General features: G+C 42.2%; 3 protein-coding genes across 5 annotated transcripts; all 3 read right to left on the minus strand.

Annotated features, from left to right (window-relative positions):
* Window positions 1–1,201: 1,201 nt before the first annotated feature.
* On the minus strand, window positions 1,202–23,987 carry LOC115139994 (dihydropyrimidinase-related protein 2-like). 2 transcript variants are annotated; one of them, XM_029677961.2, is made up of 14 exons: window positions 23,631–23,987; window positions 15,116–15,204; window positions 13,589–13,773; window positions 8,825–8,989; window positions 8,584–8,645; window positions 7,731–7,811; window positions 7,395–7,463; window positions 6,983–7,103; window positions 6,597–6,753; window positions 6,252–6,393; window positions 5,832–6,002; window positions 4,883–5,062; window positions 4,552–4,741; window positions 1,202–2,763 (listed from the first exon to the last, which is right to left on the minus strand). In XM_029677961.2, the coding sequence occupies exons 1-14, from the start codon at window positions 23,670–23,672 to the stop codon at window positions 2,672–2,674; spliced, it is 1,746 nt and encodes a 581-aa protein (XP_029533821.1). In that variant the 5' UTR covers window positions 23,673–23,987; the 3' UTR covers window positions 1,202–2,671. The 2 variants fall into 2 exon arrangements, with proteins under 2 accessions (XP_029533821.1, XP_064882698.1); XM_065026626.1 differs by lacking the exon at window positions 1,202–2,763 and adding an exon at window positions 2,776–3,300.
* A 2,204-nt stretch (window positions 23,988–26,191) lies between these two features.
* LOC115139996 (BCL2/adenovirus E1B 19 kDa protein-interacting protein 3-like) lies at window positions 26,192–40,002 on the minus strand. Its single transcript, XM_029677965.2, has 6 exons — window positions 39,895–40,002; window positions 33,755–34,010; window positions 33,563–33,644; window positions 33,325–33,431; window positions 30,269–30,418; window positions 26,192–28,384 (listed from the first exon to the last, which is right to left on the minus strand). The coding sequence occupies exons 1-6, from the start codon at window positions 39,950–39,952 to the stop codon at window positions 28,336–28,338; spliced, it is 702 nt and encodes a 233-aa protein (XP_029533825.1). The 5' UTR covers window positions 39,953–40,002; the 3' UTR covers window positions 26,192–28,335.
* Window positions 40,003–40,356: 354 nt separating this feature from the next.
* LOC115139995 (serine/threonine-protein phosphatase 2A 55 kDa regulatory subunit B alpha isoform-like) lies at window positions 40,357–60,222 on the minus strand. Of its 2 annotated transcripts, XM_029677963.2 has the most exons (10): window positions 59,912–60,222; window positions 59,336–59,413; window positions 48,574–48,671; window positions 48,292–48,457; window positions 47,124–47,236; window positions 46,816–46,993; window positions 46,377–46,541; window positions 45,977–46,146; window positions 45,596–45,687; window positions 40,357–43,409 (listed from the first exon to the last, which is right to left on the minus strand). In XM_029677963.2, exons 1-10 carry the CDS (start codon window positions 59,916–59,918, stop codon window positions 43,133–43,135), a joined length of 1,344 nt encoding a protein of 447 aa, XP_029533823.1. In that variant the 5' UTR covers window positions 59,919–60,222; the 3' UTR covers window positions 40,357–43,132. The 2 variants fall into 2 exon arrangements, with proteins under 2 accessions (XP_029533823.1, XP_029533822.1); XM_029677962.2 differs by lacking the exons at window positions 59,336–59,413; window positions 59,912–60,222 and having other exon boundaries at window positions 48,574–50,490.
* Window positions 60,223–72,089: the final 11,867 nt, after the last annotated feature.

Genomic DNA, 72,089 nt, shown 5'->3' on the forward strand with positions numbered 1-72,089 from the left:
GACCATGTTTTAAAGTAATGTTGGACTGTCGTTTCTCTTTACTTATTTAAGCTGTTCTTTCCACAATATGGACTTAGGGATATCTTCTGTATACCACCTTACCATGTCACAACACAACTGATTGGCTCAAACTCTCTAACAAGGCAAACCTGTTAATTGAAATTCATTCCAGGTGACTACCTCATGAAGCTGGTTGAGAGAATACCAAGTGTGCAAAGCTGTCATCAAGGCAAAGGGTGGCTACTTTGAAGAATCTAAAATATATCTTGATTTGTTTAACAGTTTTTTGGTAACTACATGACTCCATATGTGTTATTTCATAGTTTTGATGTCTTCACTATTATTCTACAATGTAGAAAATAGTCAAAATAATGAAAAAACTTGGAATGAGTAGGTGTCCAAACTTGACTATATGTGTATGTCCCCCCCCCCCCCCACTTCTAAAACCAAAGTTGCGCCTCTATTTTATGACCAAAACTAAACCAGTATCTGCTAGCACAATAACTGTTAGAGACAAAGAATTTTGTTGAATTTTTTAATGTTTAAAACCATTTACATCAACACCGATAGGATTCAATGCCGTCAGGAATAAGTACCCCAAAATCCCAGTAGCCTACAAAACATACATGGTCAACAGTTTATCACTAGATGGCAGGGCAGAGAGGGCAATGACAGTGCTAAACTTCAGAAATAAAAATAAACACTATAGGAAACCTCTCCATCTGCAATTCACTTACATCACATACAAGCTTGGCATGATGACCTGTACCTAAACAAGGCAAGGAGGAAATAATACAATGCTATACAGAAAACTGATCAGATGAATAAGGAGCCTACTGTAAAAGGTCCCTACTGTACCTTTCACACAGTGAGTGCTTAGTGAGTGGCTAACTAACATTGTCCATACCCTGATGAGTGGCACTAACAGTGGGGTCTAATGTGAATAGGTAAGAGGATAAAGAGAGTGATGATGGAGCACCTGTTAAAAGTGGCTCCCATCGTCAACACTCACAGAGCTACATGGAGATGCTATTTTAATGTCTCCAACAATAAGGACAGGAGTCAAACCACATAACCGGCACACTGTAAATAATGGATTTCATTATCATAGCTTTTTTTCACTGGATCTCAAAGCACCACTTGTACTAGCTTTGTCACTGACAGTGCTTAAGATATATTTTTCATAAATACATGGTTCATATAGTGTGCAATCAATCAATACTTTATAGAATAGGCAGGCAAGTGATATTGAACAAACATTCTGAAAAATAACAAACAAACATCTAATACAAATCAACATTTTCACAGATTCACCTTTTGCACTTTAGCAGATAGAAAATGAAGACCTGTGACGTATGAGACCATGATGGAGGAATGGTAAGAGCTAACCCCGCTTCCCCCGTAAAGTGGTTTTCACAAAGCTTGAATTTGTGTGGTTGAGTGGAAAAAGTAGGCACCACCATCTGCACATACACAGCATTGAACAAATAGCACCAGAGAGGTTGCTAGGGGCAACCTTCTATCCAGCATGGCTGTCAGTGTCATTAGAAATAAACAGCAGTGTGATTATAGGAAGCCTGGTGTCTTGGCGAGCTTTAACTTTGGAAAGCTAAAGAAAAATAAAGGATGAAATAAGAGGCAAAATGTCTCTCGTCTGTTTGTTTTTTTGCCGAAGGTTCTCCCTGCTGCCATGTATTGTGCATGCTTTGTGTCAAAGGTGTTCTGAGTGAGGAGATGAATGGTTTAACCCTACAATACTCTCACCTTTGACTTCTGTGCATTCCAACAGCAAACAAGCTAAGATCTAATAGTCAATATTTCAGAGATTACAGTAGTGTTTTAGCTCTAGACACGATTGAAAATGTAGAATATTAACAACAAAAATATTACAACAATACAAAAAGTGCAGTAATGAGAGAAAGGAAGATTAAAGTGAATTTGTTCAGCTGAAACTTCTGTGGTAATTCTGACCAGAAAGACTGGGAGGATAATACCAAGAACTCACAGCTGTTTAAAGTAATTCAAATACTGCAAACTGACAGAGCGGTTAAAAGGTCCTCTCAGTTACTTAAACGACACTACTCTAAAGCCTTAAAATTATGCCAAATGCAAGAAACCATTCCATTCACTTATAGGATAGAAGGAAAACAATAAGATGTATTTTAATAAAATATGCCACGTGTCTTTGACAATGATTCAATTCAGTGTCTCCGTAGTTCATAACGACATTTATCACTTCTTGGAAACAATGCGTGTCAAGGCCCATTAAATAGCAGATACATCAAATGTCACGACTGCAATCCACAGTTCCTCTTGTACAATTAAAAGCCAAAATGTAAACAAAGCCCAAACTTAAATGGGATATAAATATATTTGTCACAAAACTGTAAAACACCAAGCGGTCTAAATTCACTTGACTCTTCCTTTAAAAAAAAAAATGAAGGTGGCATATAGGTCATACAAAACAAAACATTAAGTGCTATCACTTTTTTTTCTTTGAATGAGGTGACAGAGCTGTTAAATATGGATGAAGGTGAAGTGTTTTTGACCAGGGTGCAGTTGAGTCAGGGAGAAGGATCACATTAGATGAAGCGTTGGTTGTGATGGTTTGTCTGGGAGTTGGGGTGGATTCTCCCGCTCATCTCCTCTCTGGCTCAGCTGACAGGAGAGCTTAACCCAGGCTGGTGATGTTCGACCTCCCACCAGGGGGCGCCGCGATGCGCTGGGTGTTGCGGCGAGGAATATTATCATCAACCTGTGCACCTGGGCATGAGAGATAGAGAGAAAAAAAGTCAAATCTTAAAGGGGATTTGAATGAGACATCGCTCTGATTTCCCTGACAAAAAAACAACACAAGAAGTTGTTTATTTGTAACAGATTAAATATATTGTAAAATTGCAGGCCAAAATGATAAAACTGGAGTGCCTACAGTCGTGGCCAAAAGTTTTGAGAATGACACAAATATTAATTTTCACAAAGTCTGCTGCCTCAGTTTGTATGATGGCAATTTGTATATACTCCAGAATGTTATGAAGAGTGATCAGATGAATTGCAAAGTCCCTCTTTGCCATGCAAATGAACTGAATCCCCCAAAAACATTTCAACTGCATTTCAGCCCTGCCACAAAAGGACCAGCTGACATCATGTCAGTGATTCTCTCGTTAACACAGGTGTGAGTGTTGACGAGGACAAGGCTGGAGATCACTCTGCCATGCTGATTGAGTTTGAATAACAGACTGGAAGCTTCAAAAGGAGGGTGGTGCCTGGAATCATTGTTCTTCCTCTGTCAACCATGGTTACCTGCAAGGAAACACGTGCCATCATCATTGTTTTGCACAAAAAGGGCTTCACAGGCAAGGATATTGCTGCCAGTAAGATTGCACCTAAATCAACCATTTATCAGATCATCAAGAACTTCAAGGAGGGCGGTTCAAATGTTGTGAAGAAGGCTTCAGGGCGCCCAAGAAAGTCCAGCAAGTGCCAGGACCGTCTCCTAAAGTTGATTCAGCTACGGGATCGGGGCACCACCAGTACAGAGCTTGCTCAGGAATGGCAGCAGGCAGGTGTGAGTGCATCTGCACGCACAGTGAGGCAAAGACTTTTGGAGGATGGCCTGGTGTCAAGAAAGGCAGCAAAGAAGCCACTTCTCTCCAGGAAAAACATCAGGGACAGACTGATATTCTGCAAAAGGTACAGGGATTGGACTGCTGAGGACTGGGGTGAAGTAATTTTCTCTGATGAATCCCCTATCCGATTGTTTGGGGCATCCGGAAAAAAGCTTGTCCGGAGAAAACAAGGTGAGCGCTACCATCAGTCCTGTGTCATGCCATCAGTAAAGCATACTGAGACCATTCACGTGGGGGGTTGCTTCTCAGCCAAGGGAGTGGGCTCACTCACAATTTTGCCTAAGAACACAGCCATGAATAAAGAATGGTACCAACACATCCTCCGAGAGCAACTTCTCCCAACCATCCAGGAACAGCTTGGTGACGAACAATGCCTTTTCCAGCATGATGGAGCACCTTGCCATAAGGCAAAAGTGATAACTAAGTGGCTCGGGGAACAAAACATCTTGGGTCCATATTTTGGGTCCATGGCCAGGAAACTCCCCAGACCTTAATCCCATTGAGAACTTGTGGTCAATCCTCAAGAGGCAGGTGGACAAACAAAAACCCACAAATTCTGACAAACTCCAAGCATGGATTATTCAAGAATGGGCTGCCATCAGTCAGGATGTGGCCCAGAAGTTAATTGACAGCATGCCAGGGCGGATTGAAGGGTCAACACTGCAAATATTCACTCTTTGCATCAACTTCATATAATTGTTAATAAAAGCCTTTGACACTTATGTAATGCTTGTAATTATACTTCAGTATCCCATAGTAACATCTGACAAAAATATCTAAAGACACTGAAGCAGCAAACTTTGTGAAAATTTATATTTGTTTCATTCTCAAAACTTTTGGCCACAACTGTACATGTCTTAGTATTATGCTATTCCTACTGATGTTCCATGTAAGAGCTGTGAGAGACATTTTGAGCTGTACTCACCAGACAGGCTGAAGCCAGACTGGTGCAGGTTGCGGACTGGCTGAGGACCCTGCTGATGCTGTTGCTGCTGCTGCTGCAGCTTGGCTGGAGAGGTCTTCACCGAGGTGACCGGAGTCATTACCTTAGGTGTCACATTCTCACACACTGGCCCGTCATAGAGACCCCTGGGGACCCCCCTCAGCTCCGTCAGCTTGGAGGAGACAAACAGAGACAGACAGACAGACAAGATGACAGCATCAGTTCGGCTGTTCGAGTTCTGCGATCATCACTGTCAGTGGGAATGGTCATAAACAATCTATTCTGTGCCAATTTCACAGCACTATAGACTCACCCTGCTGCGAGCCTTTATCCTCCTGTAGACATGGTCAGGGAAGGGCTTGCGGCTCACATAGCGCCCACATCCCTCAGTGGTATGGAGGTCGCCCTCTTCCAACACGATTTTGCCCTGGCTGATCACCACCAGGGGAGCTCCACGCACCTCAATGCCCTCAAAGATATTATAGTCCACCGCCTGCAGAAGAACAGCTCTGATGAGAACAGTGACAAATAGACTGACACAGTACAAGAGGGCAAATAACATAGAAAGAGAACACCAAGACTACACGATTATCACATGCACAAAACAACAAGTTGAGGCCTTTTTCAATATGAACTTCAGTCTGTGTCTTAGTCTTTCAATGACTTGTGCCAGCATGGTGATGGCCATCAATCACATCAACATAGATGCCCAGAGATAAAGACTGACTGTTACACTGTTACACAGTGAGTCACTGACATTCAGCTGACATCCTACTGGGAAACTAGTGCTAATATAGCCAGCTAGCTCCTCTAAATGATGAGTAGTGATGACTCAGTGAGCGATAAAAAAATAATAATACAAATCGTTTGTCACACCAGATAGATAGGTGCAGTGAAATATGACGTTTTACAGGGTCAGACATAGCAGTACAGCGCCCCGGACCAAATTATGATTAAGTGCATTGCTCAAGGGCACATCAACAGATTTTTCACCTTGCCGGCTTGGGTATTCAAACCCAAACCGACAAGTTACTGGCCGAACTCTCTAACCGCTAGGCTACCAAACAGTCTGCATTGAGGTGTTCTTTGAAAAATCATTTCGGGTGAGTAGATTTTTACTTGTTAGGTTGGATCAAAGCTTTGTTGGTAAAAGAGCTTCAATGTTTCATATGAAAATGAGTCCTACATACAGTAGGTGTGACTAAAACCATGTATAAATACCATGACATGGTCAATACAGTGTGGGTTGGCCAGGCTCTTACCACGTTGTGGCTCTTGGCAGAGATGACCTTGCTGACGTCTGGGTCCCAGAGGACCAGGTCGGCGTCAGAGCCCACAGCGATGCGGCCCTTACGGGGGTACAGGTTGAAGATCTTAGCTGCATTGGTGCTGGTCACAGCCACAAACTGGTTCTCATCCATTTTTCCAGTCACCTAAGGGAATCAGAAGACAAGGCGCTGTCACTTCCTTTCTAACAAAACAGCTGCAAACATTCACCACCAACTGAGACAACCGCTTGATGACATGAATAACTGTGGCACAAACAGGGAAAGTAGATTGATTGTTAATACCACAATATCTGTGTCTATTTACAATAACAGGATACATTTAAAAGAAGCATGTGTGATTGGGGTATGTTTGATGGTAGGAAACCCGGCAGAAAAGTCAGTAGTGTGCCTCACCACACACTTGTCCCAGATGAGGGAGAGTCTCTCCTCAGTGCCGTTGGTGCCCTCTGGGATGAGGGTGAAGTTGTCTTTACCCACGGCACGCTGGGAGGTGTGGAACGTGCAATGAGCACTACCAGTCACCTGCAGGTCACCACTGGAAAGGAACAAAGGATGGAGGGGAAGAGGGAGAGAGACTATTGACAGGTCTTATGTTTGATCTTTCTGTCTTGAGTGATACGACTTTCCAGGAGGCTAGGATGACATACCGCCCTCTGGTGGAAGATGTGTGTAAGTAACACATGATTACTGCATAGCTCTGTGTTGAATAAAGGTACATAGTGTAAATGGTGTACCTACCAGGAGAGCAGTGAGTTGAGATAGTCAGGGGTGGTGGGGTCGGGGCTGAGGGGTGGGGAGGTGATGAAGGCAGCTGCCTTGGCCCAGTTCTTACTCCAGTAGTGGGTGCCGTCCGTGCCCAGGCTGGCAGAGATGGGCTCTCCATACACCACAGCGCCTAGAGTACCACAGAAACACAGCAAAACACGAGGTCAGCATGGCAGGGAGAGTCAGTGTTCTATACACCTCAGAGTGCTCGTGCCGGTCTGCAAGCCAGGACTGATTTACAAGTGGAATCATTTATGTGGGATTTGACATTTAGTGTATCTATAACCACAGAGAACAATCAATACAAAAACATGTTGCAGTAGTCCATCACCACACTTCTTTCTCCTTTTTACTAGTACCCTTTTTCCTGGCCAGGGCGATGACGTCAGCAGCACTCTTGCTCATCACCTTGGTGATGTACAGGGGGCAGTTGGTCTGATTGGCCACAGTGACTGACCGGTTGACTGCCTCTGCCTCCACCTACACACCAGACAGACACAGAGAGAGGGATTTCAGTCCAAACAGACCAGACTCAGTGACCTTCATGTTGAGTTACAGACTAGCTTTAATGCTTCTAGGCATTCTGGAAGAAGAAAGCATAGGAAAGAACACTCAGACACTTGACTCACTCATTTACTTTACATCTGTATTGAATTCTGTTAATATCATACAGCCTCTTACCTAATGTTCATGTAAAGCAACCAAAGGCACACATCAAATACAAGCAGAAGGCTGATAGAAGCACAGGACCTGGCCAGAGGTCATACTTACCTCTTCTGGGCGGCTCAGTACATGACCCTCAGGGCCAGTGATGCCCAGCTCCAGGATCCTGCACTGCTCCTGCAAACACATCAGACAACAGCTTTTAAAAACATATATAATTTACTGCCACATACAATAAAACTGTGAAATGTGTTGTTTTACAGGGTCAGCCATAGTAGTACGGCACCCCTAGAACAACCTAGGGATAAGTGCTTCACCTCGGGTATTCGAACCAGCGACCTTTCAGTTACAGGTGCAACGCTCTAACCCTTAGGCTACCTGCGCTTGGCCAGCGGAGAAGGCAAGCTGGGACACGGTGATAGGGTTTATTAGAGGTTCTGTTACCTGGGCAATGATGTCCCCGTTCTCTGCGTGCACCTGAGCGATGGCACCCAGGTCTCTGATGACACCGAACACCTCGTACATCTACAGGAGGAAAGCAAACGGTCACACGCAGGGCAGGCTTTAGCAATGAGGACATTTACAAGATGACTGATCTCTTTATCAGAGCAACACGTGTTGGGATGAGAATCAGAATCAGAAGGAGAGCACTAAATGCACAGATTAGTTCATTTACTCCACTTCTCTCTTTAGCTTGGACCACTTTGTTCAACTCCGAATTCCCACGGCAATCAACTAGGTATTCACAGCTGCAATAGGCCACAGGAAACGGTCAGGCAATCTTTCAGCACGTGTTGCAAGAGTCATCCCCCGTGTCAGTCCTAAACACTAACCAGCCTGTGCTGAGTGGGGAAACTCAATATTGGCCCATACCAAAGCTCTCACAGAAAGACATGAGGCACATGGGAGTGATCATTCACCCCAGACAGACAATCCTTTACCTAGCATTCAGAAAGCAGTAGACTTTCCAGAAGAGGTGAAGAGGTCTACAATAATCTCTGAATGTTTGGAGCAGTGACGTACTGTAGCAAGCAAGATACGCAGGCGTAACGTGAACACTCGTGCAAATCCCTCATTTTACGTCAACAACTACTTTTTACGCCTGCTAATCTATAGTTAGGATTCAGCCTCCAAAGAGTTTATCAGAAATGTAATACAGAATATCATTCTGTCATGCAATTTAGCTACACAAAGTGCAATGCAATCATTACTTTAAAAAGGCACAAGCCTCCAGAAATGTTGACTCCTCCATCCGTCGCCAGTAAATCATACCAATCTGAAATGCTTCAAATCGTACCTGGGAGTCGGAAAGTTGGAAAACATCCTTATAAGCCAAATAGACCAGGAAAGAGTTGACACCTAAAGATAGAAAACTTATGAGCAATAGTAGCAATAAAATGATAGAAAAGGGAGAGGAAAGGACAGTCACAGGAAGGAAATAAACCAGAAAGAGTCTTAGTATAAGTAATAACTGCCCCAACCCCCTGACATGAGTGAATGTAGGGAGAATGGGTTGTGTAATTGTGTTAGCGGCGTACCATGGTCCTTCACCAGGCTCTCCATCTCCTCCTGCATGCCCTTGTGCCAGTTAGTGATGTCCACATGCAGAGAGTAGTCACAGCAGGACTTGCTGTCGGCCCATTCCCTCCACTGGTTGAACGCTGCCAGCAGGCTCACACCAGGTTCTGGAACCACATGATCAACTACACACACACACAAACACACACCATTGAAAACACACTAGCAGTAACATTATCACATTTTACAGAGGCCAGATATATTAAAAATCATGAGACAATGTGAACATCTGGTATTGGCTACTCCTCCTGGGGTCCAAACAGGAAACTAAACACAACAAATAAAATACATAACACAATTAAAAATACAGTACAAAATATTGTCCCTGTAAGGTGTTCTTTTATCTATTGTACTGTTAGCGGGGTGGCAGAGAGTTCCATGTAGTCATGACTATTTAAAACTGTGCGTTTCCCAGCCTCTGTTCTGGACCAGGGCACTGTGAAGAAACCTCTGCCTGCATGTCTTGTGTTGTACTGATGAGTGCCCGAAATGTGTGCAAACTGCTTGAACAGACAGTTCTGTACCTTTAACCCATCAACACCTCGCACAAAGACCAATAGTGATGCAGTCAATCTCTCCTCAAATCAACATGCGCGCAATGACGGACGGACACACGCAGGCCGTCTGGTCAGCATGTTAGAGGCTTCCATTAAAGAAAACCCTCTGTTCTATTAGATAGGTAACTCTCAATCCATGATAAGGCAGAGAATATAAATCCATAAAACCTACGTTTTGTCAGCAATAGGTTATGAGCAATGATATCAAAAGCTGCACTGAAATCTAAAAAAACAGCTCCCACAATCTTATTATTATCAATTTCTTTCGGCCAATCATTAGTCAATTATGTCAGTTTCGAGCATGTTGAGGGCCTTCCTTATAAGCATGCTGAAAGTCTGTTGTTTTCTGTAAAATAACATTGTATTTGGTCAAAAGTGATTTCCAAAAGTTTGCTAAACACTATTAACAGGCCGATTAATGGTTCAAACAGCTAACCAAAGGGTGATTTCAAATCAAACCAAATCAAATTTTATTTGTCACATACACATGGTTAGCAGATGTTAGTGCGAGTGTAGCGAAATGCTTGTGCTTCTAGTTCCGACAATGCAGTAATAAAGTAATCTAACTAACAATTCCAAAACTACTGTCTTATACACAGTGTAAGGGGATAAAGAATATGTACATAAGGATATATGAATGAGTGATGGTACAGGGCAGCATACAGTAGATGGTATCGAGTACAGTATATACATATGAGATGAGTATGTAGACAAAGTAAACAAAGTGGCATAGTTAAAGTGACTAGTGATACATGTATTACATAAGGATGCAGTCGATGATATAGAGTACAGTATATACGTATGCATATGAGATTAATAATGTAGGGTAAGTAACATTATATAAGGTAGCATTGTTTAAAGTGGCTAGTGATATATTTACATCATTTCCCATCAATTCCCATTATTAAAGTGGCTGGAGTTGGGTCAGCGTCAATGTCAGTGTGTTGGCAGCAGCCACTCAATGTTAGTGGTGGCTGTTTAACAGTCTGATGGCCTTGAGATAGAAGCCGTTTTTCAGTCTCTCGGTCCCAGCTTTGATGCACCTGTACTGACCTCGCCTTCTGGATGATAGCGGGGTGAACAGGCAGTGGCTCGGGTGGTTGATGTCCTTGATGATCTTTATGGCCTTCCTGTAACATCGGGTGGTGTAGGTGTCCTGGAGGGCAGGTAGTTTGCCCCCGGTGATGCGTTGTGCAGACCTCACTACCCTCTGGAGAGCCTTACGGTTGAGGGCGGAGCAGTTGCCGTACCTGGCGGTGATACAGCCCGCCAGGATGCTCTCGATTGTGCATCTGTAGAAGTTTGTGAGTGCTTTTGGTGACAAGCCAAATTTCTTCAGCCTCCTGAGGTTGAAGAGGCGCTGCTGCGCCTTCTTCACGACGCTGTCTGTGTGAGTGGACCAATTCAGTTTGTCTGTGATGTGTATGCCGAGGAACTTAAAACTTGCAACCCTCTCCACTACTGTTCCATCGATGTGGATAGGGGGGTGTTCCCTCTGCTGTTTCCTGAAGTCCACAATCATCTCCTTAGTTTTGTTGACGTTGAGTGTGAGGTTATTTTCCTGACACCACACTCCGAGGGCCCTCACCTCCTCCCTGTAGGCCGTCTCGTCGTTGTTGGTAATCAAGCCTACCACTGTTGTGTCGTCCGCAAACTTGATGATTGAGTTGGAGGCGTGCGTGGCCACGCAGTCGTGGGTGAACAGGGAGTACAGGAGAGGGCTCAGAACGCACCCTTGTGGGGCCCCCGTGTTGAGGATCAGCGGGGAGGAGATGTTGTTGCCTACCCTCACCACCTGGGGGCTGCCCGTCAGGAAGTCCAGTACCCAGTTGCACAGGGCGGGGTCGAGACCCAGGGTCTCGAGCTTGATGACGAGCTTGGAGGGTACTATGGTGTTGAATGCCGAGCTGTAGTCGATGAACAGCATTCTCACATAGGTATTCCTCTTGTCCAGATGGGTTAGGGCAGTGTGCAGTGTGGTTGAGATTGCATCGTCTGTGGACCTATTTGGGCGGTAAGCAAATTGGAGTGGGTCTAGGGTGTCAGGTAGGGTGGAGGTGATATGGTCCTTGACTAGTCTCTCAAAGCACTTCATGATGACGGAAGTGAGTGCTACGGGGCGGTATTCATTTAGCTCAGTTACCTTAGCTTTCTTGGGAACAGGAACAATGGTGGACCTCTTGAAGCATGTGGGAACAGCAGACTGGTATAGGGATTGATTGAATATGTCCGTAAACACACCGGCCAGCTGGTCTGCGCATGCTCTGAGGGCGCGGCTGGGGATGCCGTCTGGGCCTGCAGCCTTGCGAGGGTTAACACATTTAAATGTCTTACTCACCTCGGCTGCAGTGAAGGAGAGACCGCATGTTTTCGTTGCAGGCCGTGTCAGTGGCACTGTATTGTCCTCAAAGCGGGCAAAAAAGTTATTTAGTCTGCCTGGGAGCAAGACATCCTGGTCCGTGACTGGGCTGGGTTTCTTCTTGTAGTCCGTGATTGACTGTAGACCCTGCCACATGCCTCTTGTGTCTGAGCCGTTGAATTGAGATTCTACTTTGTCTCTGTACAGACGCTTAGCTTGTTTGATAGCCTTGCGGAGGGAATAGCTGCACTGTTTGTATTCGGTCATGTTACCAGACACCTTGCCCTGATTAAAAGCAGTGGTTCGCGCTTTCAGTTTCACGCGAATGCTGCCATCAATCCACGGTTTCTGGTTAGGGAATGTTTTTATCGTTGCTATGGGAACGACATCTTCAACGCACGTTCTAATGAACTCGCACACCGAATCAGCGTATTCGTCAATATTGTTATCTGACGCAATACGAAACATGTCCCAGTCCACGTGATGGAAGCAGTCTTGGAGTGTGGAGTCAGCTTGATCGGACCAGCGTTGGACAGACCTCAGCGTGGGAGCCTCTTGTTTAAGTTTCTGTCTGTAGGCAGGGATCAACAAAATGGAGTCGTGGTCAGCTATTTCCGAAAGGGCCTTATATAAGGCAGGGCCTTATATGCGTCGCGGAAGTTAGAGTAACAATGATCCAGGGTTTTACCACCCCTGGTTGCGCAATCGATATGCTGATAAAATTTAGGGAGTCTTGTTTTCAGATTAGCTTTGTTAAAATCCCCAGCTACAATGAATGCAGCCTCCGGATAAATGGTTTCCAGTTTGCAAAGAGTTAAATAAAGTTCGTTCAGAGCCATCGATGTGTCTGCTTGGGGGGGGGTATATACGGCTGTGATTATAATCGAAGAGAATTCTCTTGGTAGATAATGCGGTCTACATTTGATTGTGAGGAATTCTAAATCAGGTGAACAGAAGGATTTGAGTTCCTGTATGTTTCCTTCATCACACCATGTCTTGTTAGTCATGAGGCATACGCCCCCGCCGCTCTTCTTACCAGAAAGATGTTTGTTTCTGTCGGCGCGATGCGTGGAGAAACCCGTTGGCTGCACCGCCCCGGATAGCGTCTCTCCAGTGAGCCATGTTTCCGTGAAGCAGAGAACGTTACAGTCTCTGATGTCCCTCTGGAATGCTACCCTTGCTCGGATTTCATCAACCTTGTTGTCAAGAGACTGGACATTGGCAAGAAGAATGCTAGGGAGTGGTGCACGATGTGCCCGTGTCCGGAGTCTGACCAGAAGACCGCTACGTTTCCCTCTTTTACGAAGTCGTTTTTTGGGGTCGCTGCCTGGAATCAATTCCGTTGGCCTGTTTGTAAGGCAGAACACAGGATCCGCGTCGCGGAAAACATATTCTTGGTCGTACTGATGGTGAGTTGACGCTGATCTTATATTCAGTAGTTCTTCTCGACTGTATGTAATGAAACCTAAGATGACCTGGGGTACTAATGTAAGAAATAACACGTAAAAAAACAAAAAACTGCATAGTTTCCTAGGAACGCGAAGCGAGGCGGCCATCTCTGTCGGCGCCGGAAGTTTGCTATTCTTTGGCCGTGTAATGACCTTTTCCCTTCCTCCAGGCCTGAGGGCACACGCCCTCTTCTAAGCTTATATTGAAAATGCGGCAAACAGGGGAAAAAATTATTCCGTTACCAACTTCAGCAATTTACCATCTAGGATGTCAGTACCAAGTATCAGTAAGTCAGAATCTACCTAGACATCACATGTATTATGGGTTTCTGTCAAGTATGCCATTTCATTAGTACATACTGATCATGGTGGTTCCCCCAGCCAGAGCAGCTCGGGTGCCCTGGTAGAAGTCATCTGCTGACACCATGCCCCTGTCTGGCATCTGGAAGCGTGTGTGCACATCTATGCCCCCGGGAATCACCATGTGCCCATGGGCATCAATGATCTTCACCCCACCAGGAACAATCAGGTTCTCTCCAATTTGCCTGAGAGAAGAAGAAACGGATTGAGAGAAATTTTCAAAAGGTATTACAAAACAATATACAGATTTTCTTCATATAAACTCCGCAAATAAAGAAACGTCCTCTCACCGTCAACTGCGTTTATTTTCAGCAAACTTAACATGTGTAAATAATTGTATGAACATAACAAGATTCAACAACTGAGACATAAACTGAACAAGTTCCACAGACATGTGACTAACAGAAATGGAATAATGTGTCCCAGAACAAAGGGGGGGTCAAATGTAACAAGCAGTATCCAGTGTGGCCACCAGCTGCATTAAGTACTGCAGTGCATCTCCTCCTCATGGACTGTACCAGATTTGCCAGTTCTTGCTGTGAGATGTTACCCCACTCTTCCACCAAGGCACCTGCAAGTTCCTGGACATTTTTGGGGGAATGGCCCTAGCCCTCACACTCCGATCCAACAGGTCCCAAACGTGCTCAATGGGATTGAGATCCGGGTTCTTCACTGGCCATGGCAGAACACTGACATTGCTGTCTTGCAGGATATCACGCACAGAATGAGCAGTATGGCTGGTGGCATTGTCATGCTGGAGGGTCATGTCAGGATGAGCCTGCAGGAAGGGTACCACATGAGGGAGGTGGATGTCTTCCCTGTAACGCATAGTGTTGAGATTGCCTGCAAAAGAGTACAGGCGTCGGTGTGACGCTCATTTCTTCGACGATAAACGCAAAGCCGACCATCACCCCTGGTGAGACAAAACCGCGACTCGTCAGTGAAGAGCACTTTTTGCCAGTCCTGTCTGGTCCATCGACGGTGGGTTTGTGCTCATAGGCGACGTTGTTGCCAGTGATGTCTTGTGAGGACCTGCCTTACAACAGGCCTACAAGCCCTCAGTCCAGCCTCTCTCAGCCTATTGCGGACAGTCTGAGCACTGATGGAGGGATTGTGTGTTCCTGGTGTAACTCGTGCAGTTGTTGTTGCCATCCTGTACCTGTCCCGCAGGTGTGATGTTCGGATGTACCGATCCTGTGCAGGTGTTGTTACACGAGTCAGTAGAAAGACCTCTTTAGTGTCCTAAGTTTTCATAACTGTGACCTTAATTGCCTACTATCTGTAAGCTGTTAGTGTCTTAACAACTGTTCCACAGGTGCGTGTTCATTAATTGTTTATGGTTCATTGAACAAGCTAGGGAAACAGTGTTAAAACCCTTTACAATGACGATATGTGAAGCTATTTGGATTTCTACTAATTATCTTTGAAAGACAGGGTCCTGAAAAAGGAACGTTTCTTATTTTACTGAGTTTATATAACCAACAAAGGTGCAGGCAAGAAAATGGCACTCTAACTATTAGGACTTACTTGATGACGCCATCCTCCATATAGATGTCAGCAAGGAAAGACTGGTCATCATTCACAATCTTCCCACCTTTGATTAGGAGACGATCACTCTGTGGGAAGAGACAGAATTTAATTTATATTGGACTTGATTGTATTTATAGGGGAACGGCACCTCAGTACCTCCAGGCTCTGATCAGGCCCTACACCCAAACAAGGGCACTGCGTTCATCCACCTCTGGCCTGCTCGCCTCCCTACCACTGAGGAAGTACAGTTCCCGCTCAGCCCAGTCAAAACTGTTCGCTGCTCTGGCCCCCCAATGGTGGAACAAACTCCCTCACGACGCCAGGACAGCGGAGTCAATCACCACCTTCCGGAGACACCTGAAACCCCACCTCTTTAAGGAATACCTAGGATAGGATAAAGTAATCCCTCTCACCCCCCCCTCCCCCTGAAAAGATTTAGATGCACTACTGTTCCACTGGAGGTCATAAGGTGAATGCACCAATTTGTAAGTCGCTCTGGATAAGAGCGTCTGCTAAATGACTTAAATGTAAATGTAAATGTTATAGCAGTGAGTACCACAACCCATTGATTAAAAAGCATATTCCACATTGAACATATTTGCCATGAAAGGTAAGCTAGCCAATACTCAACCCCGCACATCCATCCGTCCAGGAGAACTTTAACAGAACCACACTGAATAGAAGCACAGAGGCGTTCCATGAGTAGCTAACGAACAAGCTGCACAAAAGGATAGAATCCTCGGCATGCATTCCTGTATAGAACAGCACTAGGGCTTTGCCAAGACATGGCCATTGTCTAGTCTGCCAAGAAACCCCAAACAACAACGCATAAGCAGAGCTAAGTAAAAAACAATGTAACACAACGGTATTCAAAAATTTAAGTTTGATTTGTTTACATGGAAAATTTCAAACAAAAGGACACAGGTTTATGGCCACATCTTTCTTTCTTTGTCTCTTTCTGCAAAGTTTTCATAACCAACTATTCCCAACCAGAGCTGTTTCTTTCTCTGTCAAACCAGTGATGCAGTTAACACATACTCATAACGCGTCTCCATATTATGTGAGTGCAAAGACTAGGCTAATGTCCAACAGAAAAGCCCTATTAAAGCAACCACATCCATAATCTACTCAGACAGCACTCGGATTGTACATTTTTACTAGCCTAGGCCATATCTTTCATATAGAATCAGGCTTTATACATTAAGTCATAAGAGATTCCACCCCGATCACAAACAGCTCAGATCATGGAGAATAGCTCAGATCAGAGGGGTAGCTTAGTTCAGTCTGAGATGCAGAGGAAAGTGCTGTGTAGACTAGGGCATGGGTTAATGGAAGACCAAGAGAATGCACTTAAGCTGCAATACGTAACATTTTGAGCAACCTGACCAAATGCATCTTTTACTTTTGGTTTTATACACCAGCTTCAAACTGAAAAAACAATATATGGTTATTGAAAATATATTTCACAGCAGTTTAGATGGTACAATGATTCTCTACATTAGGTGAACTACACTAAACAAAAATATAAACGAACATGCAACAATTTTACTGAGTTACAGTTCATACGTAAAATCAGTCAACTGACAAATGAATTTGGCTACAATCTATGGATTTCACATGACTGGGAATACAGATACGCATCTGTTGGTCAGATACTTTTTTTATTTTAAAAGGTAGGGGTGTGGATCAGAAAACCAGTCAGTATCTGGTGTGATCACCATTTGCCTCATGCAGCATCTCTTTTGCATAGAGTTGATGTGGCTGTTGATAGTGGCCTGTGGAATGTTGTCCCACTCTTCAATGGCTGTGCAAAGTTGCTGAATATTGGCGGGAACTGGAACACACTGTCATACATGTCAATCCAGAGCATCCCAAACATGCTCAATGGGTGACATGTTGGGTGAGTATGCAGGCCATGGAAGAACTGGGACATTTTCAGCTTACAGGAGTTGTGTACAGACATGGGGCCGTGCATTATCATGCTGAAACATGAAGTAATGGCGGCGGATGAATGGCATGACAATGGACCTCAGAATCTCGTCATGGTTTCTCTGTGCAATCAAATTGCAATAAATAAAATGCAATTGTGTTCATTGTCCGTAGCTTATGCCTGCCCATACCATAACCCCACCGCCACCATGGGCATTCTGATGTCAACGTCGTGAACAGCAAACCGCTCGCCAACACGACGCCATACACTGTTTGCCATCTGCCTGGTACAGTTGAAACCGGGGTTCATCCGTGAAGAGCACACTTCTCCAGAGTGCCAGTGAAGGTGAGCATTTGCCCACTGAAGTTGGTTACAACGCCGAACTGCAGTCAGGTCAAGACCCTGATGAGAATGATGAGCACGCAAATGAGCTTCCCTGGGACGGTTTCTGACAGTTTTTGCATAAATTCTTCGGTTGTGCAAACCCACAGTTTCATCAGCGGTCCGGGTTGCTTGTCTCAGACGATTTCGTGCAGGTGAAGAAGCCGGATGTTGAGGTCCTGGGCTGGCATGGTTTAAAAAAAATATATATTTTTTTACCTTTATTTAACTAGGCAAGTCAGTTAAGAACAAATTCTTATTTTCAATGACGGCCTAGGAACAGTGGGTTAACTGCCTGTTCAGGGGCAGAACGACATATTTGTACCTTGTCAACTCGGGGATTTGAACTTGCAACCTTCCGGTTACTAGTCCAACGCTCTAACCACTAGGCTACCCTGCCGCCCAGTTACACGTGTTTAGTGGTTGAGGCCGGATGGAAGTACAGACAAATTCTCTAAAATTATGTTGGAGGCGGCTTACCGTAGAGGAATTAAAATTAAATTCTCTGGCAACAGCTCTGGTGGACATTCCTGCAGTCAGCATGCCAATTGCGTGCTTCCTCAAAACTTGAGAACATTTGTGGCATTGTGTTGTGTGACAAAACTGAACATTTTAGAGTGGGCTTTTGTCCCCAGCACAAGGTGCACCTATGTAACGATCATGCTGTTTAATCAGCTTCTTGATATGCCACACATGTGTAACGTGGATGGATTACCTTGGCAAAGGTGAAATGCTCACTAACAGGGATGTAAACAAATGTGTGCATGGGACCAACACTTTACATGTTGCGTTTATATTTTTGTTCAGTATATTACAATTTTAGCAACAAGGAAATGGAGGAGTGAATTCTGCACAATGCACCTTTAAGAGTAGGACAAATAATCCCATTTCCATCTAAGGAGAGCATGTTAGTGTAGGCTCGGGCTGGCCTACTTCTCATCAGGCCTTCCTCGGTGAGTGTGGGCTGGGTAGCTTCTGTAATGAGGCTGACAGAGGCTCTCTCCAGACTGCACAGCAGCCCACAAGATGTAGGATGTTAGTATCCCCTAGCTAGCACCCTGACCTGACCACTTCCACCTTTAGACAGTGACCAATAGCCAACCACTAATGGCCGCAGAGAAGACTTTAGACAAACCTCAGAATCTTAAAGGCAATCCAAAAGGGCATTCTTCCATCATGATCTAACAGACTATTGTCAAGTGGGTCAGATTATGCTACATTTCTGGACTCAAACTGGAACATTTTTAATAACAGGCCTGAATGCAGAGAATAAAGCACACTGGTTCCAATATCCTCTTTTAGAACCATGAGTGATCTTGTCTTACTTATCTTCCTCTGTTCATCATCCATAGTAATACCTGTATCTTTAATAGTCTTAGGAGATCTAGGCAAAACACTGATGTATTGTGTTTTAATCTATGTCTTGCCACTGCAGAGGCAGGTGATAACTGAAGCATCTTTTAATAAACACCTCACAAACAGAATTGAATCTCTGTCACACCCAAATGCACCAGTGGAGGTAAACTATTTATTCAGAGAAATAAACATCCCTGAGATTGAGAGCCTCAAGGGCAAGCATATAATTGATTTATGTCATGGTAATGCTGTTAACAATTGGGCCCAGGGTATAATTGTGAAAAATCTGAGCAACTCCATGCTGTGCAAATTCTTGACACAGTGATTAAGTGAGAGCGAAATGAAATGCAACCACTCCACTGAATGGCATTTAGAACATGCATTATGACTAGTTAGGTAATGAAAATCCATATCCTCACATAAAAAGGCTTCCTCCTGCCTCATGTACAGTGAGCCCAGCCCAGTAAAATGCTGAGCTGGATGGGCTCTGTGGATGAATGGATGGGTAATCTTTGTGACACGGAAATTATTCTGTACCAAATACTCTCCTTGAATTATTTAGGCTACAGCCATAGACTTCGCATCATTGTATCTGTCCCATTATGGTGTCCGTGAGAGCATGGGCAGTGCCATTTGAAGTAGTCAATTTTCTTATTCTGCTACTTCTATGAGTTTTGGGACGGCAGGTAGCTTAGTGGTTAGAGCGTTGGGCCAGTAACAGAAAGGTTGCTAGATCGAATCCCTAAGCTGACAAGTTAAAAATCTGTCGTTCTGCCCCTGAACAAGGCAGTTAACCCACTGTACCTAGGCCGTCATTGTAAATAAGAATTAGTTCTTAACTGACTTGCCTAGTTAAAATGAATAAATAAATGAGTTGGCAAACAAACTGAAAGGGTGCACACTGCCACCTAGAGTTTGTTGTTTGAATAGGTATGAAGCCACGGTTGGCAATTTACTGCCCCCTGCAGTTATGGAATGTTTCCTTTACTAGTATAATTTATTGGCTGATCCCTTCTAGTGACTTGGATGGAATTATGTGATCCTTCCTTAAAGAGATTCTCTGGTACTTTTGTATACATTTTAGCAAGTAGTTCTGAAAGTAGCAACCACAAGCATAAAGTGGTCCCTGAAAATTGCATACTACGTCACATATGTGCAGATATGTGAACTATGTCACTGCAGTCTCTGCTGTGTGAATGATGTGCAGCTGGCTCAAATGGCAAGGGGCTGAAGCTCATTGGTTGAACTCAAATTGCTAGGGGCCGGCCCATGTGGGGGAAAATATAGGGCAAATGGCACCGCATAGCTTCCAGAAAAACAGTTGCTTTCAAACTAGGGATTTTGTGGCTAATTGAGGTAAAACACAGGGTTTCTATTAGCCGATAATAGCCGGCTTTTGGACGATAAAAAAAAGAGAAAAGTCTATAAAATTGGGGTCCGCCGATTGTCCGAGAAGGGAAAAAAACGTGTTTCGAAATAATGTTTTTTAACCTATTCATTGATGGAAATACCAGTCAATGTAAATACATTTGACTAGTCATGCTTATTGGTCTATAGGTTAATTTGCATAAGAAGAATTAAATTGGCACATGTATACTGTATATTAAGCATCTTATTTATCACACGTGTACAAAATGCAGATACAGAGCTGAAAATCTGTCCGACAGCGCGAGAGCTGCTGCTACAGCATCTCAAACAGCAACTGCACAGGCAACGGAAGGCAGGTTTCATCAGCGCATCACACACCACTTCGCATTGGGCTGGAGACAGTATGCACTTTAAAAACATACACTTAATTGTCTGAAACCTGAACGTTATACTACATATTATGAGGCATGTTTGGCCTTGCTTCAATGTAGCCCAGTCAAAATCAGACCATATCCGGAGGCAATTATTTTATGGTGCGGCTTTGACATCGGTGTTTTCCTGCTAACTGCATTATGGAACAAACATTCATCCATAGCCTACTGCCTTGTGCGTATTGCTACTCTTATAATGTGAGGAAATAATAGTTTATCAACATTTTAAACTAAACATTCTGATCTATATTCCCACAACTGTCCCAAAGTCTGTTTGGAATAGGCTATTTCCTTCTCGACAAGCTGACCAATACAATAGGTAAACTTTTCTACTATTGGGGATAGTAGATTGACATAGGCTAGTGATTTTGCTGTTCATTACTCGTGTTGTTGGCTGAGAAAAAGTAAATGTGGCCCGTTACTCTAGCATCTTCAATGTGCACATCAGAATTTGGTAAGAAGGACCGCACATCATTGCATCCTCGACTTGTATGTTCTGTTAATATGAATTATCGTAATCAAATGTGATTCTTTCATTCTGAGCTCTGTGGGAGGACTCCCTAATCAGGTTACGCACCCCATGCTAAAACTGGCTTTAGGGCACTACAGTCCTCCAACTATCTCTATGGCTACAGGTCAAATGTTCAGTAGGTCTAGCTAGGCTAGAGGTCGACCGATTATGATTTTTCAACGCCGATACCGATTATTGGAGAACCAAAAAAGCCGATACCGATTACATCGGCCAATTTAAAAATATATATATTTGTAATAATGACAATTACAACAATACTGAATGAACACTTATTTTAACTTAATATAATACATCAATAAAATCAATTTAGCCTCAAGTAAATAATGAAACATGTTCAATTTGGTTTAAATAATGCAAAAAACAAAGTGCCGGAGAAGAAAGTACAAGTGCAATATGTGCTATGTAAGAAAGCTAACGTTTCAGTTCCTTGCTCAGAACATGAGAACATATGAAAGCTGGTGGTTCCTTTTAACATGAGTCTTCAATATTCCCAGGTAAGAAGTTTTAGGTTGTAGTTATTATAGGAATTATAGGACTATTTCCCTCTATACCATTTGTATTTCATTAAAATTTGACTATTGGATGTTCTTATAGGCACTTCAGTATTGCCAGTGTAACAGTATAGCTTCCGTTACTCTCCTCGCTCCTCCCTGGGCTCGAACCAGCAACACAACGACAACAGCCACCATCGAAGCAGCTTTACCCATGCAGAGCAAGGGGAACAACTACTAGAAGGCTCAGAGCGAGTGACGTTTGAAACATTATTAGCGCACGCTAACTAGCTAGCCATTTAACTTCGGTTACACCAGCCTCATCTCGGGAGTTGATAGGTTTGAAGTCATAAACAGCGCAATGCTTGACGCACAACGAAGAGCTGCTGGCAAAATGCCCAAAAGTGCTGTTTGAATGAATGTTTACGTGCTTGCTTCTGCCTACCACCGCTCAGTCAGATACTTAGATACTTGTATGCTCAGTCAGATTATATGCAACGCAGGACACGCTAGATAATATCTAGTACTATCAACCATGTGTAGTTAACTAGTGATTATGATTGATTGTTTTTTAAAATATAAGTTTAATGCTAGCTAGCAACTTACCTTGGCTTACTGCATTCGCGTAACAGGCAGTCTCTTTTTTTTTATATAATAATAATTGGCGATCAAAAACACCGATTTCAGATTGTTATGAAAACATGAAATCGGCCATTCCGATTAATCGGTCGACCTCTAGTCTAGGCATAGCCATGGGAAGATTGGATGCTGAGGGTGCTGCAGCACCCCCCGATAAAAAAACATTAAAATAATAATTACTTTTCAGCAGAGCGGAGAAAACTACTCCTCAGCATACCTCCCCACAGCCAAATCCATGTACATTACCAGCATCCCATAACTTATCTCTTTGCTTAGGTGGGGTGAGAGAGTAGCCTAGTTCATGCAAATAACAGGGTCCCCTTTTAAAGCCACACCATGCTGTCATCTGAAGGCTGGGGGCTGCTGGAATTGAGTCGTTTGTATGCAATGCCTGAGATGTAAGGGGTTTAGATAGGCCTCCTCCAGTTGTGAAGGAGATCCGACAGCTGCCTGAAAATAACTGTTCCCCTCCATGCTGCCCTTGCAGAAACAAAAATGGACAGCTATCAAGAACCTTTTTATTTCAATAATTCATATATTTTAGAGAGGAACGCACAAAAATGTGTGGTTTGTTATTTGATTCAAGCCATTAAATACCTAAATGTCATTACTGTATCTACAGTATATTTCAGCATATAGTCAAAAGCCAGGCCTTCACGATCACAGCAAAAAGCAAGGATGGATTTCATCCAATGACCTACTTTATAGAAATGTTTTTTGCCCTTTCAATTACTGTCCCCATCCCCATATGTCATCATGGCAAATCAACCCAATGCTTTCTAGGGTTGATAGGACGAATTGTTGTGACAAATACATATTTATCCAATTAATATATTTCCAAACAATTTGGAAAATAATGAGGCCTAGCTAAAACAAATGCTATTGTTGCTGGGATTTTCCTCACATTTGATTTTATATGATGGTATTCCCAAGGTCTATAACTACAGTATTACAAATACTGCATTAAAAGTATAATATAATCAATCTGAATATAAGGAGGAAGAAGTACATAATGTCCCAATCATCTATTATTTTTCCCTAAACCTGCCGCTAGGCTAAATCGTCTAACATGGTAGGATATGGAATGGCTGCAAAATAGGATGCACAGAATAAAATGCGCGTCTCAATGAGTATTCCAATGACAAGCGCGAGCTACAATGCGTTCAATTTCTTATGACCAATTACCGTGTCTTTGTTTATTATAGCAGTGCAAGTGGTGACATTGCATTTGTACAAATGGATCCAGTCCTCCTCAGACTATGCTGGCTGTAGCTAGCAAGCTAACTGTGTAATCCCCACTGCTAGCTTGTTCAGCCATGCATCGCCGGTCTAGATTTTACATACCATTTTGTAAAACTATAAGCATTTAAAACACAATACTCACTGTAATGCGTGGGATATTTTTCTTTCCCTGGTACCCGGACATTTTAGCGGCGCGTTGTCAGCCTCCTCGATTATGGTAGTCACCACACTTATGTAAACTAGACCACTAGCAATGAAAGGAATGGATGCTCAGATGGGTTGAGACCAGTCCACGCCCAGACAAAATTGTGTCTGCAGCTATCGCCTGCAACAGAACCAATAACTAAATTCGTGAAATAACTCTATCCGTTCCAACGTCCAAAGAGGTTTGCTGAATGAACCTGAACGGTCTGACAGTCTTTCCTCACGTTCCAATGCTGAGCCAAGCCTGTCCAGACAGTCAGTCACCAACAGGGAGCGAGAATATAACCGGTGATGAGGGCCGTGGCCACCGTGCATGCGCAACGCCCCACCCTGCTCCCATCTTCGCTCTCCAGCTCACCTGCTACCAGCAAGTCTGGAGCATGAAGAAGTAGCACTGATGCTAATTTGACTTGTCTGAAACAATGCAACTTCCTTTATTCAGAAAGGACAAACAAAGGCAAAAAGGCTGTGTGTTACGAATAACCCTAACCTGTATAATCAAGTTGTGCATGGTCAACATGAATGTTACTACGTTACTAATGTAGTGGGGAAAAGGCCCACACACTGATGTTCCTATACCAACTCTATTGTGACAAGGTACTGTCAGGTTTAAAGTTAACCACCACCTTTGATCGAAACCAATATTGTGCTTATTTAGTAAGACATATTGTGTGTGGAAGCCGTATGGATTAAATGCTGTTATTTTTCACTAAACAATATGAAAGTGAAGTGCATGTTGATTTAATTAATTCCTTAATTTAAAAATGAAACAAGGTCATTCACTTGTATAGGCCCAGTTAGTCTGCCAAACACCTAACTCGAAGTCCTCCTGACTTCAGTCTGGAAAGGCTATTTTGATGTTCTCGGCACAATGCATCGATAATGAAGAGGATGTGATGTTTTTACTGATTGGTTTTCTGTGTCTTTCTCACTCGAACACCAACATGGACAAGCACAAACAGCCCCGAGCCCCCCTTCCAATACCACAGTTGGATTTTCAAATCTAAACAATTTAGTCTCAAACGCCAGGAAAGACACCCGATTAGACTAATTAGCCCATTAAACGGTAGAAATCATCATAACAATCACACAATTGTAGTCTAACCGGGTGGGGAAAAAAATAATCACAACACATAACACCTACTTCATCCTCAGAACTCCTACGGTTAGCCAATCAAAATGTCTGAAATCCCCAAACCCCTCCTCTATTGCCATGGATTTACGATGAGATAGTTTTTGTCAGAGTTTACTTTTAGTAGCAGGTTAGAATTTACGCAGCAGGTTAGGATAATGCATGTAGCAGGTTAGGATACTTAGGTTATGGTTAGGAAAAGGTTAGGGTTAGCTAAAATGCAAACAAATCTACTTTTGACTTCAATTTGACATAAACTGTATCCCAGCTAGCCATGACCGGTATTTGTCCGTTTATAGAGTATACAATAATCAATGGAAACATGGGATGAACCAAGAGGGATCTCTTTCCTACAAAACATTGTTCCGGCATACACATAGACTTTTTTTTAAATCACAAAGAAATTTAAACATTAATTTGGTCACATTTCATGATGAAGCTTAGAGGACAGACATCCAAATCCAGTACTTTTCTATTTACATAATTCCTCTAATCCTCAACTGCTCCGTAACGTGGTAAAAGGGGTAAATTGACATTGTTTAGGCCTACTTGACAGACAAAACGGTGACATACCTTGCAACAATCTATAACCTTTCACAGATATTAAGATAAATGCTTAATGGTCCATTTTTTTAAATGTATTTTTATTTAACCTTTATTTAACTTAGCAAGTCAGTCAACAAATTCCTATTTACAATGACGGCCTAGGAACAGTGGGTTAACTGCCTTGTTCAGGGACAGAAAGACAGATTTTTACCTTGTCAGCTCGGGGATTTGATCTAACAACCTTTTGGTTACTGGCACATTTGACCCAGATTATTGATTTTGTGCATCACTGTTAGAAAATATGGAGAGAAGGCACTGTTACATCTACCCAGTCCATGCGGTCTAGGTTCAATAACATCAGCCAATGAATAATGTGAGACCTCTGCACATGTCCTTTGCTATTCTTTGTACTTTTCATGCATCCCGGTCAGCAATGTAAAGCCACCAAAAAGACACATTAACACTAATCTATCACCTACCTTCCTCTTCTGTTGACATGAATTTATAAGGAACTCAAATATTTGGAAAGCATCAATCCTCTCCTGCTCACTCATTCTCACTTGATATGAGAGCACATCATTTTGCCCTCCTGCTTTTTCCTATTCAAAAGGTTGTAATATGCTCTTCCCACTTATAACCCCACTCCCCTGGAAAAGGTATTCTAAAATGGGAGCATGAAAAGCAGTTGTGGTTGTGTATTTGGTAGGAGGGGGTTTCACAACAATCAATATTATTTCCATCATTTTGTTTTACAACATGTTGTGTTTTACAGTACATTTATGTTCTCCATTTTTTCCTTTCAAAAACTCTGCTTGGGAGTATTGTGGTTAATTTCTCATTTTAATGTCAGTTTTTTTCAATATGATTACAATGAATCAATCTACATGGCTGAAACTTCTTGCTTCTGGAATATATTTTTACAAGCAATAAATTCCCGAGGGCCCTGCCCTCCATACAAACAAGAAAAGCATATTTCAGTTTGTATTTTGGATTATCAGAAGAAAAAAACATCAATGATAATGTGCATACTTCTTCTGCCTTACAAACAAGGACGGACTTCACAATTTTTATGAAAGCTATAACAACCTTTGGCATCTCGTGAATTATACTACGTAAATGCCAATTACAAACTAAGGGCATGCATGCAATGGGAGTTACTTTGAGTTGGTACAAACCAAGAAAAGGCACAAAAAACAATCCCACTCAGAAGGAAAAGAAATACCCCACTCATGTCATCACACCTATCCCCATTGCCCACCAACCTTCCCCCTAAGATACAATACAAAACCCTAAATCACCAAGCAACTCAATACAGTGGAGTAGTGCTGGTTCTGTATAACCACTTTCCAGGGAGTTCCTGGGATAATTACATAGTGTGATGAAAAGAAAACATGTTTTTTACCATTGCCAAAAAAAGGGTAATTTATCATAATTCTTAAAATAGGTCAGTGTTAAACACATATACAAAAAGCATTACTTACGTTACCTTAATAAGGTAGATAATGTCTACCTATGGGTAATGGCTGAGTAGAGCCCATGCTTACATAAAACAGATCACCAAAGGCCATGTCAAAACTTATCAGAGCTGGAGATAGTTTCAGTTTGTCTGTTTGAGTTTGTCTAACCCTATAGTTCGACTTCTCCAATAGTTGAGAGATCAGTGTCAGTGGTACCTTTCCAATGCAATGAAAGCACTGAGATGAAAATATATCTATATTTGGCAATATGCAGTAGTCATTTGTGGCCAGTTATATCATAATTCCACTAATACATCCAACTCAGTATGGTGGCTGGACCTATACACTGGATCTCACTCTGAGGGTGTGTAGCCACACAGGAAAACTTCAATTCAAAGGTTTCTAGAATCAGCGTGAAAAAAAACATAAGATATGACAAAAGAGATGAAGAATGTGTAGCATTGACACATTTGAGTTACTGAACAGCAGGCAGGCAGATGTGTATATTTGTATCTACTATATTATATCTACATAAAAAAATGACATCTTCAATCAAACTTTGGCCTTCTCCTTACTACTGCAGTACTTCACCATGTCCTGCAGAGCATTTAGACATGCTTCTCTTTCTGCATCAACCCACCCATCTGTTTAACTATTTGCTAGGTTGTTTTCCTGATAATCAATGGAAACTTGCAGTAGCCACTAGCATTAATATTCACATCCTTTCACCAAGAGACCACCCTCTTTAGAGAAAATTGGTGCTACTAAAATATGACAAATTAGGTATAACTAGAATAGGGTGGAATTACAACAAAACTTCTGCTGAATTAAAGTCTGGGTAAAAAAAAATCCAAACCATTGCAAAAAACAAACAAACTGAACAACAATACCACTTGATTCAGAGTCACTGCAACTCTTGAAGAGTGTACTTCAGATATGGAGCTTATTTTTGGTTCAGGTGCAAGTAACTATGCAATTAACTGACTTGGAGTAAGGAGCAGGAAGATAAAACACTCCAAGACACTTGACCTCTCACAGCACAATCTCTGTCTAAGCTAAGGCATCTATATGGAAATCTCAAAGAGATTCCCAAAGGTTCAGGCCCCCTGCCATCCAATACCAGCCACCTCAGTGTTTGTGCAGTATAGGATTTCAATAACTGAATTGAGAATCATTTGTTCCAAAAGTACCACAGTCAGGTTCAGGCAGGGGCTGTGAACTATTATGGGTTGATAGTGGTCATTACTGTCCGATGCTACAGTTCGCTCTGTGCCCAATCTGTGTCAAAAGGTAAAGGGTCCCAAACGTTGACGAATTGTGAACCTTCCAAAAGCACCCAACATAAAAAAACTGGGGTGAGTCAGTGTCAGGTAAAGTGGTAAAAACATAGGAAAAAAATCTGAGGAGGAAGCTAGCTAGGTAAACAATGGATGCAGAGGAAAAGAGGGCATTTTAGCACAAATATTTTTTTAGACAGGACAACTTCCAGGCACTGCTTTAGTTTGGGTTTAGAAAGAGCTGGTGGAAGGTGTGGTGAGTCTCTTTCCAAGGTAGACCCTAAGGAGAGAATAAGTACAGCATGACAATGATTCAACAGCAGACATAATCTACATTGAACAAAAATATAAACGCAACATGCAACAATTTCAAAGATTTTACTGAGTTACAGTTCATAAGGAAATCAGTCAATTTAAATAAATTAATCAGGCCCTAATCTATGGATTTCACATGACTGGGAATACAGATATGCATCTGTTGGTCACAGAAACCTTTTTTTTTTTAAAGTAGGGGCGTGGATCAGAAAACCAGTCAGTATGTGGTGTGACCACCATTTGCCTCATGCACCGCAACACATCTCCTTGGCATAGAGTTGATCAGGCTGTTGATTGTGGCCTGTGGAATATTGTCCCACTCCTCTTCAATGGCTGTGTGAAATTGCTGGATATTGACAGGAACTGGAACACGCTGTCATACATGTCAATCCAGAGCATCCCAAACCTGCTCAATGGGTGACATATCTGGTGAGTATACAGGCCATCAAAGAACTGGGACATTTCAGATTCCAGGAATTGTGTACAGATCCTTGCGACATGGGCCGTACATTATCATGCTGAAACATGAGGTGATGGCGGTGGATGAATGGCACAACAATGTGCGTCAGGGTCCCATCATGGTATCTCTGTGCATTCAAATTGCCATCGATAAAATTGTGTTCATTGTCCGTAGCATATGCCTGCCCATACCATAACCCCACCGCACCCACGGGGCACTAAGTTGACATCAACAAACCGCTTGACCGCACAATGCCATGCACGCTGTCTGCCATCTTTCTGGTACAGTTGAAACTGAGATTCATCCTTGAAGAACACACTTCTCAAGCGTGCCAGTAGACATCGAAGGTGAGCATAACGCCGAACTGCAGTCAGGTCATGCACACAGATGAGCTTCCCTGAGACGATTTTTGACAGCTTGTGCAGCAATTCTTCGGTTGTGCAAACCCACAGTTTCATCAGCTGTCCAGGTGGCCTGGTCTCAGATGATCCCGCAGGTAAAGAAGCCGGACGTGGCGTGGTTACACGTGGTCTGTGGTTGCGAGGCCGGTTTGACTTTTTTTAAATTAAATGTTTTATTTAAAATGTTACATTTATTTAACTAGGCAAGTCAGGTAAGAACAAATCCTTATTTACAATGACGGTCTACACCGTTCAAATGACGCTGGGCCAATTGTGCGCCGCCCTATGGTGCTACCAATAACGTCCGTTTGTGATACAGCCTGGATTCTGTAGTGACGCTTCAAGCACTGAGATGCAGTGCCTTAGACATTTGCGCCACTCGGGAGCCGCCAGTCAGAGGAGGAAGGCCCAGAGAAAGACAGAGAAGATGATATCCTGATGAACAAAGGTGCAGACTGGGTTGCAGATTGGTCGTACTGCAAAATTCGCAAAAAGAACGTCGGAGGCACAGCTTATGGTAGGGAAATTAACATTCAATTCTCTGGCAACTACTCTGGTGGACATTCCTGCAGTCAGTATGCCAATTGCACGCTCCCTCAAAACTTGAGACATCTGTGGCATTGTGTTGTGTGACAAAACTGCACATTTTAGAGTGGCCTTTTATTGTCCCCAGCACAAGGTGCACCTGTGTAATGATCATGCTATTTAATCAGCTTCTTGAAATGCCACACCTGTCAGGTGGATGGATTATCTTGGCAAAGACGAAATGCTCACTAACAGGGATGTAAACAAATTTGTGAACAACATTTTTGAGAAATAAGAAATAATAATATTTTTTGTGCGTATGGAACATTTCTGGGATCTTTTATTTCAGCTCATGAAACATGGGACCAACACTTTACATGTAGCGTTTATACTTTTCTTCAGTGTACAAATACTCACACATCCAATTGATTTTCTAGTTGTGTAAGATGGTACAGTCACTCACCCGATACCAAGGGCAAGGATGTGAGACAGGACTAAGGAGGGGATGAAGACTTTGAGGAAGTCAGCAGAGAAGACACCCCCTTTCTTCATGGCTCCACTCTTTCTCATGCTGAGGGATACTGAGTTTCTGGGGTGTTGGAAGTGGAACTCCCTACAGAAAAAGAACCAAAAAAATATCACTGAACATGTTGGCAATTTTGAATTACATTGGCTTCCTACAGAAAATGATCATTTCTATTATATGCTTTAACATTCTACATTTACATTACATTTAAGTCATTTAGCAGACGCTCTTATCCAGAGCGACATGGACTAATATGGAATTGGATACGTTTAGTCTATTTTCGCTATGATTAGAGGTCGACCGATTAATCGGAATGGCCGATTAATTAGGGCTGATTTCAAGTTTTCATAACAATCGGAAATCTGTATTTTTCATGATTTATTTTTTACAGTTACACATTTATTTAATCTTTAAGAACACATTCTTATTTTCAATGACGGCCTAGGAACGAGGCAGAACGACAGATTTGTACCTTGTCAGCTCGGGGGATCCAATCTTGCAACCATACATATATATATATATTTTTTTACCCCTTTTTTCTCCCCAATTTTGTGGTATCCAATTGTTGTAGTAGCTACTATCTTGTCTCATCGCTACAACTCCCGTACGGGCTCGGGAGAGACGAAGGTTGAAAGTCATGCGTCCTCCGATAAACAACCCAGCCAGCCGTACTGCTTCTTAACACAGCGCGCATCCAACCCGGAAGCCAGCCGCACCAATGTGTCGGAGGCTACACCGTACACCTGGCAACCTTGGTTAGCGCGCACTGCGCCCGGCCCGCCACAGGAGTCGCTGGTGCGCGCTGAGACAAGGACATCCCTACCGACCCAGCCCTCCCTAACCCGGACGACGCTAGGCCAATTGTGCGTCGCCCCACGGACCTCACGGTCGCGGCCGGTTACGACAGAGCCTGGGCGCGAACCCAGGGACTCTGATGGCACAGCTGGCGCTGCAGTACAGCGCCCTTAACCACTGTGCCACCCGGGAGGCCCGCAACCATACAGTTAACTAGTCCAATGCTCTAACCACCTGCCTCACGAGGAGCTTGGCTGTTATGCGAATGCAGTAAGCCAAGGTAAGTTGCTAGCTAGCATTAACCTTATCTTATAAAAAACAATCAATCAACGACTGTCGTTGCTCCAATGTGTACTTAACCATAAACATCAATGCCTTTCTTAAAATCAATTCACAAGTATATAGTTTTAAACCTGTATATTTAGCTAAAAGAAATCCAGGTTAGCAGGCAATATTAACCAGGTGAAATTGGGTCACTTCTCTTGAGTTCATTGTACGCAGAGTCAGGGTATATGCAACAGTTTGGGCCGCCTGGCTCTTTGCGAACTTATTTGCCAGAATTCTACGTAATTATGACATAACATTGAAGGTTGTGCAATGTAACAGGAATATTTAGACTCATGGATGCCACCCGTTAGATAAAATACGGAGCGGAATAAACGTTTTGTTTTCGAGGTGATAGTTTCCAGATTTGACCTAAGGCTCGTATTTCTGTGTGTTTATTATAGTTAAGTCTATGATTTGATATTTTATAGAGCAGTCTGACTGAGGGGTGGTAGGCAGCAGTAGGCTCGTAATAGTATATGGTTTAGAGAGAAATAGTCGACGCGTTATAATTCCTGTAAAACTTGCGGCTGAACTTGAAAGGGGTTCCTTCGTTATTTTACCGTTCATGTCTTCCATACAGAATGTCTTGATCTACTTCAAATAAGGTCAAATCAAATCAAATTTTATTTGTCACATACACATGGTTAGCAGATGTTAATGCGAGTGTAGCGAAATGCTTGTGCTTCTAGTTCCGACAATGCAGTAATAACCAACAAGTAATCTAACTAACAATTCCAAAACTACTGTCTTATACACAGTGTAAGGGGATAAAGAATATGTACATAAAGATATATGAATGAGTGATGGTACAGAGCAGCATAGGCAAGATACAGTAGATGGTATCGAGTACAGTATATACATATGAGATGCGTATGTAAACAAAGTGGCATAGTTAAAGTGGCTAGTGATACATGTATTACATAAGGATGCAGTAGATTATATAGAGTACAGTATATACGTATACATATGAGATGAATAATGTAGGGTATGTAAACATTATATTAGGTAGCATTGTTTAAAGTGGCTAGTGATATATTTTCGGTGTTTCGTGCTTAAACCGCCTCGGTGTTTTGATACCCGTGTAAATCTCACTAGGATAAGGTAACGTTTGTCAAAATATTTTTATAAATCCACTCTACAAAAATAATGATCTTCGCTTATATTTAGCCAATATTGATCAGAGTTACCTTGTCCTATGGATATCTACACAGTTATAAAATTGGCAAGGTGGTGTAAGCCTACACGACACACAGACGTTATTTTAAGTGAATCTAAAAATATCCTATGGAATAAATGAATGAAGGAACCGGTTTTCAGATTTTGCTAGGTGTCATGGGAATTATGACTCACACTTTGGTAGTCAATTCTTACCATGTCCATTATTAAAATAGGATATTCCTGCATGTAGAAATTACAGTTTTTGTTTTCAACATTCATCACAGGTAACTTAAACTCTATTTTTATTCAAACAGTTGAGAGTATTTGTCTCCTAAGCAGAATCTTCAGTATAATTGTCACTTCAGGGCTGTGTGTGTGTTTTACAGATGGCAGAGAAAAGCAGAGCACCAGTGTGGGACTATTACATGGAATTGGCACCAGGGAAAGCAAGATGTCTTATTTGTGATAAAGATGTAAGCATGGGGTCAGCAACGGCTAAATAAAAAAATACCATCAACCTGTGGAATCACCTTAAGAACACCCATCCAAAAGCCCATATGTATTATATATATGTTAAAAATCGACCGATTAATCGGTATCAACTTTTTTTTGCCCTCCAATAATCGGTATCGGCGTTGAAAAATCATAATCAGTCGACCTCTAATTTAGACTACAAGTTTATTTATGTTAGATTGTGTGCAGTGTCTCCTTACTTGGGGGGAATGTTTTCGGGCCGACTGGACCAATCTGCAACCCAGTCTGCACCTTTGTTCATCAGGATATCATCTTCTCTGTCTTTCTCTGGGCCTTCCTCCTCTGACTGTAGATGTGGAGAAAGAGAGAGCACACAGGTGAGTGAGCAGAGAGGTCCTGTAGGCCTATACTGTAACAGTGATGTCAGGGGCATGGATGGAGGAACAGACACATGAGAGCAGACTGGGTTTTTTATACCTGGCTCCCTCTCCTACTAGACATCTCCAAGTCAAAGGTAACCTGGCTGTCATCCTGATCTGGACTGGAAGGTCTATGAGGACTGAGGCACAACACAGGAAGCAAATAAATACACAAATTATACAAACACCCAAACATGGAGTAAAGAGCTCAGGGAGGGGGCTAACCAAAAACATGACACTCCCTTCCTACCTGTCACAGGAGGAGCTGCTTTGGCTGGACTCGTGCTGGGCATCCAGCAGGATCTTATTCATGTCTGCATTGTGGATAGAGGAGGATGAGGGCACATGCCCCAGCCCCCCTGTCAGACTCTCCTCCACCTCCTCTGGCACCACTTCCAGAGCCTGAGGGGCCTGACTCTCTCCCTCATTCCCGTTCTCCGTGTTGGGGTTTGGCAGCAGAGCCTGGTTCCTGTTGTTTCCATTCATCCCCAGCTCTACCCACGACCCTGAAAACACAAGCATAAAATGGGGATCAGAGTAAGTGTGGGTATCAGTACAAATGTTGATAATAGTGACATAAGTCCATGGTAAAGACGCAGTGACAAGTTCTCAAAGTCAATGCACCAAAACATTGACATTTTGAAAAGATAACTTGTAGCACTGTTGTTTTATAATGTGGCTATTGTAATTCAAATGAGCAAGCTGGAGAAAGAATAGCTCCTGTAAGTGCTTGCAATTAAAGTTACGCGGTCAACAAAGACAGAAATCATCATGACACAAAGATACTTACTCAGCCTGAATGGTGATCTAGGCTATAGATCCTGAATCAGCAGACATTTGTATTTCAGGTTGGTCTACAGCAGAGAGCCCCTGGCAGAGCAATGCATCCCCTCTGCTGTTTAGGACCCTTTATCTCAGATGCATGAGACCTGTGCTTTGTCTGGCACTCAGCCACTCACAGTATGTGTCAAGCAAAGTCACTGTATGGAACATACAGCAGTGTATGTTAACAAGGAGAGCCATGGTGGATGGCTGCCTTATGCTCTTGAGGATTAGACCTAACTCCACATTTTTATTTGATTTATTTCACCTTTATTTAACCAGGTAGGCTAGTTGAGAACAAGTTCTCATTTACAACTGCGACCTGGCCAAGATAAAGCAAAGCAGCGTGACACAAACAACAACACAGAGTTCCACATGGAAAAAACAAACATACAGTCAATAATACAATAGAAAACGTTTATATAAAGTGTGTGCAAATGAGGTAGGATAAGGGAGGTAAGGCAATAAATAGGCCATAGAGATCAAATAATTACAATATAGCAATTAAACACTGGAGTGATAGATGTGCAGAAGATGAATGTGCAAGTAGAGATACCAGGTTGCGAAGGAAAATAAATAAATAACAGTACAGGGATGAGGTAGTTGGATAGGCTTTTAACAGATGGGCTATGTACAGGTGCAGTGATCTGTGAGCTGCTCTGACAGCTGGTGCTTAAAGTTAGCGAGGGAGATATGAGTCTCGAGCTTCAGTGATTTATTGCAGTTTGTTCCAGTCATTGGCAGCAGAGAACTGAAAGGAAAGGCGACCAAAGGAGGAATTGGCTTTGGAGGTGACCAGTCAAATATACCTCCTGGAGTGCGTGCTATGGGTGGGTGCTGCTATGGTGACCAGTGAGCTGAGATAAGGTGGGGCTTGACCTAGCAAAGACTTATAGATGACCTGGAGCCAGTGGGTTTGGCAACGAATATGAAGCGAGGGCCAGCCAACGAAATCATACAGGTCGCAGTGGTGGGTAGTATATGGGGCTTTGGTGACAAAACGGATGGCACTGTGATAGACTACATCCAATTTATTGAGTAGAGTGTTGGAGGCTATTTTGTAAATGACATCGCCAAAGTCAAGCTTCGGTAGGATAGTCAGTTTTACGAGGGTATGTTTGGCAGCGTGATTGAAGGATGCTTTGTTGCAAAATAGGAAGCCGATTCTAGATTTAATTTTGGATTGGAGATGCTTAATGTGAGTCTGGAAGGAGTTTACAGTCGAACCATACACCTAGGTATTTGTAGGTGTCCACATATTCTAAATCAGAACCGTCCAGATTAGTGACTCTGGACGAGCGTGCAGGTACAGGCAGCGATCGATTGAATAGCATGCATTTAGTTTTACTTGCATTTAAGAACAGTTGGAGGCCATGGAAGGAGAGTTGTATGGCATTGAAGCTCATCTGGAGGGTTGTTAACACAGTGTCCAAAGAAGGGCCAGAAGTATACAGAATGGTGTCGTCTGCATAGAGGTGGATCAAAGAATCACCAGCAGCAAGAGCGACATCATTGATGTATACAGAGAAGAGAGTCGGCCCGAGAATTGAACTTTGTGGCACCCTCATAGAGATTGCCAGAGGTCCGGACAACAGGCCCTCCGATATGACACACTGAACTCTATCAGAGTAGTTGGTGAACCAGGCGAGGCAGTCATTTGAGAAACCAAGGCTATTGAGTCTGCCGATAAGAATGTGATGATTGACAGAGTCGAAAGCCTTGGCCAGGTCGATGAATACAGCTGCACAGTCTTGTCTCATATCGATGGCAGTTATGATATCGTTTAGGACCTTGAGTGTGGCTGAGGTGCACCCACGACCAGCTCGGAAATCAGATTGCAATGCGGAGAAGGTACGGTGGGATTCGAAATGGTCGGTGATCTGTTTGTTAACTTGGCTTTTGAAGACCATAGAAAGGTAGGGCAGGATGGATATAGGTCTGCAACAGTTTGGGTCTAGAGTGTCTTCTCCTTTGAAGAGAGGGATGACGGTGGCAGCTTTCCAATCTTTGGGGATCTCAGATGATACGAAAGAGAGGTTGGACAGGCTAGTAATAGGGGTTGCAACAATTTCAGCTGATAATTTTAGAAAGAGAGGGTCCAGATTCTCTAGCCTGGTTGATTTTGTAGGGGTCCATATTTTGCAGCTCTTTCAGAACATCAGCTATCCTTATTTGGGTGAAGGAGAAATGGGGGAGGCTTGGGCAAGTTGCTGTGGGGAGGTACAGGGCTGTTGACCAGGGTAGGGGTAGCCATGTGGAAAGCATGGCCAGCCGTAGAGAAATGCTTATTGAAATTCTCAATTATCATCGATTTATGGGTGGTGACAGTGTTTCCTAGCCTCAGTGCAATGGGCAGCTGGGAGGAGGTGCTCTTATTCTTCATGGACTTTACAGTGTCCCAGAACGTCTTGGAGTTTGTGCTACAGGATGCAAATTTCTGTTTGAAAAAGCTAGCCTTTGCTTTCCTAACTTCCCTGAAGTTATGCACATGCTTAAAAGCAGAATAATTTTTTTTTTAAACTAAAAATGGATGTGGATGCAAGGTTTTTAGATGTCAAAGACACCGGTAGTGGTTCTCTTTACAAAAAGGCTGCATGTGCATATTACTGAAACAAGTGACGCCATGAATAAAAACAAACATACTGTACTTCAGGAGAGTTCAGTTTAAAACATGGCCCTGGACTAAGTCTAGCAAGCTGCAACTTTGGAACAAAGCATGCTCTTGGTCTTTGCTCAAGTCATAAACAAGCTCCCATGCCTATTAAAGAGCAATTCCGCCACTTTTCAATCTCATATTCATTATTTCCAGGACCATACCAGTGTTTACAAATGTGAAAACATTGCGTTTCTATGATCTGTGGTTAAAAAGATAAGGTCCTAAAAAAATCTCTGTGACAGCTCAAGGCAGGATTAAGTAGGAAGTAGGAAAAGCAGTGATTTTCAAAACCTGCAACGAGTTTCTATCCAGAGTGAGTGTGTTTTCTTAGTCCCAACATAACCATGAATCTCAGTGTTTGAAAAGCAACCTCTTTACATTAAAAAAAAAAAACTTTTGATGTTAAACTTCATATTTGTTTCTACAAAATGTAGAAATTCTGTTCCCGGTCCAAAATGACCGCCCCATTATAGCTGATTATAAATCCATAATAATACATATATTATCACCTAATGTTGTGTTAGCTATTTTTATCCACTTAAGTTATTTTGAACATTACATGTTTTTAACTTCTATTTGCTATTTATGGCCTGTAGGCCTCATTCACCTGAGCTCACACAACTTGTTTGAGTAAAAAATAAAATGTTTGGATTATTTTGACTATAACAAAGACTCATATTAAACATATTGTGCTATTTATAGCAGACTACTTTGTGCCAAAGTTTAACAAGGACTCCTCACCAGTGTCTTGATCAAAGATATGATCAAGATCCTCACATACAGTATATTGTTTGGTGCTGCCACAGAATTAATTGTGAGCAAGGCCTCAAAAAAGCTTTATATACCAGAGCTGCAAGAAAAGTTCTATATATTATTAAAACAATGTTGTGATTGTTTGTGAGAATGTGAACAGGTGTGGTTCCCTTGGGGGAAAGATCCTATTTCCTGTGGGGGTTGCCATGGAAGCCAAGAAGGGGAGTGAGGTGTGTGTGTGTGCTCAAACACACATGCATGTGGGGGTCTGGGAGAGGAAGTGTGTCCATTTGATGAATGGTCATGTGCCTGAACTCAATTTCATACACTAATTGTAGTTTCACCCATTCATTTCTAATGATCAGTCATTTGTGACAGGGAACACCAAAATGTATTTTGTGTGTTCAGATGCCCTGTGTGGACGAAGTCATGGAACCATAAAACAATCAGATTAAATTAACTACATTTTTCAGAGAGAACACGTGTAAATCGGTACAATTCGACCAGAACACAGGAGGGTTAAGATAAAATATTCCTTATTTCCTCTTTGAGGGACATCAATTGTAATTGGGGGTCCTAAATTCCACTGTACCAGTGACATTATGTTGTTCCAATATAGGCCCTTACATAAATGTGCATATTCTATCAAACATAGACATAGCATACAAAATGTGTTTATTTAATAAAGGATGTATATCCATTAACAACTTAAATGTTACTTGTCACATGAGAAGAATACAACGGGTGTATACTTTACTGTGAAATGCTTGATTACCAGATCTTCAAAACGATGCAGTTAAAAAAACGATGCAGTTAAATTATAATAAAAAGAAAAATAGTAACACAAGAGGAATACAATGCACAAGAATGAGGCTATATATAAGGAGTGCCAGTAGCAGATCAATGTGCAGGAGTAAGGTCCATTATCTGTCGTAGTATGCCTATTATATCATTCATAATTTACCATTATCAGTTTGTCTATAAATAACACACTATCCAGCCGATAGCCTGCATTTCATGATAGTGGTACTGCCTCTCACAGCAGCCTGCCCTAATGGAATTCAGACTGCTCCCAGACAGGCAGGAAAGAGGGAGGGAGGAGAGTTACGCAATCTCTGGAAGCTACGCTAAAGCATCAAATCAAAGCTCCTCCCCACACCCCTGTCTGTTAACCAGTTTAGCCTGAGCAACATTCAACTCACTAAACCTCTTCTGTAGGAAATTCCCAGTGCACTAGAAACCGACTGAATCGCCATAACGTGTAAAGGGACAGAGCCCCCGTGACAGAAAGTACTATACAAGGACACCGATCATTAAAACATATACCATCTTAACCTTGTGCTTTTTCCTCCAAAGTGGACTTCTTGGGCAGTTTTGAGACTGCATCTGATGGTCATATGAATATTGAGTTTGTTCAAGCATACAGTAATTGTCATTGGGGGTTGAAGTAGGTTATACGCCTATTGCGTTAAGTAATTCAATGCTAGCTATACATTTGAAATCGTTTATTTTTTCTTACGGATTAGATTGAATAGGCTATCTTTAGTATACATTTTATGAGAAAGCCTAAGGATATGGGATGTCACTCAGTATCACCGAGTATTATGGGCATTGATGGGCCTATAGTTGTTCAAATAATTTTTTACTCTAGAATTAATTAGAATATTTAATCTAGAATCTACATTGTCTAGTAGTCAGTGGTGTTGCACTGCATTCTTTCCACAGTAGACAAGCAGTTCCAAAGAATTCCGTTCGCCTTGTGGATGAAAAAAATCGACAATGCAGAGTGCAGCAGACAATATAAACCAACAATCCTTATGAATAACTGGAAATTGAGTTAAGTAAATATATTACACAATTAAAATTGAAGAATTGTCTCTAATTCGACAAAATTGGTTTGTTTTTCTCATTTTATTTGGACTTGTTTTGATATAGGTTAAGCCTGCCCCCAGGCAAACCAGCGTTTACTTATCCATGATTGGTTGAAATCTTGTCACTAAAACATTTAAAGTCAATCCATTGGAGCAGCAAAGTTGACTTATGGTCAATATTGCTGTAACCTTCTGTTTATAAACACATACCACGAAAAGCAAGCCCATTCGTTGCAAATGTATTTAAAACTCTTGAGATTGTTCAAAAAGGTTTACAATTATACTTACCGTTGAGGCCTGGCTCCCCGTTATTGTTTTGCAGAGCAGCAGCAGTGGTGGTGGACATGTTGCCTACCTTAGTTAGTGATCGTCAACATGACGCAAGCAATGGCACGCGCAGGCGCATAATTTTTTAATGGCCCCGAGGGAGACTTATCACAAATATTTCACCAACTAATTTGTAGTCCCGAAATATGCAACAAAACAAATAAAACAGGGAACACAATATAATGCATATTGTTTGGACACAAGTTTGAGTATGTGTAGCCTAGCACAAATACCAATCATATTTGAGGTATGTTTGCAATGCATATTTGGTCTCCTTGATCCTTAAAAAAAAAAAGTAATGTTGCTTGTGCATGTAATGCCAAGATCATTTTCTGTATGATAAGACACTATGATGACATACAACGTAACTGAGCATCTGATAGAAATAGTCCAAACAAATTATAAAAAGTGTTGTATTCATAGTTCAGTTTTGAAATACTTTATTACTCATTAAATCTAAACTATATTTGATTCCATTTGACGAAGGCAAACAGACCTATACAGTAAACCTTTAAAACGGCTGTATTGACATTTTTTTAATCACCCAAAATGTCCCCCAATCTTTATCAAGAGCCTCTCAAAACAAAACATACAAATCAATGAAATTCACAAAAATAAAAGTGCATTCTGTTGCGAGTTCTGTGAATACATTATATTTAAGTTCCCGTGAGCAGTCTCATGCCTGAAAAGCCACCAGTCACTTCAGGAAACATACTTGATTATCTCATTATTTCCTCTGCTATGAAAAAGGCATTCCTTCTGAATGACATTTGGTGGCTTTGCACAAGAGCTGTAAAGACAGGAGTGTGTTGGGGGAAAAGTCATCATTTATTTTCTTTAGGTGTCTCCATGTATTGACGCTTTAGAATAACTGACAGTAAATTTAAGAAAAATAAAAAAGCCAATTTTGACAACTACATTTGTACCGTAACTGAGCCTTGATGTTCTGATGCCAAGTGTGTGATAGTGGTATGGGGTCAGGGGTATAACGTGTGGCTTCTCCTATGTAGCATTTAACATCTTAACCATGACAAAACATGTACAGTAGGCTACACTCTTGTTCCTCATGTCATGACACATTCTCACAACAGCTAACAAAGTGACAGCCATTATAAACTGTCCACAAAACATAAGACAATCTAAGTATTCAACAATGACATGGGCAGAGTCCTAAGGAAGTGACAACACCAGTAGAGCTAATGACCTTGATTGCAGACAGACTGCAATAGTGCTTATTGGTAGCATTACTAGTGAGTGAGCCTCAATTCTTAAGCTTAATGCTAACTTATTATGACCCAATGGCTCACAATTGGCATCTATCTCGTCAATCAAGTGTATACATAAACAAATGTACTACAGACACAACCTCCCAAAACATCCTTAACAAATAATGCCACATCAACTAAATACAGTACAAATGCTGGACATGCCATACGTTTGAAATACTGTCTCCAATGCCCTGAGCTGACACTAACCAGTAATTTCATCCAATGATACACTTGACAGTTTTACTTTGTTTCCTGCATAAATAACTTGTTATGCACAAACGAAGAGAAAACATCTCATTATAAAATATGTCAGAAAACCTGTCTAGTCAATCAACCTGATTCTCCTCAGAGTGAATGTGGTTAAGAGTGTTTCTTCAGTCAAACTGAAGCAGAGAAAACAGATAATGCCTTGCCCATTCTCACTGTACAATGGCCTATTTATTATTCATCATCTTTCACTCAGTGCAAATGTTTAGAAAACATAGCCATGGCACACACAGAGTTGAAACAATTCGCGCAAATAAACTAAAACTGAAGCAACCGAATCTATTCCAGTCAATATCAGTTACAGTAACCCAAATACAAAAACATTCAGATAATGACCCTAATGAGTCCGCAGTGGCACCGATACCTGAAAAGACTGCTCTTTGGACATCAACATGCATTAAGCCTTTCTTAATGGTACATTAATATGCACTCCATATTTAGACCAGCGGCCCACTTGAATTTAACACAATAAGTCACATTAAATATCACCAGTTCAAGTAATCTTTCAGTCTACAGATCAGTCCAAAACCTACAGTTTAACAGACAACAGTGATCAGACTAAACCAAGTAGTGTGAGGGGGTTAAATGTTATCAATATTTCGGTCTTAGTTCATACAAAAATAAACTAATTATAGTGATTATTATTTATCTGAAGTACAAAATATCATTAAAAAAATATACAAACAAAAAACTTGATCCAGAGGGGAACAATTTATAAGAAACATAAGCATAAGTCAAGACACATGCATGGAACTTAGCAGCAGAGGTACAAATGAGTGCCTCTCACATTTAAACTGACAAGTCATGCAGGTCAGCACAATATGGCCAAGGCATGCCTCTGCCTGAAGACTCTCTTACAATAACTGCACTGGGGCCTCTGTGCTGAGCTGTACATGGTGGCACTAAGAGCAAGAGGGACCAGTCCCTCCATGTGAGATTAGGCTGCCTGCAGCACCTCTGCCCACTACCATTTACTTGGAAAAGCAATGGCTTCATACTGCAGGTTACCTCTGGAGAAGGAATCTGTGTTTACCAGACTGTTAAGCCTTGTCTGTAGTCTCAGACTGGATAACAACTGTGCATTTGGCATAGTTGTCTCGAAATTACCCCCAAATCAATCCACCAACTGAGTTGAGCTTTGTATGTGTCTACATCGATGTTAAGAGTGAGTGTGTACTGTATGTGAAAGATGAGGGTGAGGAAACTTGGCAACTTGGCAAACAGCCTGGGACAAATATAGAGAGCTGACAGCTTGCCAATTTGGTCATTGCAGAATGGCATTTTGTAATTTGTGTCAAAAATAGAGGGTTGGAGGTGGGAACCCAGTTGAAATAACTCCCTATCAAAAGAAAAAATGCTTGTTCATATAAAAATGCTTGTGGCACCAAAACCGTGAAATTAGCAACATAGGAAATTAGCTTAATAAACAATATCCCACCAAAAGACTAGAGTGTTAGAAAAGTGTTCCCTTTGGGATGTAGTGGACATCAGTTGCAATGTGGCAGGAGAAGTGTGGTACTGTTGGAGCTCCCTGAACAGGAAATAAGACTAACAAAGCCATCAAAATAGAGGCGTTTCGCTGCACTTCTCCAGATGAGGTGTTGGTGACCAGAGTAGTGGGGCTAAAGTGGGATCTGGGATATGAAGGGTTTATTGAATAATAGTTACAGTCTGTCCTGAAATATATAGAGGTTGTTAGTGGTGGCCACGGCAATGATGTTGTCCTGGGGGTGCCAGGCCGTGTGGAGGATCTTCTTGTTAAAGTCCAGGCTGTCTACACTGATTTCGTCCTTCTTGCGTTTCCCACCTGTGCACACCTTACGGGGCTTGAGCACAGAACGAGGCTTACAGCTCTCCCGAGACGCCTCCAGGGTCACATCCTGCCGGTAGCCTCGGTCAAACATCCGGAAGAAGTTGTTGTATGAGCCCGTCATCACAACACTGAGGAGGACAAGGGTGGGGAATGAGACTCAGAGGTAGTGGCAGACTTAGTGGTTTCAATTAGTCTTTCAATCACAGAATCTAACCAACACATTCATTAAATCAGCCCTTACAACATTCAAGTATACTGTGGCATGTATACAATGATGTCAAGGGACAGGAACAACAGTCTGTATAATGGCAATCCAGTGGCGTTTGTGCAGGATGGGAAACCTAAACGTGTACGGTGAATGAGTAAAAAAAACACACGTGTTAACAAGCTAATACAGACAGATCCACCTTGAGTCCACCATTACAGACGTAATGCAAGGGGCAGCCTTGAGTTCTGTTTGACAGAGATAAAGGCAGCCTTTGATAAGCGCTGTGCTGCTAAGTTCAGATGAGGGGACATCCCAATAGTGTCTTACAGTAGCTACAGCCTTTCTTCTGTAGGCCGAACATAAAATGACTATGTACAACTTATAAATTAATACAACTATTACTTTGATAAGTAAGTGTCCTCGATGTCAAACATTGATCTAATGTATCGTACCGCATCAACTTCCTGATAAATGTCAGACATCTATTCATATTTAATGCCTGACCGATGAGGATATATTTGTATCAGCATTTAGTCCACCGAAAAGGACCGATTTAAGACCGCTCTGGAAAAAAGCTGTTGATAGAATTATTTGGGCATTTTATTACTTGCCCCAAAGAGGAAGCTCTTTATATGGCTATAAGCCTATCTTGCCTTGGTGCCGTACAGACTGGACACATCACAACTATACCAGTTGGAGAAGAGTGTGAAATACTGGGAACTAACTGTTAGGTCTACTGCTTCTACGGTGAGTAGATAGAAGCACGCCAGCTCAATAAAGTGCCAAAAATCACACTGGTCATATACTGTTGCGTGAAGTATCATGGTAGGGCGTTGGGTGTCATGACAAACAACAGATGCTATGCCCAAATGTGCTAAGAACGTTCAACTCTATGGCAATGTTAACATTACAGCCCCTTAGTGAAGCACACTAAATCTGGTGTGTTATATTTGCTCTTTACGAAGGGTATTCCTCAAGGTCTGCCTTTGTCATTCAAATGTTTTCAGAAACAAAACAAAAAAACATATCAGGTTACAAAGTAGCGCTTCGTTGCTCCGTTTTTATATATGGTTTGTCACTTGTCAGGGACTGGTCCAAATTCACATTTCACCACCCCCATTTCTACGACAAGCGCTAACTGGCTGTGTGAGAGTACTTGACGCCGTTCACTGAGGGTTAGTGCTATCTGGAATCCTTGGGACATCCCTACTCTAACCATTTTAAATTTCAACTTCAAATGGGGTAGAGATGTCCCAAGGATGCCGGAGAGCAAGGACAATTCACTGAGGCAACGCTTGGAGCGAGAGGCAGCGCAGTGCCAGCAGTTCATTTTTTTTATTGATGTTTTTCTTTTAGGTGGCAACAATCGATAAAAACATAGCACAGACTTTCAATGTTTTGGTATTTATCTATGTCCAGCCGGCTAGCATGAGGCAGCTCAGTTCTCAGAAGCTAATGTTTTGCTGGAATTAGTGCAGTTTATCCTCCTTTCACTAGAGTAACACAGTTTTACCATAACAAAACCTCATCTTTCTGGTGCTCTTAAATTTTATGTGGTGTCCTTCATATTTTAGGGCAGAAATCCAAAGCTTCCTTAATCCTTTTACATGATTCTATTATGTCCAGCTATCTGTATTTTATGTTATTTTGGCTTACTGTTTAATTATTCAGATAATGACCCCTAATGAGTCTGCAGTGGCACTGATAGCTGAAAAAGAACATCAGGATCCATTCATACTGTGCAGACGTATTATTTTATGATCTACTTTTGGAATACACCGAATGACCATAAGCAAATACCACAGCCTCATTTGTCAAAAACAAAAGTTAATAGTAACCATTTATCATAAATGCTCTGCTTCCAAATGTTCTTTCCTCAAATTTAAGAGAATCTTTCTGAGTATCTTTGTATGGCTGTTTTAAGCACAATGCAAACAGAAAGCGTTTTTTTCTCTCCCCCCATTCCAGCTATAATAATAAAAACATCGGCAGATATATCGATTATCGTGAATATTTTCACCATAAAATCAGATCCGTATCGGTCGGGCTCAATTCATAGATCCAGTATCAAGTTTAAAATGTATGGCAAAACTTGACAACCCTCACCTGTCGTTTCCATTCCAGCAGCACTCAAACTTATCAAAGATGCAGTCATTCTCATAGAGTGAGCACAGTTTACTCCTGAGGTATTCATGAACCTGTTGGCAGAAAATGATAGTGAATCAAGACACGAGTACACAATAATTGCACAACAAAACACATTGGTTCAGTCTAATATAAGCATACCTTCAAATGATAACATTCAAGTGAATGTATCTTTGCTATAAATAAATAAAGATACAACAGGGCAATACAGGACATGACACATTTACACATAACATCTCCCCCTAGTGGAGGATGTAAGTTTAGAGCTGACAAGCAAATTGAACTTTGGATGCAACATCCATGTTGATATCACTACATCCCACCACACAGACACCAGCTGACCTGATAAGTCTCTACTGGACGGGACTCCATGTTGAGGTCCCAGATTTTGACGGTAAGGTAGTCCCGCGTCATCATGTAGCGCCCACTGTGGCTGAACTTGACATCAGAGATGGAGGAGATGATCTCAGAGAAGAATGAGCGGTTGCTTGGATCCTCAGGCTCTTCAAACACTGAATGAAACAACAAGAGGTGTGCTAGGTCAGTCACTTCATTGGAGTAGTCAAAGACAGCAAAGGACTGTTGAAGCATCTTCTTCCGAGGTCTCTGAAATTGCTGGGCTTTTCAGTACTTTTAATCGGTCTCATTTCAATCAATATGCCACTTTACCTAGTCATCTCCACAGGGCACGGAATTCTGTCTGAAACTAATATCATGGACTGCACTGTCACATGCCACTTACGTTTGGAGTGCTGGTCACAGAGAGCTGATGCCCTCATGTCACAGAGGCGGATGGTGCCCTTGCTGCTGCTGTAGACAAAGGTGTTGCACTGGTTAGGATGGAACTCTGCTGCTGTGATCACCTCTGTCAACTCCTCCATGTTAGCTGGCTTGATGTCTACAATGTCTAAGGAGGTCAGGGAGGTCAAGGGCAAACATAACAGCTCTGACACCACAGATAAGAAATGGGGCTCCTGAACTACTCGACCCAAAAATGACTAACTGTGCCTTGTTGAACTGTCTCAGTAAAATGAGTTACAGCGCTATCCAAGCAAACTCAACGCATAATTAACAAAAAAGGAAAGCATTAAATCAAGACGGAACAAGATCACCAAGACCTTCTGAAGTGCTCAGCAGAGACTGAAAGGAAAAGTGATGGGGACCAAACACAGAGAGGATACTAAAGCTGCGGTCAGTGATCTCCAGGTTCCAGAGGTTGATGCGAAGGTCATCGGCAGACAGGTAGGTCTCACAGTCGCTGTTGACCGAGATGGAGTTGATGTGGTAGGTGTGCGCGTTAGCAAACACTCGTCTGGGGCTGGCCTCCACCATCAGATCCATGGGATGAAACACTGGGACCTATGGTGAAGAGGAAGGAGATTTAGCAGGTTCTCTCTAGCCAGGTGTACGAGTTGTGCGTAGTGTATAGAATGAGTCAATGTTGGGGCATCGGAGTGTGCAGGGTATATGCACGTGAAAGTCTACACACCCGTAGTGTTGTGACAGTGGTGGGGTCTCTGTAACGTCCATCCTCTTCCTTCAGGTTGTACCCCTCTGGTCTCTTGTCCCGTTCACTGATTTTCCACAGCTTTATAGTTTTATCTGCAAGAGAGCACATATGTATGTCAACGCTGCTTCTTCACCAGCAATATATTTCCAGACCTGCCAACCCCGTCCAACTTTTTAGAGTCCCAGACGCTCTCTGCAAATTGGAGATTCAACCCTGAATTGGGGTTCTCTTTCCCCCGCCCGCTCGTCTGCACGCTGTTCGAGTCAGATCGCAATGATAGAATAGGACCAAATAGCTAATACTGGACACTCATTCATTCTTCATCACGCGGTCTTCTAAACTCCAGACTCCATTTAATGCCAAGATGTCTATATTTGTTTTTGCTTATACTTTTGTAATGCCTTTTGTTAAGTAGATCATAATTACAGTTACAGTCTATCAGGTTGCGTGGAAAATAAACTAATGGGACGCAGAATTAAATATCACACTCTACCAGTTATTTTTGGTATTTGCATTTAATTTCTTTCACTAGCAAATGTGAGTGAACTGCTGGCACTTTAGAGCCCACTGAATGTCCATCTTATGTTCGCTAACATTAGCTTGAGACAATGTGTTTACCTTCCCACAACACACGGAGTCAAAAAGGGATTTTTCCATGTGTTTATGTACAGCTGACAATCGGCAAACTCAAAGTCACAACAAAAACAGGAGATGGGGCAGACACCGGGTACTAGCATCGTCAAATAATGACGTATTAATCTCCCATGTGCGTTGACACAAACGCCATACATGTATGTGTGTTGCAGCTCGAGAATCAGGATGTTAGATTTACTCAGCGGATTTATTTATTATTAAATCGTCATTTTTATTAATATATATATATATTTAAAATCAGGCCCTATTCATTTCTGTGTACTTTAACTCGGATCTCGTACCTGCGTACATGGACAGAGAAGTGTGTAGTTGGTACGCAAAATGCGTGCATGTTGGCAGGTCTGTATTTCCGTTGATCCCTCTCCTATTCAAAACATACAAATGAGTCAACGTAATGAACAGCGTATCCAGATTCCTGTCAGGTCCCCTCCGTCCCCCAACAGAGGAAAGGGCTGTGGAGGGTAAGGTTACATGCACACAATGCTCTACTGACCATTCGTGGACAAGAGGAACTGTGCAGCGTTCTTCTGAGGAAGCCACCGGATCTTGTTGATCTTCTCCTCGATCTCAAGGCTCTTCAGGTAGTCGAACTCAGGCTCGTGGCTCTGGAAGGTGCTGTAAACATTGTACTCTCCACGGCACTGTGGCTGGTTCTTACTCTGCTCGATGACAACATGCATAACACAGTCATGTCAAAAATAAATACACTACTGACACGAGACTCTGTACAGTGTTTAAATGCAGTGGACTGTGTTGAGCAGTAATCTCCACTTACCTCTAGCTCCTGCTGAAAGATGACAACACGGCCCCCCTTGTCCCCAGTGGCTAGTAGCTCGCCAGAGTGATTGAATTCCACAGTGGATATGATGTCAGCTGTCACAAATAACATGGCAATTAGTAGGTTCAATTGCGTATTGCTAAATAATAGAAGGATCAACATTTGTAATGTTTTGGGGGTACAGGGCATTCGGGAAGGTATTCAGATCCCTCGACTTTTTCCACATTTTGTTATGTTACAGCCCTTTTCTAAAATGGATTACATTATTTCCCCTCCCTAAATCTACATATAATAACCCATAATGAAAAAGTAAAAACAGTTTTTTATTTTTTGATGGTAAAATAAATAAATAATTTACACAAGTATTCAAACCCTTTGCTATGAGACTCGAAATTGAGCTCAGGTGCATCCTGTTTCCATTGATCATCCTTGAGATGTTTCTACAACTTGGGAGTCCACCTGTGGTAAATTCAATTGATTGGACATGATTTGGAAAGGCACACACCTGTCTATATAAAGGTCCCACAGTTGACAGTGCATGTCAGAGAAAAAACTAAGCCATGAGGTCTAAGGATTTGTCCGTAGAGCTCTGAGACATGATTGCATCTAGGCACAGATCTGGGGAAGAACACAGTGGCCTCCATCATTCTTAAATGGAAGAAGTTTGGAACCAAGACTCTTCCTAGAGCTGGCCGCACAGCCAAACGAGGGAGAAGGACCTTGGTCAGGGAGGAGACCAAAAACCCAATGTCACTGACAGAGCTCCCGAGTTCCTCTGTGGAGATGGGAGAACCTTCCAGAAGGACAACCATCTCTGCAGCACTTCATCAAGCAGACCTTTATGGGCGAGTGGCCAGACGGAAACCACTCCTCAGTAAAAAGGCACATGACAGCCCGCTTGGACTTTGCCAAAAGAAATCTAAAGACTCTCAGACCATGAGAAACACTCTCTGGTCTGATGAAACCAAGATTGAACTCTTTGGCCTGAATGCCAAGTGTCACTTCTGGAAGAAACCTGGCACTTTCCCTACAGTGAAGCATGGTGGTGGCAGCATCATGCATGTGGATGTTTTTCAGCGGCAGGGAATGGGAGACTAGTCAGGATTGAGGGAAAGATGAACAGAACAAAGTACAGAGAGATATTTGATGAAAACCTGCTCCAGAGTGTTCAGGAACTCAGACTGGGGAGAAGGTTCAGCTTCCAACAGGACAATGACCCTAAGTAGGCAGCCAAGACAACGCAGGAGTGGCTTCGGTACAAGTCTCTGCATGTCTGAGTGAAAATACCTGTGCAGTGATGCTCCCCATCCAACCTGACAGAGCTTGAGAGGATCTGCAAAGAAGAATGGGAGAAACTCCCCAAATACAGGTGTGCCAAGCTTGTGGTGTCATACGCAAGAAGACTTTGAGCATGTAACCACTGCCAAAGGTTCTTCAACAAAGTACTGTGTGAAGGGTCTTAATACTTAAGTAAATGTAATACTTAAGACTACTTTTTAAAATGTATTTTTAATACTTTTGCAAAAATAAAAAACGTTTTACTTTGTCATCCTGGGGTATTGTGTGTAGATTGATGAGGGGAAAAACAATTGTCAATTTTAGAACAAAGCTGTAATGTAACAAAATGTGGAAAAAGTCAAGGGGTCTGAATACCTTCCAAATGCACTGTAATCTAGCTCCCTGCTGTGCCACACTGATTTCACAACTACTGAGCCTAACTACTAAAGTATATATGATTTTGTGAAGTTGTGGAAAGCAAGATGTACATAACCACCCCAGAGGGAAAATGTAAAAAAACGTCATATCTGCAGCTAACCACTTCCATAGAAGTTCTCAACTCAACAATCTCTCCCTTGTTGACCGAGGTTGGCACAAGCCTGATAATGTAGGGTTGTGCAGTGCTATCATCCACATAATAGGAGTTCTATGGAGGTGCTTGACCTCTGCTCCTGCCACAGCCACAAACTGCCCCCCCCATGAACACCGGTGAAGAACCCAGAACCCACATAGCCACACAGATTCTGACCTAATATGTTTTGTTATGCTTGTTCTCAGATTCTGACCTAATCTGTTTTGTTATGCTTGTTCTCAGATTCTGACCTAATCTGTTTTGTTATGCTTGTTCTCAGATTCTGACCTAAACCGTTTTGTTATGCTTGTTCTCAGATTCTGACCTAATCTGTTTTGTTATGCTTGTTCTCAGGCAAAGCTTGTACTGTAAACAGAATATTGTAATGTGCACACACAATCAAGCACACTCAGCTCAAGCCATTCATACACTTCAACGGAGGTCAGCCAAAAAGGCACCTACAAGTTCTTACCCTTTATCTTATGGGCAACTAAGCGCACCGTCTATGCAGCCTAGAAACCCAAGTAGGCTACTAGCTCTCAATTTAAAAAGCATACTTCCATGGTGGTACCATCATCTTAAAAAGTGGAAAACTACAACAGTTACCATTAGCTCTTTACCAATGCTTTTTTTTACCTGCATCATGGGATGAAGTAGGCTACAGGCCAAAACCGCATGTAGTGGCTGAGACTGTAGATCAGTCACGAGCATCACCCAACATGATATTACCTTTCCATTGGGACACACAATTAATGCATCCTCAAACATCTGAAAAAGTGTCATGCCCCTTTATTTGTGGACATGTATTGGTGGGTATATGGTGTTTGGTGAGGAGAAGTGAATCAGTGACTGATTGTCAGTCTGAACATAGTGCCTTCAGAAAGTAGTCATACCCCTTCACTTACTCGACATCTTGTTGCGTTACTGCCCGAATTCAAAATGGATTAAATATATGTTTTCCCCTCACCCATCTACATACCATACCCCATAATGACAAAGTGAAAACATGTTTTTAGAACTTTTTGCACATTTATTGAAAATAAATACAGACATCTCATTTACATAAGTATTCACATCCCTGAGTTAACACTTTGTAGAACCACCTTTGGCAGCAATTACAGCTGTGAGTCTCTAAGAGCTTTGCACACCTGGATTGTAAAATATTTGCCCAATCTTTTTAAATTATTCAAGCTCTGTCAAGTTGATTGTTGACCGCCATTTTCAAGTCTTGCCATAGAGTTTTCAGCCAATTTAAGTCAAAACTGTAACTAGGCCACTCAAACATTCAATGTCAACTTTTGGAAAGGAACTCCAGTGTAAATGTATCCTTGTGTTTATCGTCTTGCTGAAAAGGTGAATTTGTCTCCCAGTGTCTATTGAAAAGCAGACAACCAGGTTTTCCTCTAGGATTTTTCCTGTGCTTATAAGAGGGTGCATCCTCAAAGTTTTCTACAGCTGCACCATTGACAGCATTTCGACTGGCTGCATCACCTCTTGGTATGGCAACTGCTTGGCATCCAGCCGCAAGGCGCCACAGAGGGTAGTGTGTACCAGTACATCACTAGGGCCGAGCTCCCTGCCATCCAGGACCTCTATACCAGGCATTGTCAGAGGAAGGCCCTAATAATTGTCAAAGACTCCAGCAACCCCAGTCATAGGGTGTTTTCACATATCATCCTCTTTAAAATAATCTCATTGTTCTTTAAAGTTAACTCTTGGGTAAGAAAAAGCTAGAGAACTGCATTATCTTTGTATTCACACTTCCCTTTGAATGAGGACTCAACTATTTTGCCAGTCCACTTCACTTATTTGGTGGTCTGAGTCCTCTTTGCATTCACATTGCTGTTTAGAAAGTAACCAAGATTTTTCCCCAACATTCACCCAATGAACTCTGGGTTTTTACAAAGTGCAGGATAAGCCATTGCATCAAAATAATTTATCATCAGTAGCTACATATTGGTAGCTAACAGATTACAATTTGTCATTAAACTAAATCAATCAGAAGATACTATTAACATGGTAATATTATTGGTAACAGAATAAATACCAGAAGATTAACTGCAGAATAAATAATGCTGTAATTGAAAACTGTACACCCAATATATGCTCCTGCCCCTTTAAGATTCTAGAATGGATTTTGTACCCCATGTCTTCTCACACTAGCATTTTGCTCTAGTCCAGGAAAGGTAGATGCAGCCTTCAGGGGAAGGCCAGCATAGGGGTCCAAGGTTTTCTTGTTTGTTGTTTTGAGCAGTTTTTACATTTTCTTTACATTTTATTACTCTGACCTTTCAGCACACTGGCCATGTGATCGTACTAACATTCTTTTCTGATTACTATGACTGACTAATTCACATACTCTAGGCTCCACATGCAATATCAGCTGGAACGTGAAAGGAATTAACCAGGTGGTCAAGCGTAGCCGCGTGTATGCTCATCTTAAGTCCGGACATCGTTTTTCTCCAAGAAACGCATCTCCGGTCCAGCGAACACTTCAAACTAAAGAGAGGATGGGTAGACCAAATATTTCACTCCAACTTTGGAGGTTTCTAGGCCTGAGGAGAGGACAAAATGCCCTCAGAGCGTCTCAGAGTTCTGGAACCATCGTGATGAACTATCACAGATCAACGGAAACATTTTCAAAGGAGACAAAAATAATAATTCTTGCCAGTCTCAGAGAAGAGACTTTGACAAAGATCCATGTTGGACACATGGGCATGGAAGAGTGCAAGCAGAGAACACTATTTTGGCCTGGAATGTGCAAATAAATACAGGACATTGTTGGTAAATGTGCCACCTGTCTTGAGCGACGCCCCTCAAACACCAAAGAGCCAACGTTATCTCACTGTAGCCCAGACCAACTATGGCAACGAGGACTACATAGTAACAGTGGACTACTGCAGCAGATATTTCAATCTCGACAAGTTTCACAGCACCACATCTGCAGCTGTGATACACAAGCTGGAAGCAATCTTTGCCAGGCATGGCATTGTAGAGACTTTAATATCTGACAATGGTCCCTGTTACAAATCAAATGAGTTTGAATCCTTCACAAAAGCATGGGAGTTCACACGTCACCACAAGCACACATTACCCTCAAAGTAATGGCCTTGCTAAAAAATTTATTATTATTATTATATATATTTTTTTTAATCGGTGCAGATTGCTAAATCACTCATGGACAAAGCAAAAGCAGACAAGAGAGACGCCTACCTCAGTCTCCTTGAATAATGCAGCACTCCAGTTGACAACTTCAAATCACCAGCCCAGCTTTTAATGAGCCGCACACTTCGTTCAACCCTTCCCAGCACCAACCAGCAGCTGCAACCTGAGGTCGCCAGCTACAAGGAAATGCATGAAAAACGTACACAAAGACAACAACAAAAGCGATACTTTGACAGGTCAGCGAGACCAATACCACCACTGAACGACGGTCAGTTAGAATCCAGGAGCATGGACACTGGAAGCCATCAGTCGTCATCCAGCCAGCTGACACTGAACGTTCATATCACATCCGCACCGCAGAAGGAGCGGTGTAGCGCCGCAATTGTCGTTGCCTACTCAACACAAAAGAACAATACACTGAGGAGATTAACTGTTCCCCTGACATAGAAAGTGATGGACTAAACACACACAACATACACCATACTTAACTGCAACACCACCAAGAACTGATGACTGACACAGAAGAATGCTCAGCATCATATCACACAAAGTCAGGAAGAGAGGTCAAGCTGTCCTAAACCTGTGAAATGTAACGGGTGTTGGCAGATCACTGCCCTAAGAGTTCCAGACTGTAAACTTGTTATTGAAAAGTTGACTTGAAATGCTTTGGTATTGTATTTGTTTGAAATGTTAAGATGTCATTGCTACAGTGAATCCTTCATAACAGTATGCTGAATCATTGTTTCCGTCTGTTATGTTGATTCAGTTGGTGCAGTATGCAGTATAAATGGTTACTTACCTTGAGTTCAAACAACAGAGCATGTATTCAAAAGAAACACTTAGAATATTGTCATGACGTTGACCTAGGGGGTAGGTTTATGACAGTCATAAATACCTCTTCCCCCCTTTTTCCTCTCTCTACCCTACTGATGTTACATTTGCAAAACCCTTGGTTTTGCGGTGGTATGAATGAATATGATGTAAGTTCGGTTGTCATCTGAGACATTCTCATCAATGATAAGATGACAAACTCTACAGTGGAAAGTCTACACATCAGAGTTATCGGATTCACATGGAATTGTTGTTCAATTTAAATGTTTGAATATTAAATTATTTGTGATGGGATGAAATGTGATTTTAGCTTCTAAAATGTGAGATTTGGTTTTTCATAAGATGTCTCTGCTCAATCAGGGGCCCGCCCCTGTGAAGGGACATGGGCTATAAAACTTTTCAAACACGCCCTCCTCTCCCTTCCGATATAAGCCCTTGACGACAATATAACCTCCTGTTCCGAGGATGTGGGGACGACGGTCCAATGTCAGAATGGTTCAAATAACTACAGAACGAAGCCAACATCAGCGTCAGCTTTGGTTGTGAATGGTATGAACTTTAAACTCTTATTCACTACCGAAGTGATACCTCCTAGGTACCTCCTAGCCGTTGAGTTAGCAACAGCCGTGCAAACGAGGTTTAGGAAGGAACAGACAGAGTATCCCGTCTAACAACGACGTTACTACAACGTATCCATTTGACAACCAGACATTCTTCAAAGGACAAAGGACTCGGTTGGACAACACCGCCTTCCATCTACCACCAACCTACCGAAGCGCAGCTCAGAGTAAATATTTATTGCATTTTCCTTTTCCAAATGGGCTGTAATTTAGAATGCATAACATAATGTATTTACAATAGCACAGCTTCGCCCTTTGTTCCTCAGTCTTCCCGCTCTTTCACTCAAACCCAGCCCCTTTTCTTTTGTGTAACAAGCTGTCATATCCGTTCCACCCGCTAGGGACGTTTTCCTTTATGACGTAATTTGTAATCAAGTTATGATTTAATTATGTGTGTGTAATTAGTTAGGTATTTAGTAAATAAATAATTAAACCCAATTTTGTATTGCTGATTCAACTTGTTAGCCAGGGTTCGTGCAGATAACCAAGAATTTACAACTTTCAGATGAGACTGAATTTAGATGACGATTAATATTGACTGCTATTGGTGTCAAATATTACTAGGTCTTTAAGAGTTTATTCGGAAGATAACAGCTCTATAAATATTATTTTGTGGTGCCCGACTCTCCATTTAATTACATTTACATGATTAGCTCAATCAGGGAATATTAATTACGAAGAAATTATTTTATAGAATAGCATATCATATCACTTAATCCGGCATAGCCAAAGACACGACAATATGTAAAACATTTTTATTTTAAAGGGGGGGGGGTAATATTAATGTGTAAACATACTGAATTGTAATTGGATGCATTTGACCCCCGTATCATACTGCGCTGATTGGTTAAGACCACCCAGGTGAAGAGGTCATCTTCATTTGATCATGGTATGAAACACTGAATAGACATGGTGTGATGAAGGAAACATACAGGAACTCAAATCCTTCTGTTCACCTGATTTAGAATTCCTCACAATCAAATGTAGACCGCATTATCTTCCAAGAGAATTCTCTTCGATTATAATCACAGCCGTATATATCCCCCCCCAAGCAGACACATCGATGGCTCTGAACGAACTTTATTTAACTCTTTGCAAACTGGAAACCATTTATCCGGAGGCTGCATTCATTGTAGCTGGGGATTTTAACAAAGCTAATCTGAAAACAAGACTCCCTAAATTTTATCAGCATATCGATTGCGCAACCAGGGGTGGTAAAACCTTGGATCATTGTTACTCTAACTTCCGCGACGCATATAAGGCCCTGCCCCGCCCCCCTTTCGGAAAAGCTGACCACGACTCCATTTTGTTGATCCCTGCCTACAGGCAGAAACTTAAACAAGAGGCTCCCACGCTGAGGTCTGTCCAACGCTGGTCAGACCAAGCTGACTCCACACTCCAAGACTGCTTCCATCATGTGGACTGGGACATGTTTCGTATTGCGTCAGATGAAAATATTGACGAATACGCTGATTCGGTGTGCGAGTTCATTAGAACGTGCGTCGAAGATGTCGTTCCCCATAGCAACGATAAAAACATTCCCAAACCAGAAACCGTGGATTGATGGCAGCATTCGCGTGAAACTGAAAGCGCGAACCACTGCTTTTAATCAGGGCAAGGTGTCTGGTAACATGTCCGAATATAAACAATGCAGCTATTCCCTCCGCAAGGCTATTAAACAAGCTAAGCGTCAGTACAGGGACAAAGTGGAATCTCAATTCAATGGCTCAGACACAAGAGGCATGTGGCAGGGTCTACAGTCAATCACGGACTACAAGAAGAAACCCAGCCCAGTCACGGACCAGGATGTCTTGCTCCCAGGCAGACTAAATAACTTTTGCCCGCTTTGAGGACAATACAGTGCCACTGACACGGCCTGCAACGAAAACATGCGGTCTCTCCTTCACTGCAGCCGAGGTGAGTAAGACATTTAAACGTGTTAACCCTCGCAAGGCTGCAGGCCCAGACGGCATCCCCAGCCGCGCCCTCAGAGCATGCGCAGACCAGCTGGCCGGTGTGTTTACGGACATATTCAATCAATCCCTATACCAGTCTGCTGTTCCCACATGCTTCAAGAGGGCCACCATTGTTCCTGTTCCCAAGAAAGCTAAGGTAACTGAGCTAAACGACTACCGCCCCCAGCACTCACTTCCGTCATCATGAAGTGCTTTGAGAGACTAGTCAAGGACCATATCACCTCCACCCTACCTGACACCCTAGACCCACTCCAATTTGCTTACCGCCCAAATAGGTCCACAGACGATGCAATCTCAACCACACTGCACACTGCCCTAACCCACCTGGACAAGAGGAATACCTATGTGAGAATGCTGTTCATCGACTACAGCTCGGCATTCAACACCATAGTACCCTCCAAGCTCGTCATCAAGCTCGAGACCCTGGGTCTCGACCCCGCCCTGTGCAACTGGGTACTGGACTTCCTGACGGGCCGCCCCCAGGTGGTGAGGGTAGGCAACAACATCTCCTCCCCGCTGATCCTCAACACGGGGGCCCCACAAGGGTGCGTTCTGAGCCCTCTCCTGTACTCCCTGTTCACCCACGACTATGTGGCCACGCACGCCTCCAACTCAATCATCAAGTTTGCGGACGACACAACAGTGGTAGGCTTGATTACCAACAACGACGAGACGGCCTACAGGGAGGAGGTGAGGGCCCTCGGAGTGTGGTGTCAGGAAAATAACCTCACACTCAACGTCAACAAAACTAAGGAGATGATTGTGGACTTCAGGAAACAGCAGAGGGAACACCCCCCTATCCACATCGATGGAACAGTAGTGGAGAGGGTAGCAAGTTTTAAGTTCCTCGGCATACACATCACAGACAAACTGAATTGGTCCACTCACACTGACAGCGTCGTGAAGAAGGCGCAGCAGCGCCTCTTCAACCTCAGGAGGCTGAAGAAATTTGGCTTGTCACCAAAAGCACTCACGAACTTCTACAGATGCACAATCGAGAGCATCCTGGCGGGCTGTATCACCGCCTGGTACGGCAACTGCTCCGCCCTCAACCGTAAGGCTCTCGAGAGGGTAGTGAGGTCTGCACAACGCATCACCGGGGGCAAACTACCTGCCCTCCAGGACACCTACACCACCCGATGTTACAGGAAGGCCATAAAGATCATCAAGGACATCAACCACCCGAACCACTGCCTGTTCACCCCGCTATCATCCAGAAGGCGAGGTCAGTACAGGTGCATCAAAGCTGGGACTGAGAGACTGAAAACAGCTTCTATCTCAAGGCTATCAGACTGTTAAACAGCCACCACTAACATTGAGTGGCTGCTGCCAACACACTGTCATTGACACTGACCCAACTCCAGCCACTTTAATAATGGGAATTGATGGGAAATGATGTAAATATATCACTAGCCACTTTAAACAATGCTACCTTATATAATGTTACTTACCCTACATTATTCATCTCATATGCATACGTATATACTGTACTCTACATCATCGACTGCATCCTTATGTAATACATGTATCACTAGCCACTTTAACTATGCCACTTTGTTTACTTTGTCTACATACTCATCTCATATGTATATACTGTACTCGATACCATCTACTGTATGCTGCTCTGTACCATCACTCACTCATATATCCTTATGTACATATTCTTTATCCCCTTACACTGTGTATAAGACAGTAGTTTTAGAATTGTTAGTTAGATTACTTGTTGGTTATCACTGCATTGTCGGAACTAGAAGCACAAGCATTTCGCTACACTCGCATTAACATCTGCTAACCATGTGTATGTGACAAATAAAATTTGATTTGATTTGATTTGGATTTGATTTGAATATGCCAGTTATAGCTTGCTAATAAATGCATATCCTGTCACACTGGATTTTATTATTTTGTACAGAGCATGCAAAACAAGACAGGGACCTTATAGATAATTGTATGTGTGGGGTACAGAGATGAGGTAGTTATTAAAAAATAAATGTTAAACACTATTATTGCATGAGTCCATGCCAATTATTATGTGATTTGTTATGCACATTTTTACTCCTGACTTATTTTACCCAAGACATTTCAGCTTGGAATTGGTTCATTTAAAAAAATGTCTTCATACAAAATTCCACTTTTACATTATGGGGCATAGTGTGTAGATCAATTTCATCCATTTTAAAACCACCGTAAGTAACGGTGTGAATACTTTCTGAAGGCACTGTACAGTAGCTAGCTAAATGCATTATTGACTACACCCTAGCTAGACTAAATCAACTAACGTAGCTAGCTGTCTATAGAGCCTGAATCACCAGTCTTACCTTCAGCAACATCGTCATCAATCGCTCCTTTGACTTGAGAAAAACACCACTGCACATCATTGCCCCCGCCGCCGGCTCCTGGAATCCCATAAACAGAGCAACGCTTTAGAACTCAAAAGCTGCATCACGCATGGCTTTGATGTCAAAGATTAATGTGATTCTTCTAGTTAGCAAGCTTTTTTTCTAATCTAGTAACGTTAACGTTACTTTCCATAATCAGAGAAGACCGCCATTAAGCAATTTATTGACATCATTATTTTGTAGCTTCAATACAGAGAAAGTGATAGCAAATATAGAAAGTTAGTTAGCTAGTTAGTTAACATTAACTAGCTAGCTAATGTTGTTGGTGGTGCAGTTAGCTACTATAACTTTATATCTAGCGGAAGCATCCGATACGCGGGACAACATGCAGAGTACACGCCCAACTCCGGGGAGGCTAATGTTAGCTAGCTAGCTTCTCTCCAAATGGCAAGAAAGCGGACGATATACATAGAAACAACTTAGCAAATGTATGGGCGATAAACAAGCCCCTTCAATTTATGCATCAGACATTATTAGCTTGCTAGTTAACATTACCTGCCATGGTGAGAGGGAATCTCTGTCGAGGGCTTGGTTGGGGCCCTTGCTTATCTTTCCAGTTTTCCGGGCTAGGGTGTGTACAAGCAGAATCTCGCTGAGAGTGCAAGTGAATCTATGGAGGGTGTGGCTCTTTTCCCCTGCTATTCTTCAACTTCTCCTGTCACGTATCTTGCTAAGCAATGTTTTGACAATCAGCAACGCTTTCTCGGATCACTTTGCAACTATTATTTCCCTCTCCCTGCTTCTACTTTCAAAATGGCGCAACCTGGTCCTGCACTGACGTCAGTGAGAGGCAGGTGCGCGCTTCCCACCAGTTTAAAGTGATTCCATATCCAAAACAGCCCCCTTTCGAATACTAAATCATATCCTTCCTCCTTTCCTTGACGGAATCACTGATCTGACAAATGGTCGGTGATCCACTCTTATATTACAGATCCACTACATAGTTGCCTATCACCACAGAAAGAGCAGCATCTTTGCTATCACCAATCAGAAAAATGCATTGGAAAGCATTCAAAAATAATACCACCTATGATTCAAACAGGTCATCCAAATAAAACAATCTGGTTCCCCCTGAGTTTGCCTCAGGGGTTAAAGACCTAAAGGTATTGAGATGTGTTGATTTAAAAATACAGTAACAGTATAGGGCCATTCCATTTGATTTCAATCACTTTTTGAACGCACTCCTTTTGATTTGAACAAAACTTTCTATACATATTTGCCCGTGATAGAAGTGGTCAGAAAGTTACTTTTTGGACCTGAATGCCAAAACATTTAGGAGATAGATGAGCTCAAAGTTGACCCATTTGCATACCCCACTATAGCATGAGACATCCATGTCTTTCTTCATCACTGGAAAAGATAAACGTTTTAATTTATATATTTTAAAAGCATACAGATAGGGTTGTCAAACAAATGTATAATTCTGTACTAAAAGAAATCACAACTAAATTAGGATTTTTTTGCCATTCGCGTATATTGTCCAACAATCTATAATGCGTAAACTCAATGTCATAGTTTATACCCAATTTTAAATAATCTGAGGTGGTATGTGTTGTGCCTGCTTTCAGTTGAGACACAGCACTGAAATGCAGAGTGGGTGTCGTGTTTTGGCTGATAAATGTACTAAAATAGGAATAACATTTACATTTTAACTTTAACATGGTAGCACTAAGATGGTTGGAAAGCCACATATCAAATAATGTTGACTTGAAAAAAATAATTAGTTTTAAATTATACTGTCAATATTCCTTAGGAAACCTATAGAAATAATAGACATTCCCATTTAGGTGCACGTTCAATGGTGGGTTGACCTGCGGCCATCTTTGTGGTGGTAATTGGAAGTTAAAATGTTAATGCAATTTAAAATTAAACGATGTACCAGCTAAATTACACTGGTCTGAATAGATATGTCCCTTCTATGAATTCTATTTCTATGATTGAAATGACACCCACCCTGTATTCAAGAGTATGTTGTGTCTTTATCGATGGGGGGCACAACACAAACACCTCAGGTGATGTAAAATAATAGGGTCTAAGCTACAACATATGCAGAATTTTTGTTGTTGTTGTTGTTGTTGAGTTTATGAGTTTTTAGATAATTGATGTAAAAGGTCAAAAAATGACCACATTTTATAAAATAAACAAGAAATTATAAAATAGTTTGATAACCCTTAAGCTTTTTTTTTTAATGTGGGTAAATACATTTAACTATTAGTCAAAGGCATTCTATATAATATATCACATGCGATGAACCTAGTATCCTGATTCCTGATTTCCATCAGGAAGAAAATAGAACAACTTCAACCACAAGATGGCAATAATGTAACATGTAATCTGTGTCTCCAAACTGGTTCTTCCATGCCTGGCAGGCAACCTGTATATTTGGAAAAAGAGTGCAAAACAACACTTCAACACAGCTCTACCTTCCCCTAGTAGGTAAAAGCTGTGTGTACCATAGTAACATAGATGCCAGCCAGTATCCATATGTCATATACCTTTTCAATCCAGGAGGCTCTCCTTGATAAAAATGTAAATCATTTGTTAAGGTTATCACTAAGGTTATCAAAGAAAGGTAGGCTACAGACTCAAAAAGCATGTTACATATATTGTCGTTGTATGTGTCGAACTGTTTTGCTTTATCTTGGCCAGGTCGCAATTGTAAATGAGAACTTGTTCTCAACTTGCCTACCTGGTTAAATAAAGGTGAAATAAAAAAATAAAATAAAAAAATATGTGGAATCTCTTTGTTCCAGTTAATTTCCTGCTCGGACAATTGCTCTTTGCTGTACAATGATAAAAGATATGCCTAAATCATATTTATGAGATTGATTCCACCAATGGGGCGGTAGGTAGCCTAGTGGTTAGAGCATTCGACAAGTAACCGGAAGGTTGCAAGATTGAATCCCTGAGCTGACAAGGTAAACATCTGTCATTCTGCCCCTGAACAAGGCAGTTAACCCACTGTTCCTAGGCTGTCATTGAAAATAACAATGTGTTCTTAACTGACTTGCCTAGTTAAATAAAGATTTAAAAAATATATATATTATTTGTTTGATTCAAAGTGTGGTGATCTATGCTATCCTTGTGGTAAAATCTGACAAATAACATGACTGAGACTGTTGCCTATAGCCTACTCTCTTGTACATAATAATGGGCTGCATAATGTTTCTTCTGTACAATACCTCTGATTGGTTGTAATCTGCAATAACACAATCTCATGTTGCCAAATCTATTCATTATCCTGATCTCCCCATCTATGCAAGTCATTAAATGTCAATGAGAGTGAAGATAGACCTGCATGTTGAGAATGAAATATTAGTGTCCAATCACATTTGATTGAACTTTTGATAACTTTACAAGTTAAATAAATAACTTTGATAGAGGACTGATTAAGTGAGTGTATTCAGCAGAAAATTTAAAATGACAGTGCAGGAAACCACATAGCATCCAGGCCTACCTGATGTGCACCCAAACCAGCCTTTATTTCCCAGAGGCTATGGTTATTTCATTAAAGCGGGGTTCCCCAATAGGCGGCCCGCAAATCATTTTTGTTGTTGAACATAAACAACTAAAATCACCAGGAAATCAGCTCAAAGTGACATATTTGATTGGATCCCAATGTAATCAAGAATCAAGAAATGATTCTATATCTGTTTGGGATTCTTGTAGTCAATTGGCAGTGTACAAATGATTTAGAACTATGTTCCGGCCCCACGACCATCCACTCAAGGAAAAAACGTAGTTGGGGACCCCTGGATTAAAGGGTTAGATCATTCACAGCAGAGTTTTGGTTCTCCTTCAGTAAAGCTTGAAAGATAATTTAGTTTACTGTTTTGTCACTAAATACATGCATACTGTTTATGAGTATGTACATTTAATTGGGCAAGTTATTGACTTTCTGAAACGAGTTCCAATATGTGTGAGAAAATACTTTCAGGTTTGATGTTTGGGAGGGCAGGGATTAATTCTTCACAGGGACAGGGAGAGTGTGGCAGAGTCAGGAGTCAGACCTGAGCTAACTCCCCCTGTTTACCGTAAGGAGCCATGGATGGAATCAGAGCTGTTGGCGAAGCTGAGGGTGGAGTCTGAGAGGGTCGAGGAGTTATTGGACAGATTGGAGGAGAGTGAACGGATGGGAGATGAGGAGACACTCGAGGTGTTAATAGAATTGGAGGAGAGTGAAGAGAGAGAGCAGTTGATTTGGCTTAGTATGCAAGGCATTCGCCCTGAGGTGCGTGTCCCCAGCCTGGTACCACCAGTGTCGGCACCCCGCACCAGGCTGTCTCTCCGTCCCATCAATACAGAGTCTCCCGCCTGCCCGGCGCCGCCAGAGTCTCCCGCCTGCCCGGGCCGCCAGAGTCTCCCGCCTGCCCGGCGCCATCAGAGTCTCCCGCCTGTCCGGCGCCGCCAGAGTCTCCCGCCTGCCCGGCGCCGCCCCTCGGTCCAGTGGAGTCCTTTGTTAGGGTTCCTAGGCCCAGGTCGGCGGCGAGGGTCGCCACTCAAAGGACGCTAAGGAGGTGGACTAAGACAATGATGGAGTGGGGTCCATGTCCAGCGCCAGAGCTGCCACCGTGGACAGATGCCCAGACCCTCCCCTATAGGTTTAGGTCGTGCGGTCGGAGTCCGCACCTTGGGGGGGGGGGGGGGGGTACGTTCTGACCATAGTTCTTGTGTGTTTTCCTTGTTTTAGTGTTGGTCAGGATGTGAGCTGGGTGGGCATTCTATGTTGTGTGTCTAGTTTGTCTATTTCTGTTTGGGCTGATATGGTTCTCAATCAGAGGCAGGTGTTAATCATTGTCTCTGATTGGGAACCATATTTATGTAGCCTGTTTTGTGTTGGGATTTGTGGGTGATTGTTTCCTGTCTTTGTGTTCTCTGCACCAGATAGGACTGTTTCGGGTTTTGCCACATTTATTGTTTTGTAGTGTGTTCATGTTGAGTTTCTGTCATTAAATAGCCATGGACACTTACCACGCTGCGCTTTGGTCCTCTCCTTCCCAGGAAGAAAGCTGTTACAAACTACCACAACAAAAACTACAACAATATTGTAATAGGATTGTGGCCAACAACATTTTTCACATGCTCACGTGTTTTCTATCATTGATATTAAGCATGTAACATGAAATCCATAAGCAACAATTATGTAATATATTAAAGCATTGTATCAATTAATTTTTTTGTGAAATATTCCGTTACCAACATTTATTGCAAAAGCTGCCAAAGGTTTTGGCAAAATGTTATGTTTAAAATTGTTGAAATAGATATCCTCTGGATATTCCATCTGCCTGTCCTGTGTGTTTAAAAAAAAAAAAAAAAGACTCCACAGTGAGCCCTGCAACTGCTCATGGTTATACAAGATGTATTTGTGTCATTTTGAAAGGAGAGGAAAATCAATGACTTTTCTGGAGTAAGTTTCCTCTGTTTGACTCTTTCCTTTATGAAAGTTACTTTTTGAATAAATGTTTTTAATAAAATACAAATCTATTGCTTCTTCCATATGTTTGCGTTGCCTTCTTCGTTTATACTGAATGTAAGGTGACATCAAGGTCACCCCAGTCTCCTTTGCTCCCAGCCAATATTACTGTATGCTATTAGAACATGTTCTTATTAATTACCCAATTGAGTCACTCCATTTATAGAAATATATTCTCTGCCTTTGACCTTCAGAGTCTTTCCTGTGCAGAACTTTGTAGTCCATGTGATGTATAGTTAATGTCCTATTAGAGACATTTTTTAAGTACTTGACAAATGCATTTGGGATTTTTTTTCCTTCACATCCACAGATGTATGGAACTGCTGAAGTAAAAAGAGTCACTAAACATCTCATGGTGAAATTGGTTGTCCGTAGCCCCAAGAAAAAGTGCTAATTTGAAATTGGAGCAAGCAAGTGTAGTCTACGTAGTTATTTAAAAAACAGAACTTACAGCAATCCTCCCACAATCCGACCGGTGCCTGGAAGTGTTGGCATTACCTATTCATCAGAAGAGACTTGCCACTCTCTATGGAAATGAAATGCTAAAACATCCAATCACTTCCTGGAGTTGCAGAACTTACATGACATGTGCTCAACCTCATCCTTGGAATTATAATTTTCTAATGTATTCTCCTTGCATATTTGAATGTGGTTTTCAAGTGGACCACACCACAACCCAGTTCACAAACAGGGATGACATAGTAATAAACAAAGTATTGATAAAATTCTCCAACAAAAGAGGCATACCTTGTATGTCCATATGTCCATAAATCCTTAATAGTATGATGGCACAAAAGGAGCGATTGAGCGTTTTGGAAGATTGCTTATTCAATATTGTTCATGTGGGTGAGGAGTATGCATCTCTGTTGACAGAGGTGTCATGCCAATAGGAGGCACAAGGGCACGTGCCCCCTCAGATTTGTTCTGTTTTATAATTTTCCAAATGTTGAATGAATTACTAAACTTCATTTTTAAGCCCACATTTTATCATCATTATTATTATTATTTTTATCTAGCAGCTGTAGTTGCGGAAGGGGCACACTGACTGGACCAGGCAAAGACTACCCCCCTTAGATATGCTGGACAGGACGTTAGATACTCTAGTGTGTGCAGAAAGGATTGTCAGTGGAGGATGAGAGAGACTGGTGTGTGACCATTTGATTTGATTTTATCTGCTGGTGATGGACAGGACTTCCAAGAGGTACGTTTGTAAATGTATTTGATCAAGCTACTGTATGAATTCCATTGATTCCTTCATGATGAATGAATACAACAAAAAAAATGTTTTGTTGTTTCTCTGTAATACTAGCCACCTAGCAATTAGCCAGCTAGACCTCCCATCCTCATAACTAGCTACCTGTCATGTATCTCCCCAAGGAGAAGTGGGTGTGGAGTCAGGCGCAGGAGAGAGCAAACTTCGAAAAAGGGCGTTTTATTATACAAGTCCAAAGAACAGGAACAGGACTATAACAGTAGCCTCAAAACAACCGGACACCGTCCAGAAAAAAACACCTGTTCAACAGAACACAAGAAAACCCAAACAAAATGACAGCTAACGTAACAATCCTGCACAAATCCCAGAGGGTATGGCGAGATTAAAATACCCCTAATTACACCAAATCGAACACAGCTGGAATACAAGACAGACATAACCAAATGAAAAGGGAAAAGGATCGGTGGCAGCTAGTAGACCGGCGACGATGATCGCCAAGAGCCACCCGAACAGGGAGAGTAATTTTTCCAACAATTGTTTGCAGACAGATTATTTCACTTATAATTCACTGTATCACAATTCCAGTGGGTCAGAAGTTTACATAAACTAAGTTGACTGTGCCTTTAAACAGCTTGGAAAATTACAGAAAACGATGTCATGGCTTTAGATGCTTCTGAGTCAATTTGAGGTGTACCTGTGGATGTATTTCAAGGCCTACCTTCAAACTCAGTGCCTCTTTGCTTAACATCATGTGAAAATCAAAAGAAATCAGCCAAGATCTCAATAAAAAATTGTAGACCTCCACAATTCTGGTTCATCCTTGGGAGCAATTTCCAAATGCCTTAAGGTACCACGTTCATCTGCACAAACAATAGTAGGCAAGTATAAACATGACCCCACGCAGCTGTCATGCCGCTCAGGAAGGAGACGCGTTCTGTCTCCTAGAGGTGAACGTACTTTGGTGTGAAAAATGTAAATCAATCCCAGAACAACAGCAAAGAACCTTCTTGTGATCTTGTGAGGATCTTGTGATGACGCTGGAGGAAACAGGTACAAAAGTATCTATATCCACAGTAAAACGAGTCCTATATCGACATAACCTGAAAGGCCGCTCAGGAAGGAAGAAGGCACCTCTCATGGGGACAAAGATCATACTTCTTGGAGAAATGTCCTCTGGTCTGATGAAACAAAAATAGAACTGTTTGGCCATAATGACCATCGATATGTTTGGAGGAAAACGGGGGAGGCTTGCAAGCCGAAGAACACCATCCCAACCGTGACGCACGGGGGTGGCAGCATCATGTTGTGGGGGTGCTTTGCTGCAGGAGGAACTGGTGCACTTCACAAAATAGATGGCTTCATGCGGAAGGAAAATTATGTGGATATACTGAAGCAACATCTCAAGACATCAGTCAGGAAGATAAAGCTTGGTCGCAAATGGGTCTTCCAAATGGACACTGACCCCAAGCATACTTCCAAAGTTGTGGCAAAATGGCTTAAGGACAACAAAGTCAAGGTATTGGAGTGGCCATCACAAAGCCCTGACCTCAATCCTATAGAACATTTGTGGGCAGAACTGAAAAAGCGTGTGCGAGTAAGGAGGCCTACAAACCTGACTCAGTTACACCAGCGCTGTCATGAGGAATGGGCCAAAATTCACCTAACTTATTGTGGGAAGCTTGTGGAAGGCTACCTGAAACGTTTGACCCAAGTTAAACAATTTAAAGGCAATGCTACCAAATACTAATTGAGTGTATGTACACTTCTGACCCACTGGGAATGTGAAGAAAGAAATGAAAGCTGAAGTAAATCATTCTCTCTACTATTATTCTGACATTTCACATTCTTAAAATAAAGTGGTGATCCTAACTGACCTAAGACAGGGAATTTTTACTTGAATTAAATGTCAGGATTTGTGAGAAACTGAGTTTAAATGTAGTTGGCTAAGGTGTATGTAAACTTCCGACTTCAACTGTACATTGTAGTAAAAAGTTGTTTCAGGTGTTTGCAAATGCACAATTCCAAAATTCCAGAACCCCCCCATCCATCCTCACATACTTTGTGCGCCCTATAAAATAATGGGTGCATGACGCCCCTGTATGTTGAAGACGCATGGCTCATAGGGATATTATCCAATGCATTTATCCAACAGTTATAGTTAAACAGAGGGTTTATTTGGAGTCATCTGCAGCTGCAAAATGCTAGGTGGATAAGGTGAGATGTATCTATTGGCATTATCTTTCTTTAAACTATGCTCTTGGTTCTCTTCCGGTTCTCAGCCCTTGTGTGATACATGAGAGAAGGATCTTCAGTAATTTTCTCTTTGCACTCATCTCACTGTCCTTTTGGTCCCCAATGTCATATGGCAGCTACTGAGAAACAGTAAAGTGAGTTGAGCAAAATATGACCAAAGAGCAAATGATAAAGAAATGATTGGTGATCTGTGAAGTTCATCCTTCAGTAGTCTTTTACTGTGCCTGTTGTGACATATGACAGAGCTCTGTGCACACTGGCCCTGGGTCAGCTTACTATGACTCCCCGCTTGGTGGCTCTAAATGGATTCAAATGTCAGCTGAACAACAGAACATCTGAGGTTTTTAATATCCAGCTCGATGTACAGTAAACCACCGTCTGCCTGCCTTAGGTAGCAGTGGGATTTACTTTACGTCAATTTCATATCCTTGCTGCTTTTATGTCTCCCTCTTCCCTAAAAAGACATATGCCCTCTTCTTCCCTCAATCTTCATGGACCTCTTCTCATCTTCCCTCAATCTTCATGGACTATTTAAAATTTCAAGTTCAAGGACTGCCCGTTCCACTCGCCATCAGGAGTTAGAGCAGAACCTTCGTCCTGGATCAGAAGATGCAGCCAGTCACAGTCCTATTATCTCCCGGGTTAATTATACCCCTACAACTCACCAGAACTTGCAACCTTCCCAAGTTCTCTCATGCTCACCCCACAATTGTTCTGTATCTAATCCTGATTTGGCCTGCTCTTTGAGGAAGTAAAATAAAACTGATGTGGAACAAACTTATATTACACCTGAGTAAATAAAGGAACATTGAATACTGGATGTCTTATGATCATGTCTGTGCTATGTGCCACTTTAGCCAGCTGACTTGTAACAGACGAAGCTTAGGTCAACTTGCCTTTGGCATTTACCTGCTCTGTACTTGGCACTGCACATGCTGTTGGGGGAGGTCTTGCCCATGGGGCTGAAGTTTGGATTTGGGAGTTTGTACTGCAAAACAGGAAGCTAGATTCAGTGCATTGATGTTAGAAATGTTTTGAGTGAGCTGGCTAAGGTTATTTGCCTGGAGATTCTGTTATAGCTGGCAACTGCTTTTTCCCTTTGCCATCATCGTTCATGTATTTTTTTATTTTTTTACTGAACAGACATGGCCTTGTATGACAACAGTGGTAAAAACTGAAGGAGAACAAAACACAATGAAAAATGTGTGATTGACAGACTTGTTTCAATTGTCTGCTGTATGGATATATGCATAGAAAAATGTGATTTCCCAATCTGTAATTGACTTCAGTTTTTTTGAGTCAGTTTAGCATATGACTTGTTAGGTGCAGGTTTGGTGAGGACACAGGTTAGTCAGTTAGCGAAGGAGAAATGGGCAAGTATATAAATGGAACCACAAGAACAGCTTTTCAAGCTCAAAGGGAGTTACGTAATGGACTACCCTTAGAGAGGGACTTTGTACACACCTTTGTGCACTTTTTTTTCTCCATGAAAAGCCTCAAGGACACCTTCCTCAAACCACTCACAGTTTCTCACTATTGTGCTTTCTTCGTCTCGCCGTTCTCCGAATAATTGATTTTACAAATTGCAAGCCATGTATCATTTTTTAAGGAGTGTGAAGATCAAAGAAGCAACAAAGGCTGCACAATTCTTTATGGTAATGATACTGGCCAGGGACTGACTGGCATCTCCTGTCTAGTGGTTTAAAGCAGAACGCATGCTATGGGGATGAAATAAAACATCACAGCCTCCAACCATTGCAGTCATTTTAACTCTAAAATGAAAACAGAGCAGGTGGAATTCAATAGTCAGAAATCAATTACCACCTCCCAACCCTCCCCACACACCCTTGCCATATGCTCACGACAACATTTTTCTCTATAGGCCTACTCCTGATTTGGCTTCTTTAAATACATTATGTCTTATATTACAGAGTAAAAACCTCAAATGTAATGGTTATATCTGTTCACTATCGCCATACCCTTTATTGACAGTTTATAGGCCCTCTTAGTTTTCACTGGGAGAATGGTCACCTTTTTATTATGATGGAATTTATCTCAACTATCTCAACTCATTAATAAAACCATTAGGAGTGAGTGGAGGATTACCTGTCACATGTGAGTGTAATTGATGTCAGTGAACGGGTGACTAACACAGCGGCCGTACAGCATCCCATCACAACCACCCCACCTTTCCATCTGATAGTCCTATCATAGGCCACAGGCCTCTGTGACAGTATAGATACCACCCATGAATTATAGTGCCACTGAGGCGCACAAATGCCCTTATCAATAGACTCACAGGCGGACCCATGGAGAGGAGAGCCACATCAACAGCCTATTAATGTCTGTTTTTCAAACAATTATTCATGCAATGTCTGTTAGGCAAATCCTCCCTACATTTTACCTCCATACTGGTATGTAATCATTTATGGAAGACACTGGTTTTTTTTTCCAGAGCACAGCGTTTTCCTGCTTTGCCAGCTTCCCTTACTGTCATTATATCATGGAGCTGAAACATTTAGAATGGTCTCCCCTTTCTGCTGATGAACTAATTGTAATCACTTGCTATAATAATGCCATTCAAATGCAATACCCAGGGGGTCATTACTGGGCGTTTGATATAGTTGTCTGTACTGGTTAAACCATCAAAACACTGCTTTATCAAATACCACACCACAGAAACGGCATCCCAGAGCACGATTTAAACACAGTACAGTGTAGGTGTGAAAAACATGACTGGGAAATGGGGAGCTCTCTTTCATTTTGGTAGGTTTTAAGAAGGGTAATTTATTGTTTTTTTTAACATAATTTTCACATTCTGTCATAAAAAGCACATCTTCGAACGCTGGCACAGACTGGAATATGTTCCAGGATTGATCCAACAACATTGAGGAGTTTACCACATCAGTCGGCTTCATTGATAAGTGGATCGATGACATCGTCCCAATAGTGACCATACGTACAGTAAGTACGCACATATACCAACCAGAAGCCATGGATTACAGACAACATCCGCACTGAGCTAAAGGCGAGAGCTTCTGCTTTCAAGGAGCGGGACACTAATCCGGATGCTTATAAGAAAACCCGCTATAACCTCCGATGAGCCATCAAATAGGTAAAGTGTCAATACAGGATTAAGATCGAATCCTACTACAGTGGCTCTGACGCTCATCGGATGTGGCAGTGTTGGCAAACTATACCACCAATTAAATGGAAACTCAGCCACAAACTGCCCAGTGGCGCGAGCCTACCAAATGTGCTAAATGCTTCTATGTTCGCTTCGAGGTCAAGCAATAGTGAACCATGCATGAGAGTGGGGCCAGAAGGATTACCAGGACGTGTACTCAGAGCATGCACTGACCAGCCGGCAAGTATCTTCAATGACATTTTCAACCTCTCCCTGACCCAGTCTGTAAAACCTACATGTTTCAAGCAGACTATCATAGTCCCTGTGCCCAAGAATGCCAAGGTAACCTGTCTAAATGACTATGGCTCAAATCAACACCATCATCCCAGACACCCTGGACCCACCCTAATTTGCGTACTGCCCCAACAGATCCATAGATGACACGATCTCTATTGCGCTGCACACTGCCTTCTCCCACCGAGAGAAGAGGAACACCTATGTGAGAATGCTGTTCATTGACTACAGCTCAGCGTTCAACACCATAGTACCCTCCAAGCTCATCAATAAGCTCAGGACCCTGGGACTGAACACCTCCCTCTTCAACTGG

Source organism: Oncorhynchus nerka, linkage group LG13 (assembly GCF_034236695.1).
Source record: "Oncorhynchus nerka isolate Pitt River linkage group LG13, Oner_Uvic_2.0, whole genome shotgun sequence".
Classification (NCBI taxonomy): domain Eukaryota; kingdom Metazoa; phylum Chordata; class Actinopteri; order Salmoniformes; family Salmonidae; genus Oncorhynchus; species Oncorhynchus nerka.

Excerpts from the sequence above, each read along its gene's own strand:
- LOC115139994 (XM_029677961.2), bottom strand. The coding sequence starts at position 23,672 with ATGTCCGGGTACCAGGGAAAGAAAAATATCCCACGCATTACA. Across the intron at positions 8,646-8,824 it reads GAGCCTGGTGAAGGACCATG|GTGTCAACTCTTTCCTGGTC; the intron begins GTACGCCGCTAA and ends TTCTATCTTTAG. Across the intron at positions 7,104-7,394 it reads TACTGAGCCGCCCAGAAGAG|GTGGAGGCAGAGGCAGTCAA; the intron begins GTAAGTATGACC and ends TCTGGTGTGTAG.
- LOC115139995 (XM_029677962.2), bottom strand. The coding sequence starts at position 48,765 with ATGCCCTGTACCCCCAAAACATTACAAATGTTGATCCTTCTATTATTT. Across the intron at positions 48,458-48,573 it reads TCTTTCAGCAGGAGCTAGAG|AGTAAGAACCAGCCACAGTG; the intron begins GTAAGTGGAGAT and ends GTCATCGAGCAG. Across the intron at positions 46,542-46,815 it reads GATCACTGACCGCAGCTTTA|ACATTGTAGACATCAAGCCA; the intron begins GTATCCTCTCTG and ends TGACCTCCTTAG.
- LOC115139996 (XM_029677965.2), bottom strand. The coding sequence starts at position 39,952 with ATGTCCACCACCACTGCTGCTGCTCTGCAAAACAATAACGGGGAGCCA. Across the intron at positions 33,432-33,562 it reads CTAGTAGGAGAGGGAGCCAG|TCAGAGGAGGAAGGCCCAGA; the intron begins GTATAAAAAACC and ends CCACATCTACAG. Across the intron at positions 28,385-30,268 it reads ATCCTTGCCCTTGGTATCGG|GGTCTACCTTGGAAAGAGAC; the intron begins GTGAGTGACTGT and ends TTCTCTCCTTAG.